General features: G+C 46.0%; 1 protein-coding gene across 2 annotated transcripts; it reads left to right on the plus strand.

Annotated features, from left to right (window-relative positions):
• The first annotated feature begins 24,112 nt into the window (after positions 1-24,112).
• EIF5A2 (eukaryotic translation initiation factor 5A2) lies at positions 24,113-47,864 on the plus strand. 2 transcript variants are annotated; one of them, XM_069727332.1, is made up of 5 exons: positions 24,113-24,262; positions 28,100-28,285; positions 28,374-28,478; positions 46,372-46,503; positions 46,915-47,864. In XM_069727332.1, the coding sequence occupies exons 2-5, from the start codon at positions 28,121-28,123 to the stop codon at positions 46,975-46,977; spliced, it is 465 nt and encodes a 154-aa protein (XP_069583433.1). In that variant the 5' UTR covers positions 24,113-24,262; positions 28,100-28,120; the 3' UTR covers positions 46,978-47,864. The 2 variants fall into 2 exon arrangements, with proteins under 2 accessions (XP_069583433.1, XP_069583434.1); XM_069727333.1 differs by having other exon boundaries at positions 24,255-24,394.
• The last annotated feature ends 24,225 nt before the right edge of the window (positions 47,865-72,089 follow it).

A 72,089-nucleotide genomic window follows, 5' to 3' on the forward strand; every position in this document is an offset into this window, starting at 1 on the left:
TGTCTAGTGACAGCACTGGAGATAATGCAATTACATTGGCATAGTACCCAGATAGGGAACATTAATCTAAAAATTAATACCACTGATGTACAATCTGCGGTTGATTATTAGAAACATGGTCTAATCTTAACCCCTTCACGTCGCAGCTAATTTTCGTATTTGCATTTCTGTTTTTTGCTTCCCTGCTCACCAGAGTCATAACTTTTTTATGTCAATATGACCATGTGAGGGCTTGTTTTTTGTGGGACGAGTTGTACTTTTGAATGACTCCATTGGTTTTCCCATATTGGGTACTGGAAAATGGGAAAAATTAAAAGTGCAATTCCACAACTGTTTTTTTTTCCATGTTCACCAAATACTAAAACTGACCTGCCATTATGATTCTCCAGGTCATTACAAGTTTGTAGATACCAAAAATGTATAGGTTGTTTTTTTTTTATTTAAGTGGTGAAAAAAATCCAAACTTTTCTAAAAAAAAAAAAAAAAAGAAATTGCGCAAATTTCCGTTACCCGTAGCGTCTCCAATTTTTCGCGATCTGGGGTTGGGTGAGGGCTTAATTTTTGCGTTGTGACACAACACTCCGGGATCGCCTTTGCTGGGGTCAAAGGCCACGTGGTTTGTGCATTGAATCTGAGGCGTACAGCAGGTTTTCTGAGCAGGCTGACCTCAGGTCAGATTTATTAACGTGAAAGCAACATAGATAAAACAAAACATAAAAATAAGTCCTAGCCTGTCCGGCGCTAACTAAACCAACACGTTGCTATCTCAGCAACTGGGGGGGCTTCTCCCACCCAGCTAACATCACACAATTCTTGAGCACAGCTCTCACTCACGTTTGTCTCACACAGACAGGCAATCTGTGTGCCCCAGGTTGACTCTGGAAACCCCCAGCTGGTCATCCTTTATTCCTGCACTTGTTAACCCATTAGCATCCTGAAGATACTGAGTGGCCTAATTCACATAGGACAAATACCTGGGCGAGATATACCTGCCCCCAACTACCACACCGACATGAGTCTTACATACCCCCCCCTTGCTCAGACCACTCCGGTCGAGCAAGAACACTCTTGAAACAGTGCACTCGGGACAGGGCATCGGCGTTCCCCATCTGCACCCCAGGTCGGTGCTCCACCGTAAAAGAGTAAGCCTGCAGGGCAAGGAACCACCGGGTTACCCGACTATTATGGTCCTTGTAGAGGTGCATCCACTTGAGAGGGGCATGGTCCGTGACCAGCCTAAACTTCCTACCGGCCAGGTAATACTTGAGGGAGTCGAGAGCCCATTTAATGGCTAGGCACTCTTTTTCAACCACCGCATACCTCTGCTCATGTACATTCAGTTTCCGACTGAGGTAGAGGACCGGGTGTTCGACTCCGTCCCTCACCTGGGAAAGTACAGCTCCGACACCAGTATCAGAGGCATCAGTTTGTACCACAAACTCGCTGCTGAAATCAGGAGTCACTAGTACGGGCTGAGAGCACAAAGCCCGTTTCAGGCTGTGGAAGGCCTCTTCAGCAGCTGAGGTCCATTTTACCATGACGGAACCCTTCCCTTTGGTAAGATCCGTCAAGGGGGTAGCCATGGCTGCAAAATTGGGTATGAACCGGCGATAATAGCCGGCAATCCCCAGGAAAGCTTGTACTTGTTTTTTGTTCACTGGTTGTGGCCAGCCCTGGATTGCCTGTATTTTGTCGATCTGGGGTTTAACCACTCCTCTGCCAATCACGTAGCCCAAGTATCGGGCTTCTTCAAGCCCGATGTGACATTTCTTGGGGTTTGCCGTTAAGCCTGCATCTCGCAGGTCATCAATCACCGCTTGTACCTTCCGGAGGTGAGTTTCCCAGTCCATGCTGTAAATTACGATGTCATCCAGGTAGGCAGAAGCGTACTGTCTGTGGGGCCTCAAGACTCGATCCATCAATCTCTGGAACATTGCGGGAGCTCCGTGAAGTCCAAACGGCATGTAGACATACTGGAACAGACCTTCCGGTGTAGCAAATGCCGTCTTCTCTCTGGCCGCCTCGGCCAGAGGGATCTGCCAGTACCCCTTTGTTAAATCCAGGGTCGTAATGTATTGGGCTTTACCAAGCCGGTCGATCAACTCATCGACCCGGGGCATAGGGTACGCATCAAATTTAGAAACTGCATTCAGTTTCCTAAAGTCATTACAAATCCGTATGGAGCCATCCGGTTTAGGTATCAACATGATTGGACTGGACCAGGCGCTGTGCGACTCCTCAACGACTCCTAAGTCCAACATTGCCATCACTTCCCGGGAAACAGCTTCACGGCGTGCTTCCGGAATCCGGTAGGGCTTCACATGAACTGTGACGCCAGGCTCTGTGACAATCTCATGTTTCACTAGCTTAGTCTGGCCAGGTTTTTCCGAGAAAAACTGTCGGTTCTGTAACAAAAACTGCTTAACCTCCGATTTTTGTCGTTCCGAGAGAGTCTCGGCAACCTGCACCTCCGGTACGGTAAGTGAACAAACCGGACGGGGCAGATCCGCCGTTAGGGCAGAGCGGTCTTTCCAGGGTTTTATCAGATTCACATGATAAATCTGTTCTGGTTTTCTCTTACCAGGCTGGTACACTTTATAGTTCACTTCACCAACTCTTTCCAGGACCTCAAATGGGCCCTGCCATTTCGCCAGAAATTTACTATCCACTGTAGGGATTAGGACCAACACCCTATCCCCGGATGCAAATGTACGGACCTTAGCGCCTCTATCATAACTTTGCCTCTGGGCTCCCTGGGCCTGTAACATATGGTCCCTAACAATGGGTCTGACAGCGGCAATACGATCCTGCATTTGTGTTACATGGTCGATCACCGTTTTAAAGGGAGTGACTTGACCTTCCCAGGTTTCTTTTGCGACGTCCAACAGTCCCCGGGGACGACGGGCGTACAACAGTTCGAAAGGCGAAAACCCTGTTGAAGACTGGGGAACCTCCCTAATGGAAAACAGCAAATAGGGTAACAAGTAATCCCAGTTCTTCCCATCTTTGTCTATTGCCTTCCGGAGCATCTGTTTTAAGGTTTTGTTGAACCGCTCAACCAGGCCATCTGTTTGAGGGTGATAGACAGACGTACGCAACGGGTCTATTTGTAAGAGTCTGCAGAGCTCCTTCATTACCCTCGACATAAAGGGAGTCCCCTGGTCGGTGATTACCTGTTTTGGAATTCCCACCCGACTAAACACTTGTACCAATTCCTTGGCGATCGTCTTGGTAGCTGTGTTACGCAAAGGGATGGCTTCCGGGTAACGAGTGGCATAGTCCACGATGACGAGGATATGTTGGTGCCCACGTGCGGATCGGGGAAGGGGCCCAACCAAATCCATTCCAATTCTCTCAAAAGGGACTCCAAAGATAGGAAGGGGTACCAAAGGGCTACGGAACCGAGGTTTAGGTGCCGCGATTTGGCACTCTGGACAGGACTCATAATAGTTACGCACATCATTATGTATTCCAGGCCACACAAAACAATGCGATATCCTTTCTGTGGTTTTCTGTACCCCCAGATGTTCCCCCATTATATGTCCGTGGGCCAAGTCCAGCACCTTCCGCCGATAAGGTTTGGGTACCACTAACCGTTGCACTGTGTCTTCCCCTTTTTTTTCTACCTGGTAGAGCAAATCATTTTCAAGAACCATATACGGGTACGCTAGCTTAGTGTCAGGTTCTACGGGTACCCCATCTATCATTTTTACATTTTTCCTAGCCGGAGTCAGGGTAGGATCTTTCATTTGCTCGCTGTGGAAGTCATCCAACTGGACTCCCAAATCTGGCAGGCAGGGTGCCGGATGGCTGTCTGCCTCCGCCTCTCGCTGAGGTTCCTCAGTTTCCTCCGTTTCCCCCGCCATGACGGCGAAGGGGTACTGAAGGTTAGATTCACTAACCTCCCCAGCAACATCTTCCTGTGGGGTCTCCTCTAGGGACTCGGGACCTCCAGATGGCATGGGAGAAGATTCACGGGTACAGCTACCGTGAAGGAGCAACTGATTCTCCCACAACTGCCAGAAATAGGGAAAATCCCTGCCCAGGATTACATGCTGTAACAATGCGGGAACGAGTCCCACTTTGTGCTGCACTGACCCATAGGGAGTGGAAATCCATATGACCGCTGTTAAGTACGAGCAGGTGTCACCATGCACACACGTTACAGAAAACTTGTCAGACGGACCAGATGGAAGTGCCACCAGACTAGCTTTCACCAGAGTCACCACACTTCCAGAGTCTAGTAATGCCACAACATTTTTCCCATCAACAGATAATTCACACAGGTGTTTCGCTGTATCATTTTGACCCGCATTCACACTCACTAGCCGTGTAACCAAAGACATGTGTTTTTTAGAGTCTATAACGTCGCACTGCATGGGTTCAGCGGTAACAGGACAGTTTGCAGAAACATGGCCCTTCTCATGGCAGCGGAAACACCTAACAGGTCCCCTACTGAGACCACCGTCCAATACTCTCGGTCTCGGAATGCGAGCAGTCCCGGGTTCCTCCCCCATAGTTTTAAGCGATTTTCCTTCACCCGTGGTCCCTGGAACAGTCTTACCGGTTCCACGAGGAGGAGGCACAGACCGGGGGTTGGCGGTGTCGTCGGGAAGTCCTTCTGCCACGGAATAACGCTCGACCAACTCCACAAGTTGATCCGCTGTCGTGGGATTTCCTTGGCTTACCCACCATTTCAGCGCTGGTGGTAGTACTCTCAGGTACTTGTCCAGGACAACCCGCTGGATTATTTCGGGTATTGTCAGTACCTCGGGTTGCAGCCATTTCTTTGTCAAGTAGATCAGGTCGAACATCTGAGACCGCGCCAGTTTATCTTGCTGGTATGTCCACTGATGTACCCTCTGTGCCCGGACAGCCGTCGTCACACCCAGCCGGGCCAGGATCTCAGCTTTCAGCTTCTCAAAGTCCTGAGCGACCTCCGGGTCCAAATCATGGTAAGCTTTTTGGGCCTCGCCGGAGAGAAACGGGGCAATCAATTCGGCCCATCGTGCCTTCGGCCACTTCTCTCTCAATGCCGTCCGCTCAAACGTTGTCAGGTATGCCTCGACGTCATCTTCTGCAGTCAGCTTTTGCCAGTATCGACTCACATGGATCCTTCTGGACTCTGCTTCCGGGTCAGCGTCAGGCATGCTCACCAGGCGCTGCGCCACCTGTTGGAGAAGTTGGCGGTCTGCAACCGTCATGTCCACTAACTCCTTCAGCTGTGCGGCCATCAAGCGATTAGCTTCGTGCTGTGCGGCAGTGGCCTGCTGCTGTACGGCAGTGGACTGTACTAAGGCTTTCACCACGTCTTCCATGCTGTCGCCTGTGCCACGGTATGCCCGCGTTCTCCACCACAATGTGACACAACACTCCGGGATCGCCTTTGCTGGGGTCAAAGGCCACGTGGTTTGTGCATTGAATCTGAGGCGTACAGCAGGTTTTCTGAGAAGGCTGACCTCAGGTCAGATTTATTAACGTGAAAGCAACATAGATAAAACAAAACATAAAAATAAGTCCTAGCCTGTCCAGCGCTAACTAAACCAACACGTTGCTATCTCAACAACTGGGGGGGCCTCTCCCACCCAGCTAACATCACACAATTCTTGAGCACAGCTCTCACTCACGTTTGTCTCACACAGACAGGCAATCTGTGTGCCCCAGGCTGACTCTGGAAACCCCCAGCTGGTCATCCTTTATTCCTGCACTTGTTAACCCATTAGCATCCTGAAGATACTGAGTGGCCTAATTCACATAGGACAAATACCTGGGCGAGATATACCTGCCCCCAACTACCACACCGACATGAGTCTTACAGCGTGCAGAGCTGATGTTTTTAATTATACCATTTTGGTATAATACCATTTTGGTGCAGATACGTTCTTTTGATTGCCCGCTTTTGCATTTTAATTCAATGTCACAGCGACCTAAATATTGTAATTCTGGCGTTTTTAATTTTTTTCTCGGTACGCCGTTTAGCGATCAGGTTAATCCTTTATTGATAGGGCGATTCTAAACGCGGCAATAGGTAGGTTTGATTTTTTTAATTGTTTTATTTTGAATGGGGCGAAAAGGGGGTGAGTTAAACTTTACTATATTTTTAATGTTTTTAAAAACATTTTTTTTTATTTTGGCATGCTGCAATAGCCTTCATGGGAGGCTTGAAGCTGCCACAACTCGATTGCCTCTGCTACATAGAGGCGATGCTCAGATCGCCCGTATGTAATAGAATTGCAGCATTGTAATGAGCGCCAGCTCATAGCAATCCGCCATCAACAACCATAGAGGGCCGCAGGAGACCTCTGGTTGTTATGACGACGCACCAATGACCCCCGATCATGTGACAGGGGTCACCGGTGCGCGCATTTCCGGCCGGATGGCCGGAAGTGCTTGTTAAATGCCACTATCAGCGTTTGACAGCAGCATTTAACTAGTTAATAGGTGCGGGCGGATCGCAATTCCGCCCGCGCCTATTTCGGGCACATGTCAGCTGTTCAAAACAGCTGACATGCCCCGGCTTTGATGCGGGCTTACCGCCGGAGCCCGTATCAGAGCGGAGGTTCTGCCATCGGACGTACTATTCCGTCCAATGGCAGAAAGGGGTTAATAATTATGTATAATGCAATCCCAGATAATATGGGAAGAAAAATATATAATAAAACCTAGAAAAACCAAGGATCCCTAAAATGTAACTTTTATTGGAAAACAGTTTAAAAGGTCTCTTTCCATAAACAATAAAAAACAAGTTATGTATCTGTTAGGTCCTAGGGGGTCACTATACTTCGCCCTGCCTAGCAGTGGGGGTAGGCACCCTAATTTTCTGCGGTAGGCACCCCACTCCACGTCGACTTACCCTCAGAATCCCTAGAAATCCCTATAATGCAGGAATCCTGAAAAGTCTTAAAAAATCCCTATAGGAAAAAACCTTTTTTTCGGGGGGGAGTTTGTTATGGCAAGTTTTCTTTCAGGACCATTGGTTAATAAGAGGTGGCTTGATGATGCTAGGGAGGTCTTTTCTGACGTTGAGGGCACAAAGGGCTCGTCATCTACTCCTACCTTGAGAACTCTTTTTGACGATCTTCTGACAGTCTATAGAAATAATATCAAATCCTGGTGGGAAGTTCAGTCCTTAGACAATTATATTAAACATCGAATTGTACCACGTAGCCTTAGGATACATCTCCTACCAGCCCCTAGGTGTGTTTCTCCCACATTATTAACCAAGTGGGAGGAGGAATCGATCTCTTCATCTCTGAGATTCATGCAGATACTCCTGGACGAGGAGAAAAAAAACGCTGGAGAGCTCCTCCTCTAAATTAAAAGACCATATTGAGTCTATTTTGAAACATAAGAGTGATCCAGAATTCACTAATAGGGAAGAGGCTCTAAAGAACGCAGTTGAAAAATTCCACTTGGAGATAAAAGAGAGAAAACATAAACGTTTTATTAAAGATTGCTCCGAGTTTAAAGAAAAGAGGGCTTATCCCTCTCTGCAGGTTATTCCAGCACTGACTACTGAAATATCATCATCTGATATTGATTCCTCAGATATAGATTCAGCGCAAAGGGGTCTTTTGGCTAAACAATTTTCGCGATCCAAAAATCGTGGTAGGAGAGGTGGGCGAAGATGGCAAACTGAAGGACCGGAAAGGGGATATCAACCCTCTACCTCCTCAACTTCCTCTTTTTTAGAGTAATTATGTATCATCTGCGGAATCGGAATTCCAACAATCAGCAGAAATGATTATGTCTGCAGAAAGCGACAGAAATCAGATTAACTATCTGTCGTCTTATCATCCTCCAAGACACCAAGGAGAGCAGACGTGTCTGTCTGCTCTCTGCTGGATGAGGACAATAAGGCGCCGTGCTAGTGGCAGCCAATTGCAGCAGCAATAGTTTTGTTTTGTTTTATTTTGTTTTGTTTTATTTTACTTTATTTTTTATTTTGTAATTATTTTTATTTTTGTTATGTGTGAACCTTTTTCTTTCTGAACCTCAGTTTTTGGTACTCCTAAGGAATTTTCTTTTCCCCAGTACCTTCTCCTTCTGAACTTGGATCTGCTGGAATGCTTCCCTTGGATTTATGCTGAAACCTTGGATTTCCCCTTGGCTGGTTGCTTCTGAACCTGGGATCCTCTGATCTGTTTCCCCTGGATGCATACTGCTACCCACAGCTTTCTGGATGTATGCTTCTGATCCTTGGCTCCCCTGGAAGGCTTCCCTTGGATGTTTGCTGCTACCCGCAGCTATCTGGATTTACAGTGCATTTGGGATCACCTTGCAATCTAGGACTGGTATTATACGCACCTACTGCCAGGCGGCCACTACCTGTCTGGGAATTGGCACAGCTATGTCTGGAGGCGTGCACTGTATGCCTCCCTACACGGACAGGCTTAGTGCGACTAACATGGGCAAGGTTTTGATTGATGCCCCTAAGTCTGTTCATAAACGTGTTGCTTACTCAAGGGGCCGACTTCTGGAGCTGCGCAGGCTAATGCCTTCTCCTGCAGTGGGTAGACCACGTGTCCCGTGTGAGGTAAGGCGACCCTACAGAGGCTGCAGAGCGGGCAAAAAACTTAAGGCAAGGCGAGGACGGTTTAAACCTGTAGTTCCGTCCATCATCATGGGGAATGTTCAATCACTGGGTAATAAGTCGGATGAACTGCTGGCATTAATACGGACCCAGAGGGAATACAAGGAATGCAGTTTGATGTGTTTTACTGAAACATGGTTATGTGGCGAGATCCCAGACTCAAGTGTCTCAGTACCAGGATTTCACATGGTCCGGGCGGATAGAGACACTATGAAGAGCGGCAAAAAAAAGGGCGGTGGAGTTATACTCTACATAAACAATGGTTGGTGCAATCAGGGGCATGTGACTGTAAGGGAGCGCCATTGTTGTCCGAACATTGAATTGCTAGCTGTTGGCCTCAGACCTTACTATATTCCTAGAGAATTCTCGCTTGTTATTGCAATAGGGTTGTACATACCACCAACTGCAAACCATGAGGCTGCAGGTGAAGTGCTGTCAGGAGTCATTGCTCGGCTCCAGCTGAAACACCCCAACTCGCTTACTGTAATATCTGGGGATTTTAACCGAGCTAAAATTTCTACTGCCTTGCCTAAATTCTATCAATTTGTTAAATGTACAACACATGACAAAATTACTTTGGACTTACTCTATGCGAATGTCAAGAATGCTTATTCATCCTCTACCCTGCCGCCCTTGGGGAAGTCTGATCACAATCTTGTACTATTGTCACCAGTCTACCAACCTGTTGTTAGTACACAGCCTGCTACCATTAAATTAGTTAGAATGTGGAGCCCAAGGAATGAACAGGCTTTGCAGGATTGCTTTCATCTTACAGACTGGGATGTGTTGCTTGGGACAATGGACGAGTATACAAATGTTAATGAAGTGGTTGGTAGAGTGACTGACTACACTAACTTCTGCACTGATATGTTGGTGCCGGCTAAAAAGATTAGGTGTTTTGCAAACAACAAGCCATGGATAACAAAAGAATTGAAGCATTTGCTCAACAGGAAAAAAAAGGCATTTAAACTGGGTGACAAAGAGGAAATTAAAATGATACAGCATGAATTGAAGCATAAAATAAAGGAGGCCCAGGAAGCCTTCAGAATTAAACTTGAAAAGAAACTGTCCCACAATAATACCAGAGAGGTTTGGTCAGGAATGAAATTACTGCCTGGGCTTAAGCTGAGGCCTGAAAATGATCGAGGAACAATGGACAAGGCTAATGAGATGAACGAGTATTTCAACAGGTTTAGTAGTACATGTGTAATACCAACTGATAGTGGATGGGAACTGGGTGCAAATTCTGCAACATCGATATTGGAGGATGAGCAGACTAAATTTAGAGTATCCGAAAATGATGTGAGGAGGCAGTTTAAGTCACTTAACATTGGTAAAGCTGCAGGACCTGATGGACTCAGCTCACGTGTCCTTAAAGTTTGTGCAGACCAGCTGTGTACTGTCTTTACACGCCTATTTAATGGAAGTATACAAACACAGAGGGTACCAGTGTTATGGAAAACTTCCTGTCTGGTGCCGGTACCCAAGAATTCTTCTCCTGCAACCCTAAATGACTATCGTCCTGCAGCCTTAACATCTCACGCTATGAAGGCCTTGGAAAGATTAGTGCTTGCTCACTTACGACCAAGGGTCAATGCTTTTATCGATCACCTTCAGTTTGCTTACCGACATAGATTGGGGGTGGATGATGCTATTCTTTCTCTGTTACATGGGGTACATTCATTTCTGGAGATTGACGGAACCATGGTGCCAGCGATGTTCTTCGATTTCTCGAGTGCATTTAACTCCCTGCAGCCACTTTTACTACACAAAAAGATGACTGATATGAAGGTTGAGGAGGGGATGAGAAATTGGATAACTGACTACCTATCAGATCGGCCACAGTTTGTACAGATGGGAGCAGTTGTGTCAAGCAGATTACTGAGCAGTGTAGGTGCCCCCCAGGGAACGGTGCTTGCGCCCTTTCTATTCACACTGTATACTTCAGACTTTCAGTATAAATCTGAACTTTGCCACCTTCAAAAATTTTCGGATGACTCTGTGGTTGTGGGATGCATTAGGGGAGATCAGGGGGATGAGGAATACAGAAGGATGGTGTCGAATTTCGTGGATTGGTGCAATGGTAACTATCTACAACTAAATGTTAAGAAAACCAAGGAGTTGGTGGCCAACTATAGCAGGATTAAGTTGGAATGCTTACCGATCACAATTGCTGGTCAGGAGGTAGAGCAGGTGGAGAGTTACAAATATTTGGGGGTCCATTTGGATAGCAAACTGGACTGGAGATGCCACTCTGAGTTTATCTACAAGAAGGGGATGAGCAGATTGTATTTCCTAAGGAAACTGAGGTCTTTTAATGTGTGCAGCAAAATGTTAGAAATGATCTACCAGTCTGTGGTGGCAAGTGCCATCTTTTTTGCAATCACATGCTGGGGTAGTAGTGTGCGGGCCTCTGATGCTAATAAGCTGAATAAGATTATTAAGAAGGCAAGTTCTGCGGTGGGCTGCAAGCTGGACTCTTTTGGGGAGGTAGTGGAGAAAAGAACTCTGAGAAAGTGTATGGCAATTATGAACAATAATGCACATCCACTATATGAGCTATTCATGAGACAGAAGAGCACCTTCAGCAACCGGCTTATACTTCTGAGGTGTAAGAAGGAAAAATATAGGAAATCGTTTGTGCCAACTGCCATGGGAATGTACAACAATAACATTAGGGTTAAACCACCAAGGTGAATGTCTACTTATTTCTCTACATTTCAGTTCACTCGTTGTGTATGTCCTATTCTAATGTATAATGTATAATGTTCTTCTGTCAACTCCACTGTCATGTCAACTATGTAATGCTTTTATGATTTTTATGATTTGATTTAAGTTGTGCTGCTGTGATACCATAATTTCCCACGGGATCAATAAAGTTTATCGTATCGTATCTGATGGATACCGTGAAGCAGGTGTTGAGTAATGGTCTTACGTTTGTTCCCACAATGAGGTTTGATCCGTTTACTTGGATCCAGGATCTGAACCTCTTCACGAGGAAACTTAAAAGGAGACTGTTTTTTCAAAAGAATGACCTACAGAGATGCCAGCAGCTGGGCATCTCAATGGATGACTTGGCTGATTTAGAAACACTCACCGAACTTAGTGAGGAAAGGGGTAGGGTAGTTGGCGAGGGTCCCTTTTCAGACTTGAAGCCAATCAGTAAACGGATCCACCATCAAGTGACTACGGGAGCATTGAGATCTTCCAGAAATTAGTTACTGATGAGATTAATAACATCATTCCAGGGTTGGACTCCACTCATCCTAATCTGACAGTGGCTGAGAGGAAATCATTAAATGACCTTAAGAATAACAATTCTATTGTTATTAAGCCTTCTGCAGGATGCGTTTTTTCTGCAAAACGACGCATTGTGACGGATTGCAGTTAACGCTAGTGTGAAAGTAGCCTAACATGCACAATGGTCAGACCCTGATCCTATATTTTTTATTGAAGCATCTAAAGAACCTGTGCAAGGCTCATTGTGACTCACTATTGTGACCGGTGGATCCTGTATTATCGGCCGTTTATAGAACGTGACCTGTCATTGTAATCTGTGTCAAAAACAGCTAACAGAAAAATTCAAAAAAACATATACTGTACCATTAGGATACAGCATTCCCAAAACCTGTCCGAAAACAAATGCACTAGAAGGATGCAACAGGCCCCCACTGGTAAAGGTGTAAGGAGGTCGACGAGATGATGGGTACCTGCGTGCCGGGTCCTGAACTAAAAGGGCTGCATCCTCTGTTTCTGGGGGGAAGCTTGGGAGAACCGGACCTTCCCCTGCATCCTGGGGGAAGCCCTAGTGAGACAGTTTCCTGCTGTCCCGGGGGGGAGGGGAGAGCCTAAAAAGGCATGCAGCATCGTTATGGGAAGAGGAGAAAGCACGCAAAGCAAGGGAGCTTGGCGCCGGAGGAATGCTGTGCAGAGGGCAGCGCGGAGAGCGGTGCGCCCTGCTTCCCCCACCAGTGGGTACCGGTGTGGCGACGGGCCAGAGGAGCCCTGCTCTCCAGCAGAGAGAGCTGTGCCAGTGGAGAAGGTGCAGTGCGCGGCTGAGGAGAGTGAGGGCTCCTGCTCCGGGGCAGTGAGCAGCTAAGGCGCACGCCCAGCCCTGAGAGAGGACAGCAGAGATTCTGACGAGAAGCCAGTGTGAAGAGCAGAACAAAAATGATTACCTCAATGAACAAAAATAAAAAAAAAGAATTTGTGATAAATATTGACCTGTCCATTCAAGGACATTTTAGCTATAGTATGAAATCCTGTTTTTCTTGTCTGTGGAATTGCCTTTGTACTGTTTGTTGTGAAACTGCCGCCCACGAAACTGTTTTCTTTTCTTTCTTTCCTGTTTTGTCTCTTTGTTTAAACATGCAAAACTTGTATAACCACTAAACAACTATATAAAGAAGGGGTAGCACCTTGAAGGCAGGCGTGCTTCAGAGACTTCCCAGCGATACACTATACAAGACGTGTCTTGTGTATTATTTCTGGTGATTCTCCACTTCCAAAGGCTGCTCCGACTGAGTGTGATCCCGACATTTCCTGGCGCCTGAACAGGGACCCGAGGTCTGTGTATTCCTTCAAGAACACCAGCAGAATACGAACGAAAAGAGAATCTGGGATAATGGACGGCAGATGAACAAAAACCTGGCCAGGTAAGAGACACTGTTAGATCTCTTATATCTGCCCTGCACTGTCCGTAAGATTTTCTGTGTCGTGTTCTTTAGCGGGTAGTTCTAGTAGAGGAGGATACCTATAGCTCGGGTTCTTGAACTATTTAGGAATTGATCACCTCACGGAGTACGGCATTGAATGAGAGTGAATGTGAATAGAAGGTGTGTGGAAGTTGGGAATAGCCCTATAAGCCGCCCAGGGGGTTGAAACAGAAGAAGTGACTGTCCCACTGGGCAACGTGGTTGCGTCCTTTCGGGGAGACCTCCGCGCCTATGTTCAATCTCTGATCCTGTCTTTGACAAAAACCTGGTGACGGATAAGTGTATGATAGTATGAGCCCAGGACAGATAAATTAGCCTGGGACAAGAATACGTTGTGTGTGATAGTATAAGCCCAGGACAGATAAATTAGCCTGGGACAAGATACGTTGTATGTTCTTTTTCTTTTTCTGTCTGGTTGCATTTGTGTTGTTTGCTATAGGTGTAGGAATCAGGATTTTCTTACATCAACACAGTTTAAACATCCTAGCTCCTTAGGAAGAAGGTAACGAGGTATTCTCATACCCAAACGCCACCTAGGGCAAGAAAAAAGACATCCTAGCTCCTTAGGAAGAAGGTAACGAGGTATTCTCATACCCAAACGCCACCTAGGGCAAGAAAGCTCAGGATAAGAAAATGGGGAATAAGCAAACAAAGTCGGAACCAGAAGAATTAGATATCTATACTATCATAAAGGAGAGAAGTGGTGAAGATGCCACTAAGGGGCTGAAAAAGATTTTTAGTAAGTTTGGAGTTACTAGGGCAGAAGCTTTTAGTAGAAAACTATGGGAAGGAATTCAGGAAAGGAAAAAAAGGCATAATCAGAGACAAGAAATGGATAGATCAGATCCAAGCATTGATTGATGTCTCTAGGGTAGCAGAAAATGAGGGATGGACATATAATCAACAGAGTAAAAAGTGGTGTATTAGACCCACAGGCTGTGGAGAAAAACAAAATGTGGAATCTAAAAATACCCCACCCCCATACCTTAACCCACATGCCCCATCTTTTCTCCAAACACCACCTCAAAGTTTAGCCGGACCAGGAGGATGGGTATGTCCGCACTGTGGACAACAAAATCCAGACTGGAGAAATGATTGCCTAGCCTGTGGTACACCTAGACATGGCACTGTACTTGCCCCTGTTAGGGTAGTACCAAGACCCTTTAGGGAACCTGGTGCTGACGGAGTAATGGGAACTAGATATCACCAAACTCGACAATATTTCCCTTGGTCCCCCGCTGAAGGCATGTCTCTCTTGCATAACGCACCAGATCCCACCCAGTGTCCAGTTAGATTTGCACAATATATACAGCAAATTATGCAGACTCACGCTGGAGTTTGGGCAGATGGAGAAGAATTATGTAGAATGAAAATGACTCCTGGACTCTTCCAGGAGCTATTAGCAAATCTACAGGTACATAGGCCCCAAGCAGGAGATGGTGCCTTACAAACGATAGAATCAGGTACACAATTTGTAGATCACTTAATGGTTTTCATGAGGGAGAGACAGAGGCAGAGAGGAACAACGGGAGTGGTGGCTCAGAAATCTGGACAATCAGTAGACGAATATTATCTAAGTGTAGAAAATAATTTCAGAGATGAAGGCATGGATCTAACCGCTCCAGGAATGATGAGGTTAGTTACAAAAACCTTTATAGATGGATTGTCTCCAAAAGTGAAGGAAAAGCTTAAGGCCGCAACCCCTGATTGGAGAACCTTGGAAGACCCACACCTGGCTAGACAGAAAGCTGTAGGGATAGAAATGGACTTAAGAGAAAATTCTAAGCCAGTAAGAATTGCACAGGCTAATACTGGCTCTGCTAATCAAAAGTTTACTTGTCATTACTGTAAGAAGCCAGGACATTTCCAAAGGGAATGTAGGAAGAGAAAAACAGATATAGATTCAGGAACCTTTGTACCCAAAAATAGGATAAATAACCCAGTGCCTGATCAAACAGACAGCTCAGAATGACTGAAAGTTATGCAGGTCTCTCTTCCTTCTAGAAGACCAATAATACAAGTTGAAGTTGAGGGTAAAAATGTACCTTTTCTGATAGATACGGGAGCAACATCCTCCATTTTAAATCAGGACTTTTTACCATATCCTGACAATATATCCTCAAAGGTTACATATGCAGAAGGGTATGATGGTAAAATTCAGGCGTTGCCCTTTACAAAACCTTTAAATGTGAGCTTTGGCCCTAAAACTTTTGTATCCAAATTTTTATTTGCTAAAGGTGCACCTACCTGCTTGTTGGGTACTGATGTCTTAAGTAAAATGCATGCAAACATCCATTTTAGAGAAGATGGCACAGTTATGCTGACCATCCCTGAAGATGCAGAAACTCTGGAACCATATGTTAGAATACAGGCAATGGAGGATTTTCCCGAAATTTACACTCAACAAGCAAAAATTGACTTGTCTCGGGTTCCTGACAGCCTATGGGCAAAAGGAGACACTGATGTAGGATTTTTTATCAGTAGCTCCTATACTGTTAGAAACTGCCCCGGGAACCATATTACCTCAGCTTAGGCAATACCCCATCAGCGCCCAGCAAGAACAGGCGATTTCTCAACAAATTCAGGATTATGTGTTACAAGGTGTTTTGGTAGAAATTAGGTCACCCGCCAATACACCCTTATATCCTGTTAAAAAGAAAGTGTCCTCCAAAGAAACTATGGTGAAATATCGCATGGTGCACGACTTACGGGAAATCAATAAGGTTTTGGCACCGGTCACCCCTGTGGTACCGAATCCTCATACCTTACTGTCTCAAATTCCCAGCACTGCTGCATATTTTACGGTAATTGACTTATCAAACGCATTTTTTTCTGTGCCACTACATAAGAACTGTTGGCATTTGTTTGCCTTTACATTCAAGGGTAAACAATTAGCATGGACAAGATTGCCACAAGGTATGGTACACTCACCAACTTTGTACTCTGAAGCAATGCAGACCGTGCTAAAAAAATTTCATCCCAGAACCAGGAGTAGTCATTCTACAGTATGTAGATGACTTACTTATTTGTTGCCCTGATGAGCAGACGGCAGTTACCTCAACTGTTAATTTCTTAATTTTCCTAGCGCAAGAAGGCTGTAAAGTAAATAGACAGAAACTCCAGGCTTGTCAACAAACAGTCATGTTTTTACGTCACTGCATATCACAGGGCATCAGACACCTCACACCTCAACGTACGGAAGCCATACGTAACATGCTTGAACCCAGGAATCACAAACAGCTGCGTGCTTTCCTAGGTATTGTTTCACACTGTAGACAGTGGATCATACATGCAAGTCAACTCATGCAGCCTTTATATGACTGTATTGCCAACACACCATATTCACTCAGTGAAGAGGCTAAACAGTCATTTTCCTCTTTGAAAACAGCACTGGTATCAGCTCCGGCTTTGGGACTCCCAGACTACACTAAACCTTTTCAATTGATGGCAGCTGAGATATCCTCACATGCTACAGGGGTGCTCACACAAAAACATGGAAACAAACAGAGACCTGTGGCATACATATCAGCTCATCTGGACCCTGTAGCTAGAGCCGCACCTTCTTGTGTAAGAGTAGTAGCCGCAATTTCACTGTTATTAGATAAAGCTTCTGAGATTGTTCTTGATCACCCACTTCTAGTTCAGACCACTCATGATGTACATGGCATTCTTAACCAGGTCCAACCTAAACATATTTCAATGGCCAGACACCTCCGTCTCCAATGTTCCCTACTACTGCCGCCCAACATTTCCTTTGCCAGGATTCAGACTCTTAATCTCGCGTCTTTGCTCCCTATAGAGTCTGAGGGGGGTACCAAACCTGAGGAAACTGCACTCTCCAACTCCTTTGAAACTGCACTCTCCAACTCCTTTGACCCATCAAAGTCAATGCATGATTGTGTACAATTAATGGAACAAGAGACTCAGGGCTTATGTAATGTACGTGACAAGCCACTCTGTAATGCTACATTTGAACTTTTCATAGATGGCAGTAGATATGCAGATATGAATGGACAATTTCATACAGGTTATGCGGTAGTAACTCAGCATGAAGTGCTGAAAGCAGAACCTCTCCCTGCTAATCAGTCTGCACAAGAAGCAGAACTTACGGCATTAGTTGAAGCTCTAAAAATAGCCAAAGATCAGACAGCAAACATATACACTGATTCTAGATATGCACATGGCATTATTTTCGATTTTGGCGTAATATGGAGAGCCAGAGGTTATATGACTGCTTCAGGCCAACCTGTTAAACATGCCTCCCTCATTAGACAGATTCTGGAGGCAGCACAAGAAACTAAAGAAATAGCGGTGATAAAGGTAGCTGCACATGTGAGACTCGACACCGAGGAAGCCAGGGGTAACGATAAAGCCGATAAGGCAGCAAAACAGGCAGCACGTAAACCCTTACATCATGCCCACACACTAGATAGCTCTGAAGATGATGAGGAAAGATTGAAGGAAGCTCAGAAACAGGTAGACGACGAAGAACGAGGGCAGTGGCAGAAAAAAGGGGCAGAAGATCAGCAAGGATTATGGAAAAAAGGAACTTTGTTGTGTTTACCCAGAGCCTGGTACCCCGCAGTGGCAAGTGACCTCCACCTACCCACGCATGTGTCGGCAAATGGTATGACGCTCAAGGTAAAAGAAAGGTGGTTGGCTCCAGGCTTTGGTAATTTTGCTCGGAACATGTGTGCTGCATGCGCTATATGCCTGGCACACAATCCAGGTCAGGCCATTAAAACCCCAATGAAGCATCATGTAAGACCACTGTATCCCTTTCAAAGACTCCAGATCGACTACATCCAACTTCCTAGGTACAATGGATACGAATATGTGCTTGTGTGTGTGGACATGTTCTCAGGGTGGCCAGAGGCTTATCCAGTTCGTAAAGCCTCAGCAAAAACTACTGCCATTAAAATAGCACATGAACTGATACCCCGTTACGGCATGCCTGAGGTGATCGAGTCAGATAGAGGTACCCATTTTACTGGGGAAATATTCCAGAATGTTATGAAAATGTTGGGAGTAGAAAACCAGTTTCACACTCCATATCATCCACAGAGTTCAGGTAAAGTGGAAAGATTAAATGGGACAATAAAATTAAAAATCCAGAAGGCCATGGCAGAAACAGAAAAGCCTTGGACCGAGTGTCTACCACTTGCCCTGTATTCCATCCGAAACACCCCAAGGGGGAAGGCTAAGCTGTCACCACATGAGATTCTTTTTGGTAGAGCAGCAAATTTGGGTTGTTATTTTCCACAACAACTGATGTTGAATACTGAGACTTTAACTGCTTATGTACAAGAATTACAAAAACGTTTAACTAAAGTGCATTCGCAAGTTTTTGCTTCCCTTCCAGATCCAGAAAATCTCGAAGGAGGCCACAAGTTGGAACCTGGTGATCAAGTCTACGTGAAAAGACACACCAGAAAGACTCTGGAACCGAGATTTGACGGACCTTTCCAAGTCCTGTTAACAACTCCAACAGCAGTCAAGCTTGAAGGAAAGGCATCATGGATACATGCAAGCCATTGCAAAAAAGCAGTATAAGACTCATGATATTGATGTTAATAATGTTAACCTCAACGGAGGCATGGGAAAGACTGAATTCTCTAGCCCCTTTGAACAATAGATTCGTACATCATAGAAAATTAGTGCATGACTTGTTAAATAATACGCAACCCCTGGCAGATTGTTGGATCTGTACCCATTCACCAGTATCAGCCACAAGTATACCTTTTCTAGCAGTTCCCGTGTCAGCTGAAGAAATATTCGCTTGGCCTAATTGTTCAGACAACCTGGCCAACAACCAACCTGGCAATACTAGACTATGGAATACTACAATCGCCATACCAATTGTGGGATGGGTAGAATTTCCTTGGTGGCAGGGCAATCTTACAGGAAAAATAGACAACTTACAATATTTAGCATTCAAGGGAGGAAAATGGGTACCTAGGAATAAGACTGGATTAACTGATTTAGGACAGGTCCCCACTGAAAATCTACAGCTCAGTTTCAGTACAACCACCCCTTCCTCTGATGCTTTCAAACCTACAGTATTGGAAAGATACATACATAATAGAAAATGGGAACATTCTGAGTTGTTCCCCCAAGGTGATGCAAACAGTTGTACAAGTAAGCCGGGGAACCTGGTTTGTAATGAATCCAATGAGTATGTCAACGGAATGCATGTATGTGGGAATCCCGCAGCCGGGTACTGTAGCCCCTTGGGACAAAAACCCTCTTGGTGTATGCTTCAGAATGTATCTAGTTTTGTGGATTTGGCTCACAGATTGGTATTGCAGCACTCAGCTTTGTGGGATCTGCCTGAGGGTACATTTTGGATATGCGGAGGAGCATATAAATGGCTTCCCGTAGGTATAAAGGGTACTTGTACATTAGGACGCCTAACCCCGGCTACTTTCATAATTTCAAATAAACAAGTGAATATGCAAGCCGTGCCCAAGCACACACTGTATAAAAGAGCTGCAGATAACTCACCACGTCCCTCGGGGAGGCCGCATATAGTACAAATGGGAATTCCCAACAAAATTGCTAGTACCATTTTTATTTATCCTATGTTAACACAAATGTGGGATAAATTAGTTAGAGCCACGGATTATCTAGATGATCAGATTTGGGATATATTGGACATATTAAATACTAGTATAGCTGTACAGAATCAGCTTATAATAGTCACTAACCAACATACCCTGGTATTGGATTACCTAACTGCCTCACAAGGGGGTATGTGTCAAATCATCGGACCCACCTGCTGTCATTATATAGACCCGAATAGTACTATGAGTATGAGATTTAAATTAAAAGACGTACAACGACTCAGGGATCAGTATGACAAAGACAATGACCAAAATAAGGATAGCTGGTGGTCAGATACCTTTTCTTTTCTTAACCCGGCCAATTGGTTCAGAGGGATCGGTGGGTGGGTTACCGGGATTATGCAAAGCCTAATACATACAGTTATGGTTATTGTAATTATATATGTATTATTCAAGGTTGTACTCAAGGGTATCTCGGTATGCACAAATAAATTTTGTGTAATGGATGCGAGAATATAAAGTTGTTTTTTTTTGTAATATCACAAAAAGAATGACTAAAATGATCGACAAGGTTTTGAATGGAATATGTCAAAGGGGGGATTGTGAAGAGCAGAACAAAAATGATTACCTCAATGAACAAAAATAAAAAAAAAGAATTTGTGATAAATATTGACCTGTCCATTCAAGGACATTTTAGCTATAGTATGAAATCCTGTTTTTCTTGTCTGTGGAATTGCCTTTGTACTGTTTGTTGTGAAACTGCCGCCCACGAAACTGTTTTCTTTTCTTTCTTTCCTGTTTTGTCTCTTTGTTTAAACATGCAAAACTTGTATAACCACTAAACAACTATATAAAGAAGGGGTAGCACCTTGAAGGCAGGCGTGCTTCAGAGACTTCCCAGTGATACACTATACAAGACGTGTCTTGTGTATTATTTCTGGTGATTCTCCACTTCCAAAGGCTGCTCTGACTGAGTGTGATCCCGACACCAGTGATGTGCAGGTCGGCACCCGGGCATCGAGGTGCCAATTGCTCTGTAACAGTCAGTGCTGCACGTGTGCCACCTGAGAGAGGCTGTGACCGGGTACTGCTGTTTCCTGAATCCCCGATGCATATTCGTCGAGCCTCTCCTAATTCTGACAGGACTGTGGCATATACCTTGCCGGCCACCGGAGTCTCTTTACTGCGTACTCCACGGGACGTTTTACAAGACATAGACTGGTTTCACACTTGCGTAGGGCAGAGCTGTGAGGCTGCGTAGTTCCTCCGTTAAGCCCCGCCCACTGCCATACCTCTTCCATTCAGCTCCGCCAACATCAGCATATGTCCTGCATACCCTATTTTTAACATTGGGTACACGGGCCATAATAATAATAATAATTTTTATTTATATAGCGCCAACATATTCCACGGCACTTTACAATTAAGCGGGGACATATACAGACAATAAATTCGGTATGAGTTAAGATAATTTAAACAGTGACATTAGGGGTGAGGTCCCTGCTCGCAAGCTTACAATCTACAAGGAAATGGGGGGACACAATAGGTGAAAAGTGCTTGTTATTTCAGGTCTGGCAATTATAATAAATAGGGATTTTCATATAAAGCTGCATGATCCGGTCATCAGCCCGTGTGTTTAAGTGCAATAGTCAAGAATCAAGTGCAGATATCATGTGCATGGAGGGTGTGGAGACAGATGAATAGTAGGGTGCAGATTCAGAATAATATTTGGAAGGAGGGAACAGGGCAAAGTTACTTTACTGAGTAGTTGATGTGGTAGGCTTGTTTGAAGAGACTGGTTTTCAAAGCGCGCTTGAATAGGTCGGCACAGCGTCATTGAGAACGATTTTCTTTGCTTTACCTGCGTTGATTTTTTTTCACAACCGGACCCCTGTATTCCCTGTTCTGCCTACATTTTACCTCACGTTTTCCCTATTCTGCCCGCATACAGGGAAACCCATGCAGTTTTTTTTTTAATTTATAGTGCAGGCAACGGCTGATGAATACTCCCATCAACTGGCACTTGCTCCCACTGTTATTAGTGGCAGCAGGTGTAGGATGATGGGAGTAGTAATCCCATCAGCCACCGCCTGTTCTCGCTGTTATCAGCCCAATATAACAACATTCTGCGATCTGAGAGCGGTCTTCAGCCCCCGGAGGCGAGAACTATACCACTGCTTCCCAGGTGTATATAGTACTGATGTGGCACACGGGTGCCACACATATTAAGAAAAATATTTAGAATTGAGAGTCCTCAGTGGTTGATACCTTTTAATGGCTAACTGAAAAGATGGTAACAAATTGCAAGCTTTCGAGACTACTCAGGTCTCTTCATCAGGCAAAGACTAAAACAAATTCTGAAGAATCACATATTTATGCACAACACAGCACAGAAAAAAAGGGGGAAAAACCATGGATAAGCCAGGTGACATGAAGCAAAATTACCATGGGTGATAAACAGTTACGTCAGTTTGTCTTTGCCTGATGAAGAGACCTGAGTAGTCTCGAAAGCTTGCAATTTGTTACCATCTTTTCAGTTAGCCATTAAAAGGTATCAACCACTGAGGACTCTCAATTCTAAATATTTTTCTATCTACTGGCTAACACGGTACTAAGATATATTTCTTTCCTGCACACATATTAAGGACACTGATAGCTCTAGTACTGTTTTCTCGGTACTGGAAATATCAGGACGTGTGAAACAGGCTTTGCTTATACTGATTACAATGATACCTTGGTTGATGAGATCCGTCTTGTGGTTGTTTAATCTGTATTTGTAGTTTTTGGTTAATGAGATTCTCATGCTCCATGGTGGGGAGGCCTTTATGTGGTTCTCAGCTTATATATTCATCCTTATGGGCTTATGCTGGGTAACTGATCCCACAGTGACCTGCCCTCAAATTACATTCATCCAAATGGCAGTGGCGCCTGCGCTGTAGCATGATACATGCCTTATATGCCCATGTGCTTTAGTCCTATACTATGGGGGGGTAATTTATCTTCATCAAAATGGCACTGGCGCCAGAGCAGTACTATCTGTCAGAACACAATAGATACTACTGCACAGGCGCCACCATTTTGATGAAGCCGAATTTGTTTTCCTCCAGCAAACTGGCGCCGGCACTTGCTGAAGATAATTTTCTTTCCCCCACGATAATATAGGACTAAAGAATAAATGCATATAGGCACATTAGACATGTATCATGCTACAGCTCAGGGGCCACCGCCATGTACATTTTGTAACCTTCCACAATATTCTATGCAGTAAACTATTGGGCAGGTCACTGAAGGGTCCTCATCAGCCCATACAGATGAATATGTAAGCAGAGGCCGCCCCAAAGACGGGGATTTCATTACCTGAAAAGGCAGCACGGCGGCTCAGCGGATAGCACGGCGGCTCAGCGGATAGCACGGCGGCTCAGCGGATAGCACGGCGGCTCAGCGGATAGCACGGCGGCTCAGCGGATAGCACTGCGGCTCAGCGGATAGCACTGCGGCTCAGCGGATAGCACTGCGGCTCAGCGGATAGCACTGCGGCTCAGCGGATAGCACTGCGGCGCTGGGTTCTAATCCCACCTTGGACAACATCTGCAAGGAGTATGTATGTTCTCCCCGTGTTTGCGTGGGTTTCCTCTGGGTTCTCCGGTTTCCTCCCACATTCCAAAGACACACTGATAGGTAACGTAGATTGTGAGCCTCAATACGGACAGTGATGATGATGTGTGCAAACTGGAAAGCGCTGCGGAATATGTTAGCACTATATATAAAGATTACCTGAAAATAAAGATTAAACAACAACCACAAGACAGATTTCATCACCTAGGTATCATTTTAATCAGTATAACGGCGCTGACCGGACACTGTGAGTTACTCTGCACAATCCTGCTGACAGGTTCCCTTTAAATAAAAGGTCACTTTTGATAGCTATCCCTTTAAGAAAGATAAAGACTGGCGAAGTTTCCCTGCCTATAGGCAACGTTGTTTCTGTGGGAGCGCCTCTGTTTGTGGTAACCTGCGGACAGGCCAGCCAGTGGGGCATGCACGGCATTGCACGCCCGGCCGGGCAACTGCACACCACACTGCTGCACGACCCTATGCCTCCCTCGGAGCCCTCCTGTCTGGCCGCCCCCCAGCTCTGTGAGCGCAGACACCACGCCATAGCGCTGACGCATTGCGTGCCCAGTTCGCGTGTGTGCATCCGCGCCGGATCTTCATGGTAAGGCTCCACCTATCCTATAAGCGAGTCCTAGAGAGAATCAAGTCCCTCCCTCCTTAAAAACGGAAGCGGAGGGGCCGCGCTGGGTGAAGCCTCTGTTAGTCCCGCCTCTCCCGGGCTGCCGCAGTGAAATTGGGCGCGTTTGCGCAGTGACGTTCCTTTTTTTTGTTGGAAGGTAAGGAAGGGATAGCATGGCGCCTGGGTTCTCGTGTAATCAGGCGGTGTAGGCGGCCTTGTACGCTTGTGCAGGAGACTGGCCGGGCGGACGTGGCGGGCACAGGCTAGCGTCGAGGTTAATTCTCTGGTGGTGAGTAGGCTGCCTCGGGCGGGGACAGAGCTCCTCGGTCTGGCGGGAGCTCCAGGCCGGACCGCGCCATGCTGTCCTCAGGCTGTGCGGAGGGTGGACGAATGGCGGGTGCGGTGGTGGGTTGGCTGCGGCCTCAGACTGAGGCTGAAACTGGGGATGCGCCTGGCGGCTCCGCACAGCTGCTTCTCCCCGTGTGATCCAGCTGTGTGAGGCCGCCATGTCCGCCAGGCCTGTGGAGAGCAGAGTCATCCCGGCTGGGGGAGGGGACGCTCCATGCCGACACGGCTGGGCGATGCCGGGGAGGGCCAGCTCTGGCACCGTGCAGGCGGCTTCCGTTTCCTAGGGCGGTCGGTACTCACACGTGGACAGAAGGCAACGCGGTCTTCGAGGGGGAGGGAGGCTGCCATAGAGGGGTACATGTGTGCTCAATGGCGGGAGCTGTGTCAGTCCTGACTGCAGGGGCAGAGTAGGGTGTCCTAGCCTGTACGATATACTACTCCCACCACAGAGGGGGCAGAGTGGGGTGTCCTAGCCTGTACTATATACTGCACCCACCACAGAGGGGGCAGAGTGGGGTGTCCTAGCCTGTACTATATACTGCACCCACCACAGAGGGGCAGAGTGGGGTGTCCTAGCCTGTACTATATACTGCACCCACCACAGAGGGGCAGAGTGGGGTGTCCTAGCCTGTACTATATACTGCACCCACCACAGAGGGGGCAGAGTGGGGTGTCCTATCCTGTACTATATACTACTCCCACCACAGAGGGGGCAGAGTGGGGTGTCCTAGCCTGTACTATATACTGCACCCACCACAGAGGGGCAGAGTGGGGTGTCCTAGCCTGTACTAGATACTACTCCCACCACAGAGGGGCAGGGCGGGGGGTCCTAGCCTGTACTATATACTACTCCCACCACAGAGGGGCAGGGTGGGAGGTCCTAGCCTGTACTATATACTACTCCCACCACAGAGGGGCAGGGTGGGAGGTCCTAGCCTGTACTATATACTACTCCCACCACAGAGGGGCAGGGTGGGGGTGTCCTAGCCTGTACTATATACTACTCCCACCACAGAGGGGGCAGAGTGGGGTGTCCTAGCCTGTACTATATACTACTCCCACCACAGAGGGGCAGGGCGGGGGGTCCTAGCCTGTACTATATACTACTCCCACCACAGAGGGGGCTGAGTGGGGTGCCCTAGCCTGTACTAGATACTACTCCCACCAGAGTGGGGTGTCCTAGCCTGTACTATATACTACTCCCACCACAGAGGGGGCAGAGTGGGGTGTCCTAGCCTGTACTATATACTACTCCCACCACAGAGGGGCAGGGCGGGGGGTCCTAGCCTGTACTATATACTACTCCCACCACAGAGGGGCAGGGTGGGAGGTCCTAGCCTGTACTATATACTACTCCCACCACAGAGGGGCAGGGTGGGAGGTCCTAGCCTGTACTATATACTACTCCCACCACAGAGGGGCAGGGTGGGGGTGTCCTAGCCTGTACTATATACTACTCCCACCACAGAGGGGGCAGAGTGGGGTGTCCTAGCCTGTACTATATACTACTCCCACCACAGAGGGGCAGGGCGGGGGGTCCTAGCCTGTACTATATACTGCACCCACCACAGAGGGGCAGAGTGGGGTGTCCTAGCCTGTACTATATACTACTCCCACCACAGAGGGGGCAGGGCCGGGAGTCCTAGCCTGTACTATATACTACTCCCACCACAGAGGGGGCTGAGTGGGGTGCCCTAGCCTGTACTAGATACTACTCCCACCAGAGTGGGGTGTCCTAGCCTGTACTATATACTACTCCCACCACAGAGGGGGCAGAGTGGGGTGTCCTAGCCTGTACTATATACTACTCCCACCACAGAGGGGGCAGAGTGGGGTGTCCTAGCCTGTACTATATACTACTCCCACCACAGAGGGGCAGGGCGGGGGGTCCTAGCCTGTACTATATACTGCACCCACCACAGAGGGGCAGAGTGGGGTGTCCTAGCCTGTACTATATACTACTCCCACCACAGAGGGGGCAGGGCCAGGAGTCCTAGCCTGTACTATATACTACTCCCACCACTGGGGGCTGAGTGGGGTGCCCTAGCCTGTACTAGATACTACTCCCACCAGAGTGGGGTGTCCTAGCCTGTACTATATACTACTCCCACCACAGGGGCAGAGTGGGGTGTACTATATACTACTCCCACCACAGAGGGGCAGAGTGGGGTGTACTAGCCTGTACTATATACTACTCCCTCCACAGAGGGGGCAGAGCGGGGTGTCCTAGCCTCTACTATATACTACTCCCACCACAGAGGGGCAGAGTGGGGTGTACTAGCCTTCACTATATACTACTCCCACCACAGAGGGGCAGAGTGGGGTGTCCTAACCTGTACTATATACTACTCCCACCACAGAGGGGCAGAGTGGGGTGTCCTAGCCTGTACTATATACTACTCACACCACAGAGGGGCAGGATGGGGTGTCCTAACCTGTACTATATACTACTCCCACCACAGAGGGAGCAGAGCGGGGTGTCCTAGCCTCTACTATACACTATTCCCACCAGGGAGGGGTGCTCTAACCTGTACTATATACTACTCTCACCACAAAAGGAGCAGAGAGGGGTGTCCTATCCTGTACTATATATTACCACCACAGAGTGGGGTGTCCTTTCCTCTACTATATACTGCTACCGGCAGAGTGGGGTGTCCTAACCTGTACTATATACTAATCACACCACAGAGGGGGCAGAGCAGGGTGTCCTAGCCTCTAATATGCACTACTCCCACCAGAGAGGGGTGATCTAACCTGCACTATATAGCTCTCACCACAGAGGGGCAGAGTGGGGTGACCTAACCTGTACTGTATACTACTCCCACAACTATAGATCGGTCCTGACTGCAGGGACCACCACAGAGGGGGCAGAGCGGGGAGTCCTAATCTGTAATATATACTACTCCCATCACAGAGGGGGCAGAGCGGGGAGTCCTAATCTGTAATATATACTACTCCCATCACAGAGGGGCAGAGTAGGGTGTCCTAATCTGTACTATATACTACTCCCACCACAGAGGGGAAAGTGGTGTCCTAATCTGTAATATATACTACTCCCACCACAGAGGGACATAGCATGGTGTCCTTGCTTCTATTATATACTACTCCCACAACTATAGATTTGTCCTGACTGCAGGAACCACCACAGAGGGGGCAGAGCGGGGTGTCCTACCCTGTACTATATACTACAGTTTACATCAGTGGTCCCCAACTCCAGGCCTCGAGGGCCGCCAACAGTGCAGGTTTTCAGGATTTCCTTAGTATTGCACAGGGGTTGGAATCCTCACCTGTGCAGATGATCACATTACCACCGATGCAATACTAAAGAAATCCCGAAAACCTGCACTGTTGGCGGCCCTCGAGGCCTGGAGTTGGGGACCCCTGGTTTACATGCTCCCAACACTGGCTGCAGGGACCCCTACATGGGAGACAGGTCAACATTGGCTGTGTTCTTATTTGTATCTGTGGAGTGTAACCTATAGTCAGTCCTGATTGCATAGACCACTACACGGGTGGCAGTTCACTATGTATTAGTCCTAACCGATGTACTGTATATTGGTGTGGACACATAACCCTTGGTATACAAGCTCTGAGTGCATGGATCACTACACACGTGCTGGCGTCCTAACCTGTATTATTTCCTCAGTACTCGTAGACACCCACCAATATGGCAGATGAGATCGATTTCACCACTGGAGATGCCGGGGCTTCCAGCACTTTCCCCATGCAGTGCTCTGCCCTGCGCAAGAACGGGTTTGTGGTTCTGAAATCACGTCCATGCAAGATTGTTGAGATGTCAACTTCCAAGACTGGCAAGCATGGTCATGCCAAGGTAATAAGATGCACATGAAAAATTAACTCTTCAGTAGTTTGCATTAATAGAATATGAGCAGAGCCAATTTTTTTGTTTTCCCCTAAAGGTTCACCTTGTTGGTATAGATATCTTCACTGGTAAGAAGTATGAAGATATCTGCCCTTCTACCCACAACATGGACGTCCCAAATATTAAGAGACATGATTACCAGGTAATGTAATATCTCCAGTATACTTTGTCCTAAAGAGACACTTGGACTGCTTGGTTATTGGGAATGAGTTTTCTTAAAGGGAATCTGTCACCTAATTTTGGCCTTATAAGCTTTGGCCACCGCCATTAGGGGCTTATCTACAGCATTCTGTAATGAGAGAGAGAGACTTCTTCTGGACTTGAAAATCCTTCCGGGCATACTCGGAGGGGAAAAAACGTGATGCGTCCCTGGATTCCTGTGTGTGACGGTCAGCGACGGATCCTGTGTCCATAGGTTTCCATTATAGCCGACAATGGACCGTGCAGGAACCGTCGCTGACCGATTTTCCGACTTGCAGAAAAAACATTCCTCTGAACGTTTTCTCTCCATGACGGACCTCTATTTTCTGACGGAACCAGTGCACGATGGATGAAACGGATGGCCATCCATCACAATCTGTCGCTAATACAAGTCTATGGGAAAATGCAGGATCCTTCAAATTTTTTTTGCAGGATCCTGCATTTTCAAAAATTGACATATTTCGACGTGAGACAAGACTGAAGTGTGAAAGAGGCCTAAGAACTCATATCACAATATTTGTGCAGTGTATGTAGGCTGCCGACCAACAAGCAAATGGTTGTACCTATAAGGTCATACTTCTTGGCAGCACATTGTCCTGTGTAAACAGGATCTCCACCACCTAGAACCAAGGCGGCCTATGTGTACTGAGCGATATTGCTGAACAGCACGCATGTGATGTGCTTGTGTGAACTGGTTATTAAATGACCGCCAACCAAAAAACATGCTACAGGTCCACACCTATTTTATACAATAAATAAGGGTTTAACCCCTTAGGCTACTTTCACACTAGCGTCGGAATCTCCCTGTCGCAATGCGTCGGGCAGAGATTCCGACGCTAGCGTTTAACGCACTGCACAACGGAGGCGGATGCATTTCTCCGGCGCATCCGCTACCCCATTGGTAGGTGGGGGGCAGAGTAACGGCTGCGCATGCGCGGTCGGAAAAAGCGGTCAGTCAGGAGCAAAAAAGTTACATGTAGCGTTTTTTGCTCCCGACGGTCCGCCAAAGCACGACGCATCCGTCGCACGACGGATGCGACGTGTGGCAATCCGTCGCAATGCGTCAATACAAGTCTATGGGGAAAAACGCATCCTGCAAGCACTTTTGCAGGATGCGTTTTTTCTGCAAAACGACGCATTGACGGATTGCAGTTAACGCTAGTGTGAAAGTAGCCTAAGTGACGGAGCCAAATTTTTGAAATCTGACCAGTGTCACTTTATGTGGTATTAACTCTGCAACGCTTCAACAAATCCCAGTGATTTTGAGTTTTTTTTTTTGTGACACATTATACTTTATAATGGCAAATTTAGGTCAATGTTTTGTTTATTTATAAAAATATCAAATTTTAGAAAAATGTAAAAAAATTAGCAATTTTCAAACTTAGAATGATTATCCCTTTAACCCCTTTCTGACCTCGGACGGAATAGTACGTCCGAGGTCAGAAGCCCCGCTTTGATGCGGGCTCCGGCGGTGAACCCGCATCAAAGCCGGGACATGTCAGCTGTTTTGAACAGCTGACATATGCCCGTAATAGGCGCGGGCAGAAACGCGATCTGCCAGTGCCTATTAACTAGTTAAATGCCGCTGTCAAACGCAGACGGCAGCATTTAACTACCGCATCCGGCCGGAAATGACTGCATCGCCGACCCCCGTCACATGATCGGAGGTCGGCGATGCTTCAGTATTTTAACCATAGAGGTCCTTGAGACCTCTATGGTTACTGATCCCCGGCAGCTGTGAGCACCACCCTGTGGTCGGCGCTCACAGCACACCTGATTTTCTGCTACATAGCAGCGAACATCAGATCGCTGCTCTGTGGCAGAGCCGATCGTGCTGTGCCTGCTTTTAGCCTCCCATGGAGGCTATTGAAGCATGGCAAAAGTAAAAATGTAAAAGTTTAAATCACCCCCCTTTCGCCCCAATCAAAATAAATCAATAAAAAAAATCAAATCTACACATATTTGGTATCGCCGCGTTCAGAATCGCCCGATCTATCAACTAAAAAAGCATTAACCTGATCGCTAAACGGTGTAGCGATAAAAAAAAATAGAAACGCCAGAATTAGTTTTTTTTGGTCGCCGTGACATTGCAGTAAATTGCAATAACGGGTGATCAAAAGAACGTATCTGCACCAAAATGCTATCATTAAAAACGTAATCTCGGCACGCAAAAAATGAGCCCTGAACCGACCCCAGATCATGAAAAATGGATACGCTACGAGTATCGGAAAATGGCGCAATTGTGTTTTTTTTTTTTTTTTTTAGCAAAGTTTGGAATTTTTTTTCACCACTTGAGTAAAAAATAACCTAGTCATGTTAGGTGTCTATGAACTCGTACTGACCTGGAGAATCATAATGGCAGGTCAGTTTTAGCATTTAGTGAACCTAGCAAAAAAAGCCAAACAAAAGTGTGGGACTGCACTTTTTTTGCAATTTCACCACACTTGGAATTTTTTTCCCGTTTTCTAGTACACGACATGCTAAAACCAATGATGTCATTCAAAAGTACAACTCGTCCCGCGAAAAATAAGCCCTCACATGGTCAAATTGACGGAAAAATAAAAGTTATGGCTCTGGGAAGGAGGGGAGTGAAAAACAAACACGGAAAAACGAAAAATCCCAAGGTCATGAAGGGGTTAAGTCAGATAGTCATACCACAGCAAACCATTAATAAATAACATTTCCCACATGTCTGCTTAACATCTGCACCATTTGTAAAATGTTAATTTTATTTTGTTAGCATTTTAGGAGGATTAAAAATGTAGCAGCAATTTTTATTTTTTTTTCAAGGAAATTTACAACATTTTTTTTTTTTTAGGGACTTATCCATGTTTGAAGTGACTTTAGGGGTCTCATATATTGGGAAACCCCCAAACGTGATAAAAACTTTTAAAAACCGCACTCCCAGACATATTGAAAACTGCAGTCAGGTAGTTTATTAACTCTTCAGGTGCTTTACAGGAATTGAGTCTTAATGTGGTGCTCTGATTAGGTAGAAAAATGTACATGGCATCCACTACATCTGCGCAGTTGCAGCAATCTATGTATATAGAGGTCATCCAATAACTGCTATTGTGCAGGTGGCACCATCTTGCTATAGAAAAAATTCCTCCTCCAAAATTGCGCCACCTGCGCAGTGGCAGCTATCTGCGATAGCCGTGAGCTGCTCCTGCGCATGGGCGGCAGCATGTTGGAGGAGGAAATTTTTTCTGTTCTCTATCAAGATGGTGATGCCCGCACCCGCGCAGTAGCAGCTATCGGATCACCACTATATACACAGCTGCTACGGTGCATGTGGTGGATGCTTATTTTTTTTTTTTTTTTTATACTATGGATAAACTGAAGCATATTAACACAGTAAACATGTGATTATTAGTGATGAGCGAATATACTTGTTACTCGAGTGTCCTGAGTATATTTTAGTGCTTGGAGATTTTTTTTTTTTTTTTTTTATTGCCGCAGCTGAATGATTTACATCTGTTAGCCAGCATAAGTACATGTAGGGATTCACTGGCAACCAGGCTACCCCCATATGTACTTATGCTGGCAATCAGATGTAATTCATTCAGCTGCGGCAATAAAAAAACTAAATCTCCGAGCACTAAAAAATACTGACACCCGAGCGTGCTCGAGAAATCTCGAGTAACAAGTTTATTCGCTCATCACTAGCGCCAACCTCACTGTGTAGGCTACTGTGCACAATCCTGCTGACAGGATCCCTTTAACATGCCAGTAACATTAATTGTGAAGTGGAAAATTACTACCATAACGGGGTACAAGCCTTTATTATTTGGGTTATAGCCACTAATATCCGCATATGTGGTCCTTAGAACTGAATTGTATTCATTACAAACATGGACCTTTTTTGTCATTATAAAGTGCATATTGCTTATATAGCAGTGCTGAGAAGCTAAAGGCTGATCTTCACATGGTCCTTATTCTAGATCCCAATAGAACTGGTCAAAGGTCAGCTATTTGTCAGTTTAACTTTCAGCCCCTTCACAATTTTAGTTGGTCAATCCTGTCTAGTTTATTGGAGAAGGCTGACTAATGTGTATGGAGGCCTTGCAGGTCTAACAAGTGATGTTGTAAGAGCTTACATGGGAATGATGAATTACCAGCTCCCTTTTTCCTGAGGGATACTTCCCTGCCAGAGTTGTCTGGCAGCTGTTTCCCTCAGTCTCCCAAATACAGCACATGCATTCAGCTGAACAAAGTGGATATGGACAGATGGGGCACTGCTATCTGAGGTGTTCAGGGCACCTTATGCTGCCAGTGGCTACATCGGATAGCTGTAAGAAAGCTTTGCAATTTCTTGATTGCATAGACTTTTTGCTGTTAACAGGACTGTGAGTCTGTAAGCCAAACCTCCAACTCCTGGTACTTCTGACTCAGACCCCACAGCACAGGTCAATACGGAGCATGGATATAAAGTGCAGCACAGATTCATCTCCACTAAAGGTTGAGATCCCTCCATCAGGAACAGAACAGACATTTGTAGGACATTACATAGCTTTCATACATTCTTATGAAAACACAGCACATCCTGCATTATACTACTGTACACTTTATATATTGTTGTAGTTGGTCTAGTTTATACCCATTCAACCAAAATGGATACAGATTCAGACTTCACAGCCCTGGGTATAAAATGCTTTAACCCATTTCTGTTATTGGACGTACTATTCCATCCATGTGGGGTGGGCCTTACTTCCCAAGGACGGAATAGTACATCCAGAGCGATCAACTGTGTTCACGGGGGGAGCGCGCCGGGTGTCGGCTGACATCTGACACTATGTGCCAGGAGCGGTCATGGACCACCCCCGGCACATTAACCCCCGGACACTGCGATCAAACATGATCGCAGTGTTCCGGCGGTGTAGGGAAGCATCGCGCAGGGAGAAGGCTCCCTGCGTGCTTCCCTGTCTTACCTCCTCCCTGCAGGCCCGGATCCACAATGGCTGCAGGGCTGCGTCTGGGTCCTGCAGGGAGGTGGCTTACCAGCGCCTGCTCAGACCAAGCGCTGGTGAGCGTCCCTGCTGTGCCTGTGTGATCGCTGATCTGAAACAGTGCACAGCAAAGTGTCAGATCAGCGATCTGTCAATAAAATGTGATGCCCCCCCCTGGGGCAAAGTAAAGTTAAAAAAATAAATACTTTTTTATTTTTTACATGTGTGAAAAAAAAAAAATAAATTCCTAAATAAATAATAAAAAAAGTTCCAATAAATACATTCCTTTATCTAAATAAAAAAAACAATAGTACACATTTAGTATAGCTGCGTCCATAACGACCAGTCCTATAAAACTGTCCCACTAGTTAACCCCTTCAGTGAACACCGTAAAAAAGGCAAACGCTTTATCATACCGCCGAACAAAAAGTGGAATAACACGCGATCAAAAAGATGGATATAAATAACCATGGTACCGCTGAAAACGTCATCTTGTCCCGCAACAAACGAGCCACCATACAGCTTCATCAGTGAAAAAATAAGTTAGTCCTCAGAATAAAGCAATGCAAAAATAATTTTTTCTATAAGTTTTTATTGTATAAAAGCGCCAAAACATAAAAAAAGATATAAATGAGGTATCGCTGTAATCATACTGGCCCGAAGAATAAAACTGCTTTATCCATTTTACCTAACGCGGAACGGTATATACACCCTCCTCCCCAAAAGAAATTCATGAATAGCTGGTTTTGGGTCATTCTGCCTCACAAAAATCGGAATAAAAAGCGATCAAAAAAGTCACGTGCCCGAAAATGTTACCAATAAAAACATCAACTCGTCCCGCCAAAAACAAGACCTCACATGACACTAAACCAAAATATGGAAAAATTATAGCTCTCAAAATGTGGTAATGAGAAAAATATTTTTTGCAATAGTCTTTTAGTGTGTGACGGCTGCCAATCATAAAAATCCGATAAACCCGCTATAAAAGTAAATCAACCCCCCCTTCCCTTCCTTCATCACCCCCTTAGTTAGGGAAAAATTAAAAAATAAAAAATATTTCTATTTTGGGGTTGGCTACAGTTGGGGTTAGGATTACATTTACGGTTGGGATTGGGGTTAGGGGTGTGGTTAGGGTTACCCTTGAGATTAGGGTTAGGGGTGTGTTTGGGATAGGGTTTCAGTTAGAATTGGGGGTTTCCACTGATCCGGCACATCAGGGGCTCTCCAAACACGACATGGCATCCGATCAAAATTCCAGCCAATTCTGCGTTGTAAAAGTAAAAGTGCTCCTTCCCTTCCGAGCTCTCCCGTGTGCCCAAACGGGTTTACCCCAAAATTTGGGGTATCAGCGTACTTGGGACACATTGGACAACTTTTGGGGTCCAATTTCTCTTGTTACCCTTGAGGAAAATACAAAACTGGGGGCTAAATTTTTGTGGAAAGATTTTTTTTATTTTTTTATTTTCACAGCTCTGCGTTATAAACTGTAGTGAAACACTTGGGGGTTCACAGCTCTCAAAACACATCTAGATGAGTTCCTTAGGGGGTCTTCTTTGCAATATGGGGTCACTTGTGGGGGGTTTCTACTGTTTAGTTACATGAGGGGCTCTGCAAATGCAACGTGATGCCTGAAGACCAATCCATCTAAGTCTGCATTCCAAATGGCGCTCCTTCCCTTCCGAGCTCTGCCATGCACCCAAACGGTGGTTCCCCCCGACCCCCCCCCCACATACTGGGTATTAGCGTATTCAGGACAAATTTTTGTGGGGGGAAAAATAAGATTTATTTTCACGGCTCTGCAGTGAACTGTAGTGAAACACTTGGGGGCTCAAAGCTCTCACAAAACATCTAGATAAGTTAAGGGGAAATGGTGTCACTTGTGGGTGGTTTCAATGTTTAGGCACATCAGGGGCTCTCCAAACGCAACATGGTGTCCCATCTCAATTCCTGTCAATTTTGCATTGAAAAGTCAAACAGCGCTCCTTCCCTTCTGAGCTCTGCCATGCGCCCAAATAGTGGTTTACCCCCACATATCAGTATCAGCGTACTCAGGACAAATTGTACAACAACTTTTGGGGTCCATTTTCTCCTGTTACCCTTGGTAAAATAAAACAAATTGGAGCTGAAGTAAATTTAGTGAATAAATGTTCATTTTTATTTAAACATTCCAAAAATTCCTGTGAAGCACCAGAAGGGTTAATTAACATCTTGAATGTGGTTTTGAGCACCTTGAGGGGTGTAGTTTTTAGAAAATACCCAAGTGTGACACCATTCTATCATAGACGCCCTCAAAATGACTTCAAATGAGATGTGGTCCCCAAAAAGTGTTGTAAAAATTAGAAATTGCTGGTCAACTTTTAACCCTTATAACTCCCTAACAAAAAAAAATTGGTTCCAAAATTGTGCTGATGTAAAGTAGACATGTGGGAAATGTTACTTAAGTATTTTGTGACACATCTCTGATTTAATTGCATAAAAATTCAAAGTTGTGAAATTTTCATAATTTTCGCCAAATTTCCGTTTTTTCACAAATAAACGCAGGTACTATCAAAGAATTTTTACCATTGTCATGAAGTACAATATGTCACGAGAAAACAATGTCAGATTCACTGGGATCCGTTGAAGCGTTCCAGAGTTATAACCTCATAAAGGGACAGTGGTCAGAATTGTAAAAATTGGCCTGGTCATTAACGTGCAAACCACCCTTGGGTTAATGAATGTCTCCATAGAGACATGAGATTAGTGACATGTAACATCAGAATATTCCGCTGTATTTCCCCCTCTGCGGTATTGGTGACAATTTGTCTTGGACATATCTGGTAGTGAGAGCTTTTGTATTATGGATAATGTTGTTTCTAGTTTGACTCCAATAACCCCATTCAGTCAGCACCCCTGTTTGAGGTTTTGGTGGCTAGCATGTACTTTGTATAAATGGTGGTTTTCTGTGATCTTTAACGTTTATATGTGGGGTGTTGTACATGTTAACCATTTGAGCCCTGCCAGAGAAGCACTGACTGACACGAGGGTTAGGTTGTCATTGCCTTTTTCAGCTTGCAATAATCAGGTTTACATACTACCGTAATAAAGGATTTCAAGTAGTTGTCCACTACTCTCAAAACTTTCTCAATCCCTAGGTTTGCCTCCAGTAAAATAACTTGTACTCAAATCCGATGCTGTTACTGTTCCCTCTGCCTATTCTCCCGGAGCTCGCATGAACCTGTCATGCGGTCCCTGTGGCCAGTCGGTGGCACTTTATTCTCCCTGCTTTTGCACAAATCGTATATCTGGAGGAAGTGAGAGCAGCACCAAGTGACGTGTGACCCGGGAGAGCCAGTGCTGCCACTGGAGAGGAGTATACGTTTTGCGTTACTGGGGGCAAACATACGGATTGAGAGTTGTCCACTACTGACAACCTCCAACAGAACTGGTCACAAGTTTTACACATGTAAAGTAACACAACGGGTACTAACCCTCCCTGCATCTGCATCAGCTTTCTGCCACTCCTACAGCTGGCTTTAGCTGCAGTAGTGACGTGATTACAGTGCACCTCACCACTGCAGCCCATCACTGCACTCTATCTGAATCTGCTGAGCTCAGCTATTGGGTGTATTGGTAATGTGACTAGTTCATGTCACTGCTGCAGCCAAAACCCAAACTAGAGCATCGCAGAGAGCAGCTTTTGAGGACTAGTTTTGTTAATGATAAACCCCATTAACTTTAAAAATGAGCAGAAAACATCTTTTTAAGGTTTAATTGGATCCCGTTAAACAGTTTTGGCTAATGTTTGTGCAAGCTTCTTTTGGGCCAGTCTAATCAGGTCTGTGCTGGTGGCTTTAGAGACATCTAATGTTGGGCTACCCCATTAAAGCATCTGAGCATCATTTGGCAAAGTGGAGCGGAAAGTGGGTGCTGCTCTGGATGGCTAGATGGAAACCTTGCACGTGGTTGCCACAGTTTGCCTATACACATCACTGGAATGGGTGTCCTCAGTTCCACTCATAGTTACAGTGAGGTCTGTGGGTAGTGGATTACACTAGAGCGACAACCAAAGTTTGAGATGAGCATGGCGTACAGCAGTTATTGATGCTGGATTTTCCAACGTTTTCTGATTTGTTAAAATGAACTATACATTTAAAGCTGACTGTCTCATTGCTATTGTGACAATTTTCTATGCTTTTTGAAAATACGTAAAAGGAGGCGGTGAAAAACTTGATAAGCGCATAATGTGCTTTCAAACATGCAAGGTTTCAATGGTTTAACTTGGAAATGGTTGTACTGCAAGTACTTGGATTTCAGAAACCAAATGCTCAACTTGTCAGGACAGCTATCACGGTGGCTATACAGGTTTTTTTTTTGGAAACGGGTTGGGATTTTTGAGCCAAATCTAGATATGGATTCAAAAGGGAGTACTTGTACTACTTGTAGCACCTGCTTCTGTGTACATCCCCTCCCCCACCCCAAAAAAATAAAAAATAAACCACTCTTGGAAGAGGCTGCTATATTATGAGCTGTCTACATGGTTTAACATCAGAATTTTTTTTCACTGTCATTTTGACATGTTTGCATTTGGATGGATACCTTACAATAATGAATAGCATAGCCTGCCATGCTCTGTAGCTCTGCAGTGTTTTCTTACATAGGCTTGTATCTGTCTGCATCTACTTGGGTAAATCATAACCACCTTTGTGTTTAAATAAAATAAAATTATACACACACCAACCTACCTCTCAGCTTATACTCGAGTCAGTCAGTGGGGGGGGGGGAGCAGCGCGGTGACATACTCGCCTGCTCCTGGCGCTGTCCCTGCATGTCCCATGGTCTCCGGGCAGCTCTTCCTGTGTTCAGCAGTCATGTGGTACTGCTCATTAAAGTAATGTATATGGATGCATATTCATTTCTGTAATGAGCGGTACGTGACCGCTGAACCCAGGAAGATGCTCCCGGAGACCATCTGACAGTGAGACGCTGCCAGGGACCGCGCTGGGAGCAGGTGAGTATATTGGGGGAAATGAGCATTGCGCGATGGTCTACTTCCTCGTTCCACCGCTGCGCACTGCTGTCTTCCATCCTCTGCACTTACTGTTCAGGTCAGAGGGCGTGATGACAAGATTAGTGTGCGCGCCGCCCTCTGCCTGAACAGTCAATGCAGAGGATGGAAGACTGCAGCGCGCAACGGTGGGATGAAGAAGGTGAATATCGCAAGTGCCCCCGGGGGCCTGAGCGAAGAGAGGGGAGTATGTTTGTGTGTTTTTTTTTTTTTGTTTTTTTTTTAATCACAGCAACAGCATATGGGGCAAATGTGTGGAGCATCGTATGGGGCCACAATGTGTGGGGTATCGCATGGGGCCATCAACCTTTATGCAGCATTATATGGGGCTCCTGATTCAATATGGATATTCAAAAACACGTAACCTACTGATGTCTCAATTTTACTTTTATTGGCATCTATTTTTGACATTTACCGGTAGCTGCTGCATTTTCTACCCTAGGCTTATACTCAATAAGTTTTCTCAGTTTTTTTTGTGGCAAAATTAGGGGGGTCGGCTTATACTCGGGTCGGCTTATACTCGAGTATATACGGTATATCTATATATCTACTATATAATTGTCTAAGGGTCACTTCTGTATTTCTGTCTGTCACGGATATTCATTGGTCGCAGCCTCTGTCATGGAATCCAAGTCGCTGATTGGTCGTGGGCGTTTTGCCACGACCAAATCAGCGACTGCCACAGTCCGGCAGCAATATGGCCGCTCTTTCCTCCCCGCAGTCAGTGCCCGCTCCATACTCCCCTCCAGTCATCAAGTCAGCCCTCACAAGGGGTTAATGCCAGCTTTACCAGAGCGTGGTGTAACGCACTCCGGTTACGCAGCTATTAACCCTGTGTGACCAACTTTTTTACTATTGATGGTGCTTATGCAGCATTAATAGTAAAAAGATCTAATGTTACAAATAAGAATAATAAAAAAAGTTATTCTCACCCTCCGTCGCGTCCTGTCCTCGGCAGTGCAAGCGGCAGGTTCCGGTGCTAAGGATGCTATGCGAGAAGGACCTGCCATGACGTCGCGGTCATGTGACCATGACGTCATCACAGGTCCTGCGCTCATACCAACCCTGGGACCGGAAGCTGCCACGTGCACCGCACACAGGCGACAGGACTACAAGGGGCCCTCAAAGGTGAGTATATGCTTATTTTTTATTTTTTAACCTGTTGCATACATGGCTCTGTGCTGTATACTACGTGGCTGGGCAATATACTACGTGGCTTACTATATAATTGTCTAAGGGTCACTTCAGTCTGTCCTTTCTGTCACGGTTATTCATTCGCTGATTGGTCTCGCCAGCTGCCTGTCATTGCTGCCGCAACCAATCAGCAACAGGCACAGTCTGGAAGAAAATGGCCGCTCCTTACTCCCCGCAGTCACTGCCCGGCACCCGCATACTCTCCTCCGGTCACTGCTAACACAGGGTTAATGCCGGCGGTAACGGACCGCATTATGCTGCGGGTAATGCACTCCATTACCACCGCTATTAACCCTGTGTCCCCAACCTTTTACTATTGATGCTGCCTATGCGGCATCAATAGTACAAAAAAGAAAAAGTAATGTTAAAAATAGTAACAAAAAACCTGCTATACTCGCCCTCCGTTGTCCACTGAGCCGCTCACGCCTGCTGCCATCGTCCTTTCCCAGCGATGCATTGTGAAATTACCCAGAAGATCTAGCAGTCTCGTGAGACCGCTAAGTCATCTGGGTAACTTCGCAATGCATCCTGGGAACGCAAAATGGCGGCAGCCGCGCGCCCATCGGCACAGCGCCGTTGGATCCCAGAAGGCGGAGAGACGGGACGCTGAGGAGCAGCGACCAGAATGGTGAGTATGTTAGAACTGCAAGGGGCCCTCGGATCGTTAGGTGAGTGGTTTATTTTTTAACCTGTGACATACGTGACTGGGCAATATACTACGTCGCTGGGCAATATACTACGTGGACATGCATATTCTAGAATACCCAATGCGTTCGAATCGGGCCACCATCTAGTAATGGGAGATTATATATAAATAGGAGATAGATATCTCTCTCCTATTTATATATAATCTCCCATTACTAGATGGTGGCCCGATTCTAGCGCATCGGGTATTCTAGAATATGCATGTCCACGTAGTATATTGCACAGTGCCACGTATGTCACAGGTTAAAAAATAAACATATACTCACCTTCCGAGGGCCCCTTGTAGTTTGGTCACATGACCGTGACTTCATGGCAGGTCCTTCTCCCATACCATCCTTGTCACAGGAGCGTCGCGAAAGGTGAGCGTATATAATCTTTTTATTTTTAACAGATGTTCTTACTATTGACGCTGCATAGGCAGCATTAATAGTAAAAACTTGGTCACACAGGGTTAATAGCGGTGGTAACAGTGAGTTACCCGCGGCATAACGCGGTCCGTTACCGCTGGCATTAACCCTTGTGAGCGGTGACTGCAGGGAGTATGGAGCGGGCACTGACTGCAGGGGAGGGACTAATCGGACTGTGGCCGTCGCTGATTGGTTGTGGCAGCCATGACGGGCCGCTGGCGAGACCAATCAGCGATTTGGATTTCATGACAGAGGCTGCGACCAATGAATGTGACACAGACAGAAAGACGGAAGTGACCCTTAGATAATTATATAGTAGATCTATATCTCTATATATAGCTATATCTACATCTCTAGGATATTGGATTTGGTTAACCCCTTCATGACCCAGCCTATTTTGACCTTAAAGACCTTGCCGTTTTTTGCAATTCTGACCAGTGTCCCTTTATGAGGTAATAACTCAGGAACGCTTCAACGGATCCTAGTGGTTCTGAGATTGTTTTTTCGTGACATATTGGGCTTCATGTTAGTGGTAAATTTAGGTCAATAAATTCTGCGTTTATTTGTGATAAAAACGGAAATTTGGCGAAAATTTCGCAATTTTCACATTTTGAATTTTTATTCTGTTAAACCAGAGAGATATGTGACACAAAATAGTTAATAAATAACATTTCCCACATGTTTACTTTACATCAGCACAATTTTGGAAACAAAATTTTTTTTTGTTAGGAAGTTATAAGGGTTAAAATTTGACCAGCGATTTCTCATTTTTACAACGAAATTTACAAAACCATTTTTTTTAGGGACCACCTCACATTTGAAGTCAGTTTGAGGGGTCTATATGGCTGAAAATACCCAAAAGTGACACCATTCTAAAAACTGCACCCCTCAAGGTACTCAAAACCACATTCAAGAAGTTTATTAACCCTTCAGGTGCTTCACAGCAGCAGAAGCAACATGGAAGGAAAAAATGAACATTTAACTTTTTAGTCACAAAAATTATCTTTTAGCAACAATTTTTTTATTTTCCCAATGGTAAAAGGAGAAACTGAACCACGAAAGTTGTTGTCCAATTTGTCCTGAGTACGCTGATACCTCATATGTGGGGGTAAACCACTGTTTGGGCGCACGGCAGGGCTTGGAAGGGAAGGAGCGCCATTTGACTTTTTGAATCAAAAATTGGCTCCACTCTTTAGCGGACACCATGTCGCGTTTGGAGAGCTCCTGTGTGCCTAAACATTGGCGCTCCCCCACAAGTGACCCCATTTTGGAAACTAGACCCCCCAAGGAACTTATTTAGATGCCTAGTGAGCACTTTAAACCCTCAGGTGCTTCACAAATTGATCTGTAAAAATGAAAAAGTACTTTTTTTTCACAAAAAAATTCTTTTCGCCTCAATTTTTTCATTTTCACATGGGCAGTAGGGTAAAATGGATCATAAAATTTGTTGGGCAATTTCTCCCGAGTACGTCGATACCTCATATGTGGGGGTAAACCACTGTTTGGGCACTCGGCAGGGCTCGGAAGGGAAGGCGCGCCATTTGACTTTTTGAATGGAAAATTAGCTCCAATTGTTAGCGGACACCATGTCGCGTTTGGAGAGCCCCTGTGTGCCTAAACATTGGAGCTCCCCCACAAGTGACCCCATTTTGGAAACTAGACCCCCCCAAGGAACTTGTCTAGATGCATATTGAGCACTTTAAACCCCCAGGTGCTTCACAGAAGTTTATAACGCAGAGCCATGAAAATAAAAAATAATTTTTCTTTCCTCAAAAATGATTTTTTAGCCTGGAATTTCCTATTTTGCCAAGGATAATAGGAGAAATTGGACCCCAAATATTGTTGTCCTGTTTGTCCTGAGTACGCAGATACCCAATATGTGGGGGTAAACCACTGTTTGGGCGCACGGCAGGGCTCGGAAGGGATGGCACGCCATTTGGCTTTTTAAATGGAAAATTGGCTCCAATCATTAGCGGACACCATGTCACGTTTGGAGAGCCCCTGTGTGCCTAAACATTGGAGATCCCCCAGAAATGACCCCATTTTGGAAACTAGACCCCCAAAGGAACTAATCTAGATGTGTGGTGAGCACTTTGAACCCCCAAGTGCTTCATAGAAGTTTATAATGCAGAGCCGTGAAAATAATAAATACGTTTTCTTTCCTCAAAAATAATTATTTAGCCCAGAATTTTTTATTTTCCCAAGGGTTACAGGAGAAATTGGACCCCAAAAGTTGTTGTCCAGTTTCTCCTGAGTACGCTGATACCCCATGAGTGGGGGTAAACCACTGTTTGGGCACACGTCGGGGCTCAGAAGGGAAGTAGTGACTTTTGAAATGCAGACTTTGATGGAATGGTCTGCGGGTGTCACGTTGCGTTTGCAGAGCCCCTGGTGTGCCTAAACAGTAGAAACCCCCACAAGTGACCCCATTTTAGAAATTAGACCCCCCAAGGAACTTATCTAGATATGTGGTGAGCACTTTGAACCCCCAAGTGCTTCACAGACGTTTACAACGCAGAGCCGTGAAAATAAAAAATCATTTTTCTTTCCTCAAAAATTGTTTTAGCAAGCATTTTTTTTGATTCACAAGGGTAACAGGAGAAATTGGACCCCAGTAATTGTTGCGCAGTTTGTCCTGAGTATGCTGGTACCCCATATGTGGGGGTAAACCACTGTTTGGGCACACGTCAGGGCTCGGAAGTGAGGGAGCACCATTTGACTTTTTGAATACGAGATTGGCTGGAATCAATGGTGGCGCCATGTTGCGTTTGGAGACCCCTGATGTGCCTAAACAGTGGTAACCCCTCAATTCTACCTCCAACACTAACCCCAACACACCCCTAACCCTAATCCCAACTGTAGCCATAACCCTAAACACAACCCTAACCCCAACACACCCCTAACCATAACCACAACCCTAATTCCAACCCTAACCCTAAGGCTATGTGCCCACGTTGCGGATTCGTGTGAGATATTTTCGCATCATTTTTGAAAAATCCGCGGGTAAAAGGCACTGCGTTTTACCTGCGGATTTCCAGTGTTTTTTGTGCGGATTTCACCTGCGGATTCCTATTGAGGAACAGGTGTAAAACGCTGCGGAATCCGCACAAAGAATTGACATGCTGCGGAAAATACAACGCAGCGTTTCCGCATGGTATTTTCTGCACCATGGGCACAGCGGATTTGGTTTCCATATGTTTACATGGTACTGTAAACCTGATGGAACACTGCTGCGAATCCGCAGCCAAATCCGCACCGTGTGCACATAGCCTAATTCTAAAGGTATGTGCACACGCTGCGGAAAACGCTGCGGATCCGCAGCAGTTTCCCATGAGTTTACAGTTCAATGTAAACCTACGGGAAACAAAAATCGCTGTGCCCATGCTGCGGAAAAACTGCACGGAAACGCAGCGGTTTAGATTCCGCAGCATGTCACTTCTTTGTGCGGATTCCGCAGCGGTTTTACAACTGCTCAAATAGAAAATCGCAGTTGTAATACCGCAGTGAAATGCGCAGAAAAACCGCGGTAAATCCGCCATAAATCCGCAGCGGTTTAGCACTGCGGATTTATCAAATCCGCAGCGGAAAAATCCGCAGAGGACCAGAATACGTGTGCACATGCCCTAACCCTAGCCCTAGCCCTAACCCTAGCCCTAACCCTAGCCCTAACCCTAGCCCTAACCCTAGCCCTAACCCTAGCCCTAGCCCTAACCCTAGCCCTAACCCTAGCCCTAACCCTAGCCCTAACCCTAGCCCTAACCCTAGCCCTAACCCTAGCCCTAGCCCTAGCCCTAGCCCTAGCCCTAACCCTAGCCCTAACCCTAGCCCTAACCCTAGCCCTAACCCTAGCCCTAACCCTAGCCCTAACCCTAGCCCTAACCCTAGCCCTAACCCTAGCCCTAACCCTAGCCCTAACCCTAGCCCTAACCCTAGCCCTAACCCTAGCCCTAACCCTAGCCCTAACCCTAGCCCTAACCCTAGCCCTAACCCTAGCCCTAACCCTAGCCCTAACCCTAGCCCTAACCCTAGCCCTAACCCTAGCCCTAACCCTAGCCCTAGCCCTAACCCTAGCCCTAACCCTAGCCCTAACCCTAGCCCTAACCCTAGCCCTAACCCTAGCCCTAACCCTAGCCCTATTCTAACATTAGTGGAAAAAAAAAATGTCTTTATTTTTTTATTGTCCCTACCTATGGGGGTGACAAAGGGGGGGGGGGGGGGGGTCATTTATTATTTTTTTTATTTTTATTTTGATCACTGAGATTATATCTCAGTGATCAAAATGCACTTTGGAACGAATCTGCCGGCCAGCAGATTCGGCGGGCGCACTGCGCATGCGCCCGCCATTTTGGAAGATGGCGGCGCCCAGGGAGAAGACGGACGGGACCCCGGCTGGATCGGTAAGTATGATGGGGTGGGGGGGGACCACGGGGGGGGGGGGGGGGGAAATCGGAGTGCGGGAGGGGTGGAACGGAGCACGGGAGGGGTGGAATGGAGCACGGGGGGGCTGGAATGGAGCGGGGGGGGGTGGATCGGAGTGCAGGGGGGGTGATTGGAGCACGGGTGGGTGATTGGAGCACGGGGGTGAGCGGACAAGAGCCCGGGGGGGAGCGGAGCACTGGACGGAGGGGAGCCGGAGCAGTGTACCGGCCAGATCGGAGGGCTGGGGGGGCGATCGGAGGGGTGGGGTGGGGGCACACTAGTATTTCCAGCCATGGCCGATGATATTTCAGCATCGGCCATGGCTGGATTGTAATATTTCACCCGTTATAATGGGTGAAATATTACAAATCGCTCTGATTGGCAGTTTCACTTTCAACAGCCAATCAGAGCGATCGTAGCCACGAGGGGGTGAAGCCACCCCCCCTGGGCTAAACTACCACTCCCCCTGTCCCTGCAGATCGGGTGAAATGGGAGTTAACCCTTTCACCCGATCTGCAGGGACGCGATCTTTCCATGACGCCGCATAGGCGTCATGGGTCGGAATGGCACCGACTTTCATGACGCCTACGTGGCGTCAAAGGTCGGGAAGGGGTTAAAATAAATGAATGCTTAGTTTTGTGAGAATACAGTATTTGTTTTTTCTTAATTCTCTGGCTCTTCTGCACTTTTTTTTCTTTTTTTTTTTTTTTCTCCTGTCCAGTGGGCAGTTGAATCGGTGACTGGCAACTTTCCTTGTACTAGTATGAATACAGGCATAGCTGTCAATCACTGATGGGACTGCCTACTGGACCTTTTGTAGAAGTATCATTCACTTTGAACTGCGTTTTCATGGTGACTGGTTCCCTTTTAAGCTACAGTTGTCAAACAAGCTGGATCCAGCAATAATGTAGCAGTGTTGCTCTATTGGTCAGGTCTTTGATAAGAAAATAAATCTGTACTCTGTTAACCTTAACGCGTGTTAGAAAAGGTTTTGCAAAAGACTGGTGTGGCTATACAGCTAGTAGCATGTGCATCCTTTACTTGTGTCAAGAAATGACATCTGTCCAGTAAATGTGTAATTTCTAATTTATTTTTTTTCCCCCACACATCTAGCTGATTGGTATTAATGATAAATACCTGTCTCTGCTGACTGACAGTGGTGATGTTCGCGATGACCTTAAGCTGCCAGAAGGAGACCTGGGAAAGGAAATAGAAACTAAATTTGAAGCAGGAGAGGAAATTATGGTAAGGGGTATTTTATACTAGGTTTGGGGTGAAGGGAAAATGACAAACGTGGGCATCCCTCGTGGTGAAAGCTCTCAATGATTAGACTTGGTCAACATTGAGCCCAATTTGTAAAGGCTGCTTGGATTGTTTCCACTACGAGTTGATGGCCTTTTCAAACTTGCGCTGTACAATGGCAGCATAAGCAATACAGCATCTTGCCCTGAGAAGGGCAATGATTTCCAAGGATACAAATGGGTATAAAGTAAGGAGTTTGATTTTGTGAGAATTAATCCAGAGGATGTGTACAAAGTTCATGCCAAGCGCTATGCCACCATGTAATGTAGCAAGTCCATGCAAATTTCCCCCCTGCGCCCAATATGACTGAAATATTGTAGTCCTATTCTAACATTGCACTTTTTTATTTTGTAGGTCTCAGTCTTGTATGCAATGAATGAAGAATGTGCGGTAGCCATCAAGGCCATGACCAAATAAACAGGGATCCCCGGCTCGAGCAATCTGCTCAGGTCAAGATAAACAGATCTTAAATTTGGTTCTGATTGTCACCAAAGCTATGGCCTTCACGAAAACCTCATTTCTTTTTGACTTGACTTGTTTGCAAATACTGCTGGATTCTAATTTGGTTATGCAGGTAAACTGGTAATTTCCAAATCACTGCACTGCAGAAATTTCTTGAGTTACCTTTCACATTCCTAGAGGTGTTAATTTGAGGGTCCAATGAAGTGACTCTCTGAATGAGGTATTCTGCATCAGTTTGTCCATGATGCATAGTTTAAATCAGGCTTTTAGTTCACCTGGGGGAAGCACCTGGAATTCTAAAGGTAATTTAATAAAGCAGATGTAACGACGCAGAGCTGTCTATACCTTACTAATATGTAGAACAAGACGACTTAGAATATTAAATCTATTGCATGTTAGACTGAAACACAAAGTGCCAAGTATATCGCTTGGACAGAAGAAATGTGAGTGATTTAGAAATGCCAGTTGATGCTCTGTCTCCTGCCCTTCCTTATTAAAATAAAAAAATTAATCCTGGTGGCCATGTGCAAGTAAATTGTATTACCTCTGTATTCTCTGCCAACATGTTGGCTGCATATTGTAACCTTATTAAAAACAAATGGTGTCAAAGCCTGCCTACAGTCTAGACAGGCACTTGGTATGTTTGGTGATGCTACATAGCAGGCAAACATGGCACAAAATGAGGATTAGAGTTGTCAATGCTACAGATTTTCACTCGAGGCCTTTGTCATCAGACTGAAAAAAAAAAATAAAAATAGAAAAATGCAGTTCAGTTGCTTTTTTTTCTTTTATTGTATTTATCTTGAAATATTAAACATAGTAAAGACCTTCCCAGGAATTGATTTTGCGGTGCTTCCAGTGTGATTTCTTTAAAATGTTCTTGCTTCTTGTAATACAAATGTGGATACTAGAAATGCAATTTGAGTTGCATTAACCCAAACAACCCTCATAAAATCAATTTTAAAATTTGCATCACATGTTTTTCAAATGTATTTGTCCATGGCCTTTTAAGGGACTGTAGGGTATCACTTCTGAATTGTCTGAGCTTTGGGTGGGTGATGTGTTTGGCTTACTGTGCATTTTCTGACTAAGTGTTCAGGTGCACAGATTAGGCAGGGCCACTGGGACATGAACATAGTTATACTTCACAATCACAAATGTGGTTACTACAAAGCCATTTACCCCTGCAGCCACAGCTGCAAATCTCAACTTGGTGGTGGGAAACGGGGTTTATTGTAAATGACTTTCCAATGTTCTTCCCCGAGTAGATTCTGAGCAAGCAGATGGATTGTCTTGTTACTGCTGCTCATACAAACATACCTTGCATGCATTGCTAGTGGGGTTTGTCATGGTCCCTGATACCTGAAAGTGTTCTGCTCTTCTGTCCTTAACTTGAAAATATCATTCCTGTCATTGACTTGACAATTTGCACAAATAGCAAGTTAATTGAATAATAGAAATAACAGGATAGTGGAAGAAGGGTGAAAATCTAAAAGCTGCACATGGTATATGTTGTGGTATAATGGCCATTGGAGGTAAGTACACCAATTCCTAATGTTAGGATAACCACTGTGCCGTTACATTGCACATGCATTTCATATTGCTGGAAGGAACTGCTTTCGATGCTTCAGGAATAGGGAAAATGGCATGAAATTCTTTTGGGGGTCCCATCTGCCACTTAACACATCACACTGCCATTTGTTTCCACAGTACTGGAACTTTGTGCTGAAATCAGACTTGGACTCTTGAATAACATGAGTTGTTTTTTTTTTGTTTTTTTTTTAAGTAATTGCTGTATGCTGCTAAAATGTACCGCTAGCCCTTCTGTGGATTCAAGAGGGTTAGATCACTGTCCATTTCCTGTGGCTGGTTTTAAAGCTGATCTTTCAGTCATTGCTGGTTAATTTGTGAATGGGTATGGCAGAATGAAACCCTTCTGATTGCCGGCGTCTGGTCTGGGTGTTTGCCATGATGGGGTTGGCACAGCAGTTTGCAGTGTACATTGTGTAGCATGCTGAACTTTGATGCAGCACCAAAACTTTAACAATTCCGATTAACTCTTAAAATTTTTATAACTAGACTCCAAGCAATAATGACGATTTCATAAAGCAAAAAATATCCTTGGTTTCTAGTTTAATGCTTTGTGGCATACATTATCATTATGCAATGGTTGCTGAAAAGATCATATTCAAAGGCCTATCACTATAACTTGTTCAATGTTTCTCTGCTTCCAGTTTCTTAACGGCATATGTTGTAGGTGGCTGCTTCATGCCATTACTTTTCCTTTAAGTTGGTGTGAATAGATAGCAGAACGGGTGGTGACATGAAGTTTGTGCTTTCTAGTCTTTAATGTTACGTGTCTGCCCTGCATGCTGTAACACTGACATTGCAGTTCACAACAGAAGAGCCTGTGCGCAAGCTTATATTATTTTTTGCCCCTTTTATTTAAAAAAAAAAAAAAAAAATGACTTTGATGTACAAAGAGTACATAGACCATTCTAAACACTGAGGGAATTGCAAATGTCTGGTCTTTAAACCTATTGTAGGTTCATGTCTTGTATTAGTTTTGACATTTCACATTGTACAGAAGAGTCTAGCAGCCTTGTATATTTTGCGTTTCACTGTAAAGTTAAACCTAATTGGTTAATCAAAACATGTAAAGTTTCAAGATTGTGTTACTAGGTTATAATTTGTGGATTGAACAAAATCAATAAGATCAATAAAATTTAGGTGATTTCTGATGTCTATATCTAGTCCGTTTTTCTTTTAAGTGTCCTCATATGCTGCATCAAACAGCTTGGCTACCTCACTGTAGACATGTCTTTGGCTGTGGGGGAAAAAGACCATCTGTGACAGTTCTGTAGCACGCCCAATGTCTGATTGCGCAGTTAACTGTTTCTAAAGATCAGTGGGGAGAAAATCACACCAGAAATGACACGAGCCTTCGCTTGTTCAATAGGGAGGGGTGGGAGATCTTGGGTGGCATTAGTCTGGTTAAAAATTAGCACTTGTCACATGGGTGAAGAAACGGCAGTATCAGCTGCCTAAAATAGTGTTAAAGGTTGACAGATTCAATAGTGCTACCCCATTCGCTGTAAGTGATATGCAACATGAAATGTTGGCACTAGTGCCTGTTTGCCGGAAAAATACCAATGTAATGACGTTAAATGTACTAATTCACCTCCATATGCCCAAAGCTGTGCATGTAATATACAAACGTAATGTATCGGTGGGACAAAGTAGAACCACTGGATGAGAAGAAACACTTCAGTCCTGAGTCCATATTGTGATGTTCTAGCATATAACATATCCATATACAGAGGTGAATTAACAGTTAACTTGATTATATTTGTGTTAAAGGGAACCTGTCGTCAGGATTGTGCACAGTAACCTACAGACACTGTCAGGTTGGCGTCTTAATACTGATTACAATGATACCTTGGTTGATGATCATCTTGTGCTTGTTTAATCTTTTAGTTCTCAGTTAATGAGATTCTTGCACTGTGAAGTGGGGGTCTTCATGTGGCGCTTGGCTTACATATTAACCAGTATGGCTTCTGACAAGTCACTGATCCATCACTGGCCTGCCTCCTATTTTACATGATTTTTTCCACACACTATATACAGTAACATTCACACCTGTGCTGTAGCATGATAGAATGGCTAAAATTATTTATTATTATAGCGCCATTTATTCCATGGTGCTTTACATGTGAGGAGGGGTATACATAATAAACAAGTACAATAATCTTGAACAATACAAGTCACAACTGGTACAGGAGGAGAGAGGACCCTGCCCGTGAGGGCTCACAATCTACAAGGGATGGGTGAGGATACAGTAGATAGGGTAGAGCTGGCCATATTGTGGGGAGAAAAAAAAATCTCATCAAAAGTGCGCAGGTGCAGTGGCATCCATCATGTTCAGATAAATGCTACTGTGCAGGTGCTGCCATTTTGCTAGAGGAAAAAAAAAAATTGGCCTCCATCAATATAGCACCTGCGCAGTAACATCTGTCAGCAAGAGCAGCGCTGTGGAGTCTGTAAAGGTACCCTCACACTAAGCGATGCTGCAGCGATACCGACAACGATGTCGATCGCTGCAGCGTCGCTGGAGAGCTGTCACAGACAGCTCTCCCGCGACCAACGATGCCGGTAACCAGGGTAAACATCGGGTTACTAAGCGCAGGGCCGCGCTTAGTAACCCGATGTTTACCCTGGTTACCATCATAAAAGTAAAAAAAACAAACACTACATATTTACCTTCCGCTGTCTGTCCCCGGCGCTCTGCTTTCCTGCACTGACTGAGCACAGCGGTGACGTCACCGCTGTGCTTTCCGGCTGGCCGACGCTGACACAGGATGCAGGAGGAGTGCAGAGAAGCACAGCGCCGGGTCAGACAGCAGAAGGTATGTAGTGTTTTTTTTTTTTTTACTTTTACGCTGGTAACCAGGGTAAACATCGGGTTACTAAGCGTGGCCCTGCGCTTAGTAACCCGATGTTTACCCTGGTTACCAGTGAAGACATTGCTGAATCGGCGTCACACACGCCGATTCAGCGACGTCTGCAGGGAGTCCAGCGACAAAGTTCTGGACTTTCTGCAGCGACAAACGACATCACAGCAGGATCCTGATCGCTGCTGCGTGTCAAACACGATATCGCTAGCCAGGACGCTGCAACGTCACGGATCGCTAGCGCTATCGTGAAGTTTAGTGTGAAGGTACCTTAAGCCAAACCTCCGACTCAACCAAAATGGGTTCTGACTTGACTCCACAGCCCTGGGCGATAGATACTACTACGCAGGCTCCTCAATCTTGATGGAGCCAAATTTGAAACACAATAGATGCTACTGCGCAGGCATGGCCGGAATGCAATAGATGCTACTACGCGAGCACTTTTTTTTTTTTTTTTCCTCTTCCTGCAAGCAATGGTATATTCAGTATGCAAAATAGAGGCACACCACTGAGGGATCAGTGACCTGTCAGAAGCCATACAGATGAATACGTAGGCAGAGCACCCCCCACCCCCCTTTTCATCCAGACCTGCCATGGCGCATGAGCATATCATCAATTGACAGCTACAAATAAAGAATAAACCACAAGATGGATTTCATCACCCAGGTGGTATCCTTTTATTCAGTATAATGAAGCCAACCTGACACTGTCTGTAGGTTGAATACATGTTAACCTGTATTTATTCGGTCGTCCATGACAGCACTACGGAGAGAGGGGATCCGCCCTTCAGGAACAGGAAACCTACAGATACATAAGGGCGGCACCTCTCCCCACGCATCAGTTGGTTTCCTGTTCCTGGAGGACAGGATTCCCTACAGATTTGTCTTCAGTCACCTATCAAGCACCCAGGCTGGCTGTCCGACCCAGGCTACGAGGGGGTCTCCTACCTCGGGCAGTGCGGGTCCCTGGAAGCGCCACGGTGGGCCCGGGTAGGGCTCCACGACAGTGAGCGGTGCAGTGGGGAGCAGCGTCCAGAGGAGGTCTGTCTCTGCGGCCAGCAAAGGTGAGTATGTCTCCCCCACCCCCCCGGTCCATTCGCTCTCCCGTGCCCCTGTCCTCCCTACCTCTGAGTCCTATCCATGCGGCGTGGGCTTCCCGGAGCGCCCCTCTGCGCTCCTTTGGGATCGGGGGGGGGGGTCGGGCGCCGACTTCCGCCGTGATCGCCGCTGTGCTGGGGCCATGTGCGGTGATGGTATGGCGGCGTGCGGCTGGGGGATCCGGCGACGCCGTCCCCAGCTTCCGGGAGCGTCCGTGAGCGCTCTAGCGTTGCCGGAAGTGACGCGAGAGGGGGGCGGAGCCGGGACCGGAAGTTAGATGCCGGCTTCAGCTGGGAATGCCACAGTCCTGCATGCGGTGGGAGCGACGGGGAGGGAGCATCCAGGGGAGGGTGGAGCAGGGTCCGGCACAGGGGGGGGGGGGATTGATTAAGCTGGCCATGCACACCTGCACATGTTCCGGATGGGGGAGGGCTATATATGGCCGGTTAGATTGCTGCAGAGCTGCTAATGGCATCTGCAGCTATGGATGTGCCAGAAGCTGCCGGTGATCTGCTGGAGCAAGAGGACAGATCCTCGGAGGCAAATACCCAGCAGAAGACCCGCGGGCGCAGTGTTCAGGCCAGTCGCAGATCAAAACAGAAGGATCTGGACCGACCCCCCAGTAATCCGGTACCTACCGCTACTGCCTGAGTAAGAGATCTTCGTGAATGTACCCTGATGCAGTCTTTTCCTATGTTTATTTCCATAGGGGAAAAAAAGCGCTGGTAAATCAAAAAACAAGGAGTGCGCGCTATGCGCTTGCCCTTTGCCAGACTCCTACCCTAAAAGACTTTGTCAGTCGTGTGTGCGGCAGACGGTAGGAAATAGATGAATAGGATACTATATAGCGGTAGCACCGGAGGAATTACATAGCCTTTTTTCCGCTCCCATAGGTGGCGGAGGAGTCTCCCGATTTCACATCAAATCTTAGGGAGATTATCAGGAAGGAGGTGAAGGATTCCCTGAAATCCCTGTCCCGGGGGGAGCCTTCCAAAAGGAGAATGGAGCCTAGCGCCTCAAATTCGGATTCGTCTGTTGGCCCAAGTAGGGAGAATGATTCAGACGCCTCTGTCTCCTCAGCGTCCTCCTTTAAACGAAGATACCCCTTTGAGGACCCCATGGTGAACACATGGGATAAGGCACCAAAATTAGACGCGGCGGTGTCTAAGGCATCTAAGAAATCTTCTATCCCCTTTGACGACATGGCTTCCCTAAAGGATCCTCTAGATAAAAAGGCTGACTCGTTCCTTAAAGGGACATGGGAAATGTCGGCTGGTGCCTTGAGACCTGCGGTAGCTGCGACATGCGCAGCCAGATCGATGATGGTCTGGCTAGATCAGCTGGGGTCTAAATTGGAAGAAGGCGTTTCCAGAGATTCCATGTTGAAATTCCTGCCAACAATTCAAAATGCTGCTGCATTTCTCGCAGATGCTTCTGCGGATTCCGCGAGAATGGCGGCTAGAGCGGCAGGACTATCGAACGCAGCGCGCAGGGCCCTATGGCTGAAATGTTGGCCGGGTGACCTTCAGTCCAGATCTCGTCTGTGCTCTATCCCATGCGAAGGGGAATACCTGTTTGGGCCAGTCCTAGATGAGCTGCTAGAGAAAGCCGGAGATGAGAAGAAGTTTCATAATCTACCAACTACTTCTTACAGGCGGCCCTTCGCAGGGAAAAGATTCTTTCGGAGGAGACCGGCCAGAGATCAGAGCAGATGGGACGAGAAAAAGAAGAGAGGTACTGGGTTCATGTTTGGTGGAGGACGTCAGGAGCCACCCCGTGAAGTCAAAAAACCACCCCAATGACTAGTCGCCCCGGTGGGAGGTAGACTATCTGCCTTCTACCCGGCCTGGTCCAAGATCTCCAGTAGTGATTGGGTTTTGGGGTTGATAGCTACGGGTCTGCGGCTAGAATTCTCCTCTATCCCTCAGAACTTCTTCAGAGTCACCCCTCTCAGATCCTCTCCAGCGGAACAGGCGGCCCTGGAAGCGGAAGTTCACGATCTGCTCAATAAAAATGTCCTATCTGAGGTTCCGGAAGGAGAACAGGGTAGTGGTTTCTACTCTCCTATATTCCTAATAAGTAAACCAGACGGCTCCTTCAGAACAATTATCAACCTTAGAGCGCTGAATAATTTTCTGACCAACCATTTAAAATGGAAACCATTAATACCGCAATAAAGTTGCGGTTTAAAAACTGCTTTATGGTAGTATTGGATTTGAAGGACGCCTATTACCATATCCCTATTTATGCAGGTCACCAACGATACCTGAGGGTGGCGGTACGGTTGGATGGGGTAATAAGACACTTCCAGTATAGGGCCCTTCCCTTTGGGATTTCAGTCGCCCCTCGGGTAGTTACCAAGGTAATGGCGGAAGTTATGGCACACCTGCATGAGTCCAACATTCTAATAATCCCCTACCTGGACGATCTCCTTATCGTAGGTAAAACGGCGGATCACTGTCGGGAGCAGTTACATAAGGTGATGTCGGCTCTAGAGCGTCTGGGGTGGATGCTAAACGTTAAAAAATCTCGGTTACAGCCCATGATGGTGCAGCGATTTTTAGGCCTGACCCTGGATTCCCAGGTTCAGGAATGCCGTTTGCCTCAAGAAAAAATTGATCGCCTGCACCTTCAGGTGCTGAATGCCTCAAAAAACTCCACCATGTCCCTACGTAGAGCCATGTCTCTGTTAGGCTCTCTCTCGTCCTGTATTCCAGCGGTCCGATGGGCTCAGTATCATACGAGGATACTCCAGGGCGAGGTGCTGTTACATCAAAAAAGGTTGGGAGGAGGTCTAGACAGTCTGCTGACCCTATCCCAAGACGCTGTGGTATCCCTCGAGTGGTGGTTAGATCAAAAGAACCTGTCCACAGGGGTCCCCTGGGAGTATAATATAACTCGTATTATCACCTCGGACGCTAGCCCTTCTGGGTGGGGGGCTCACATGGGGGATTCATTGGTCCAGGGGCTTTGGGATCATGATCAGATGGAGATGTCTTCCAATCTAAAGGAGTTAACGGCTGTGGAGCAGGCGGTTAAAACACTCCTTGTCTGTCTACAGGGCCACCACGTGCGGGTATTCTCGGACAATCGCGTCACCGTGGCATACATAAATCACCAAGGCGGGACTCGTTCCAGATCCCTGATGTGTGTAGCAGATCGTCTGTTTCATCTAGCAGAGCAACATCTTCTCTCGTTGACGGCTCTACACATAAAAGGGGCAGAAAACACTACAGCGGATTTCTTAAGTCGCAACACATTAAGGCAGGGAGAGTGGTCCCTGAACGGCACCATCTTCGACCTTATCGTGGAAAGGTGGGGACAACCGGAGGTAGACCTGTTTGCCACAAAAGAAAACAGGAAAGTGGCACAATTCTGCTCTCTGAACCCCAGAGAAAATCCCCTGGCAGTAGACGCCCTCCTCATAGACTGGAACTTCAGGCTAGCCTACGCCTTTCCTCCCCTGTCTCTACTTCCTCTGGTGGTGAGGAAAATCAGGAAGGACAAAGCCACAGTAATATTAATTGCCCCCTTCTGGCCCAGAAGGATGTGGTTTCCATGCCTGAGGGCTATGTCGATGTCCGATCCATGGGTCTTGCCAGACACTCCGGATCTCCTATCCCAGGGCCCAGTCTACCATCCTCGAGCGGTTGGCCTTCATCTGACGGCGTGGATTTTGAGTGGGCGCTGCTAAAAGATAGGGGGTTCTCGCCGGCCCTCATTAACACGCTGCTGAAAAGCAGGAAAGTGATAGATTTTTGTGGTTATGTCAGAATCTGGAAGAGATTTCTTCAGAACTCGGGGGTAATAGCTGGTCAGTCAATACCAATAGAACAGATCTTGGAATTCTTACAAAGGGGGTTAGAGATGGGGTTATCCCCAAATACTCTTAAGGTGCAGGTATCAGCCTTGGGGGCCCTCTTTGGCTGCAACATCGCTGAGAATCACTGGGTCAGCAGATTCATCAGAGCAACAAAACGGTCTAGGCCAATTGTGAAGAATAGAGTCATGCCTTGGGACCTGAACCTAGTCCTCTCAGCCATGACAGAGGCCCCATTTGAGCCAATTACTTCAGCCTCTATTAAAAATCTATCCCTTAAAGTAGCCTTCCTGGTAGCCCTAACATCGGCACGTAGGATAGGTGACATACAAGCATTATCCAGGGTTCCCCCTTACATGCAGCTTAGGGATGATAGAGTGATACTGTCCCCTGATCCAGCATATCTTCCTAAAGTAGTGTCCAGATTCCGCAGAACACAGGAAATAGTTCTTCCATCTTTCCTCCCCAATCCTACTAACTATAAGGAAAGGAAGTTACACACTTTAGATGTAAGAAGATGTATCCTGGAGTATCTAGCGGTAACTGATCCCTGGAAGTTAGATAATGCCCTATTCGTGTCCTATCAGGGTAGTAGGAAAGGGCATAGAGCATCAAAGTCTACTCTAGCTAGATGGACCAGGGAGGCTATCTTGCTGGCTTATATCTCAAAGGGCAAGCCGGCGCCTGAAGGTCTTAAAGCGCATTCCACTAGAGCTATGGCGGCTTCGTGGGCGGAAAGATTGGAGGTGTCGATCGATCAGATTTGTAAGGCTGCTACTTGGTCTTCTCCAAACACATTCTATAACCAATATAGATTGAACCTGGGTGCCTCCTCTGACCTCTCTTTTGGTGTAAGGGTGCTGCAAGCTGTAGTCCCTCCCTAGTTAGTTACTCTCTGTAATTCTCTCCGTAGTGCTGTCATGGACGACCGAATAAAGTCTTAGTTACTCACCGGTTAACTGTGTTTTTCGGAGTCCATGACAGCACCTGTACATACCCTCCCGTCTTCTTAAGTTCTGGGTGTACACCTCTTCCTTTATTTATATATAATTCACGGGTAGTGAATAGTTAATATTGTATTATTGTGTATGCTATTAACCTTGGTGGTCCTCTTGTGCTCTGTAAACCAACTGATGCGTGGGGAGAGGTTCCGCCCTTATGTATCTGTAGGTTTCCTGTTCCTGAAGGGCGGATCCCCTCTCTCCGTAGTGCTGTCATGGACTCCGAAAAACACCGTTAACCGGTGAGTAACTAAGACTATAATTTATTCTTTGTTAAAGGGAACCTGTCACCCTCAAAATCAAAGGTGAGCTAAGCCCCCGATGTATCCTGAAAGAGGTTAGATTATACTCACCCAGGGGCGGTCCTGCTGCGGTCCAGTCCGATGGGCGTCGCGGTCTGGGGCCTCCCATCTTCTTACGATGACGTCCTTCTTGTCTTCACACCGCATCTCCGGCGCAGGTGTACTTTGTCTGCCCTGTTGAGGGCAGAGCAAAGTACTTCAGTGCGCAGGTACCGGGCCTCTCTGACCATTCCCAGTTCACTGCATTACTTTGCTCTGCCCTCAACAGGGCAGACAAAGTACGCCAGAGCTGCAGCGTGAAGAAGAGGATGTCATCGTAAGAAGATAGGAGGGACTGGACCGTGACGCCCATTGGACCGGACACCCACCCCCCCTTCAGGTGAGTATAATCTAACCTCTTTTTCTCATCTTTCAGGATACATCGGGGGCTTATCTACAGCATTACAGAATGCTGTAGATAAGCCCCTGATGCTGGTAGGCTTAGCTCACCTTTTGATTTTGGGGGTGACAGGTTCCCTTTAATTTAACCAGAGTGTAAATTTTGTTTTCTTCGGGGACAGGGTTTATAAGTTACGCTACCCAGTTTTTGACTCTAAACTACTTATTCACTCTTGAGGCTTGTTCACATGCTGTGGAATAAACGCAGTGGTTTACAGTACCAGCACAGTTAAGATTTCTGAAATCTTATGCACATGCTGCTTTTACTTGCAGACTTGAACCATTCAGAGCGGTTTTCCAAACCTGCAGAATGTCAGTTATTTTGGTGTTATCCTTCACCCTCACCTCCTATTTATTGAAATGGGTGAAAAGCGCTGCCAACACCTGTATTTTACACATCTTTTTCTTCCAATAGTCTTATTTGCAGATTTTTCTGCAGGAAAATGCATGTATTTTTACCCCATTTATTTGGATGAAAAAATCTTTTAAGAACTTACATGCTATAGGGTTGAGCAAAAAGGCACTTTATAGGTTCACATTCACAAGGTAAAAAATATTGCACGATATCTGGGAAATCATTCACTTTACTGGCACCATAAAACATTGTTTCCATGGTAAAAATGCAATATGAACAATCCCCCAGGAGATAAAATAATCTGGACAGTGTCTACATTCAGCCTTGAAACTGCAGGTAGTGGCAACCATTAAGGCTTGGTTCCCATTGCGTTAATGGGAAAGCGCTAACGGACAGCGTTGCACGGCGAAATTACGTGTGCACATAGCCTAAGTGTATCAATGATCCAAAGTTGTTTGAGGTTGCATATTTATGCAGCGGCAAACCTGCAGCCAAAAGCTGTTACAGCATAGTGGATGGGATGTCGAACTCCATTCCCACTATGTGTCCACTGACACCCAGTGTGTCTTTCCAGACTGCAGCATGCCTACTTCTCTTGCGAAGACGCCAGTCCCTCAAGAGAAATTACATCAATAGAAATGTATTGAATGTGGTGAATCCACATGGCTTAGTGATCACATGTGGATTTACCGATTTTCGATAGCAGCGATTTGAGCACAGTGAACATGTGGTGCGCCCACTTCACTGCTAGTTCTGGATCATGGGCACACAGCCTAAAGGGTTGTATCCACAGTATAATTACCATGCCATAGCTTGTTTGCAGTGACTAAATACAAGTTTGTGGAATCAGTGCTGTTCCTGAACTACATATGAAATGGATGCGTCTTGTGCTAATGCACAATGAAGATGGATTCATATGTAGGCTATAAGTTTTATTATTAGGTATTATTATAATTATTAGGTTCTGTAGAAGGACGTAGATCTGGCCTGATAAATGACACAAACTGCATAGGACACTTAGGTTTCTTTGCAGATTTTGTCCTATGCATATCAACCATGTAAGAAATGTGGACTTTGTGGTTTGTCAGGCATCCACACATAGATATGGTACAATTTCCCTTGGGATCAATAGTGTACCAGATGGGGTTAATTACTGATAAGGTGTGCTGAACAGAGACTGACTTCCCCCTGTACTATAATAGCTGCAAGCCATCATGCAACTTTAAGGTAACATAGTAACATAGTTAGTAAGGCCGAAAAAAGACATTTGTCCATCCAGTTCAGCCTATATTCCATCATAATAAATCCCCAGATCTACGTCCTTCTACAGAACCTAATAATTGTATGATACAATATTGTTCTGCTCCAGGAAGACATCCAGGCCTCTCTTGAACCCCTCGACTGAGTTCGCCATCACCACCTCCTCAGGCAAGCAATTCCAGATTCTCACTGCCCTAACAGTAAAGAATCCTCTTCTATGTTGGTGGAAAAACCTTCTCTCCTCCAGACGCAAAGAATGCCCCCTTGTGCCCGTCACCTTCCTTGGTATAAACAGATCCTCAGCGAGATATTTGTATTGTCCCCTTATATACTTATACATGGTTATTAGATCGCCCCTCAGTCGTCTTTTTTCTAGACTAAATAATCCTAATTTCGCTAATCTATCTGGGTATTGTAGTTCTCCCATCCCCTTTATTAATTTTGTTGCCCTCCTTTGTACTCTCTCTAGTTCCATTATATCCTTCCTGAGCACCGGTGCCCAAAACTGGACACAGTACTCCATGTGCGGTCTAACTAGGGATTTGTACAGAGGCAGTATAATGCTCTCATCATGTGTATCCAGACCTCTTTTAATGCACCCCATGATCCTGTTTGCCTTGGCCGCTGCTGCCTGGCACTGGCTGCTCCAGGTAAGTTTATCATTAACTAGGATCCCCAAGTCCTTCTCCCTGTCAGATTTACCCAGTGGTTTCCCATTCAGTGTGTAATGGTGATATTGATTCCTTCTTCCCATGTGTATAACCTTACATTTATCATTGTTAAACCTCATCTGCCACCTTTCAGCCCAAGTTTCCAACTTATCCAGATCCATCTGTAGCAGAATACTATCTTCTCTTGTATTAACTGCTTTACATAGTTTTGTATCATCTGCAAATATCGATATTTTACTGTGTAAACCTTCTACCAGATCATTAATGAATATGTTGAAGAGAACAGGTCCCAATACTGACCCCTGCGGTACCCCACTGGTCACAGCGACCCAGTTAGAGACTATACCATTTATAACCACCCTCTGCTTTCTATCACTAAGCCAGTTACTAACCCATTTACACACATTTTCCCCAAGGCCAAGCATTCTCATTTTGTGTACCAACCTCTTGTGCGGCACGGTATCAAACGCTTTGGAAAAATCGAGATATACCACGTCCAATGACTCACCGTGGTCCAGCCTATAGCTTAGCTCTTCATAAAAACTGATTAGATTGGTTTGACAGGAGCGATTTCTCATAAACCCATGCTGATATGGAGTTAAACAGTTATTCTCATTGAGATAATCCAGAATAACATCCCTCAGAAACCCTTCAAATATTTTACCAACAATAGAGGTTAGACTTACTGGCCTATAATTTCCAGGTTCACTTTTAGAGCCCTTTTTGAATATTGGCACCACATTTGCTATGCGCCAGTCCTGCGGAACAGACCCTGTCGCTATAGAGTCCCTAAAAATAAGAAATAATGGTTTATCTATTACATTACTTAGTTCTCTTAGTACTCGTGGGTGTATGCCATCCGGACCCGGAGATTTATCTATTTTGATCTTATTTAGCCGGTTTCGCACCTCTTCTTGGGTTAGACTGGTGACCCTTAGATTGGTCACATTTAGCGACGCTGCAGCGATCTAGACAACGATCCCGATCGCTGCAGCGATCTAGACAACGATCCCGATCGCTACAGCGTCACTGTGTGGTCGCTGGAGAGCTGTCACACAGACAGCTCTCCAGCGACCAACTATGCTGGTCCCCTGGTAACCAGGGTATACATCGGGTTACTAAGCGCAGGGCCGCGCTTAGTAACCCGATGTTTACCCTGGTTACCAGCGTAAACGTTAAAAAAAAACAAACACTACATACTTACATTCCGGTGTCTGTCCCCCGGCGCTGTGCTTTCCTGCACTGGCTGTGAGCGCCGGCCAGCCGTAAAGCAGAGCGGTGATGTCTTGCGCAGGCGTGTACTATGGAGGACAGAGAATGAACTTCAATATTGCAGCCAGCGGGTAAGGAAAGGGTGAATCAAACACCCAAAAACCCCGCCTCCATGGCTGAAGATTGTTCCCTCCAAATTCAGGTGACAGTGTCCCTTTAAAATCCTTATCCCAAAGGGAGCCTTCCAAGAGAAGGGAGCCTAGCGTCTCGGATTCAGATTCGTCTACTGCCCCTAGGAAAAAATATGATTCGGAAGCCTCCGTCTCCTCGGCATGCTCTTCAGAGGAGGATGCTAATCAATTCTGTTTCCCGCTAAACCAGATAGACAGACTAGTTAAATTAGTCAGATCCACCATGGGGGTGGCTGACGAAAAACAAGAACTTTCAGCGCAAGACCTAATGTTCGGCGGTCTAGACCCAAGAAAACGCAAATAATTTCCACTTAATGACAGGGTTCAAAACCTTGTCAAAAAAGAGTGGAAAAAGCCAGAAAAAAGGGGCTCCCTACCACCGGCCTTTAAGAGGAGATATCCCTTTGACGACCCCTTGGTGAACACGTGGGATAAGGCACCAAAATTAGACGCAGCGGTGGCTAAAGCTTCTAAGAAATCCTCTATTCCCTTCGATGACATGGCTTCCTTAAAAGATCCTCTTGATAAGAAAGCAGACTCGTTTCTTAAAGGGACTTGGGAGATGTCGGCTGGTGCTCTAAGACCCGCAGTAGCAGCAACATGCGCAGCCAGATCAATGATGGTCTGGATGGACCAACTAGGGTCTAATCTAGAAGATGGAGCCTCTCTAGGGAATCCATATTAAAATCCCTGCCGACAATCCAGAATGCAGCTGCTTTTCTAGCAGACGCATCTGCAGATTCTGCAAGGATGGCAGCTAGGGCTGCAGGGTTACCGAATGCGGCACGCAGGGCCCTATGGCTGAAGTGTTGGCCCGGCGACATTCAGGCCAGGTCCCGTCTTTGCTCTATCCCGTGCGGAATACCTGTTTGGTCCGGTTCTAGATGAACTACTGGAGAAGGCCGGTGACGAGAAAAAGAAATTTCCCAGTCTACCGACCACTTCTTATAGGCGTCCCTTCACAGGGAAAAGATTCTTTCACAGAAGGCTGGCCAGGGACCAGGGCAGATGGGACGATAAAAAGAAAAGAGGTACTGGATTCATGTTTGGTGGTGCGGGACGTCAGGAGCCATCCCGTGAGAGCAAAAAGCCACCCCAATGACTAGTCACCCCAGTGGGAGGTAGACTATCTGCCTTCTACCCAGCCTGGTCCAAAATTTCCAGTAGTAATTGGATTTTGGGAATAATAGCTACGGGTCTACGGCTAAAGTTCTCCTCTATCCCTCATAATTTCTTCAGGGTTACCCCGCTCAGGTCCTCTGCAGCAGAACAGATGGGGTGAGTCCGGTTTTTCCTGGTGTCAATTTCGCCAGGAATCCGTTTTCTCACATTATGCATATGGGATTCTTGTTTTCAGCAGAACAGATGGCCCTGGAAACGGAAATTCATGACCTGCTCAGTAAGAAAGTCCTATCGGAGGTTCCGGAAGGAGAACGGGGTATTCCTCCTCTATTCCTGATACGTAAACCAGACGGTTCCTTCAGAACTATTATCAATCTTAGGGCTCTTAGCAATTTTCTGACCATACAACCGTTTAAAATGGAGACTGTTAATACAACTACTGTTTAAAAACTGTTTTATGGTGGTGTTGGATTTAAAGGACGCCTATTACCATATCCAAATTTATGCAGGAACCAAAGATTCCTGAGGGTAGCGGTCTGGTTAGATGGGGTTGTCAGACATTTCCAGTATAGGGCTCTCCCCTTTGGTATATCGGTCGCCCCCCGTGTATTTACTAAGGTCATGGCTGAGGTAATGGCCCACCTACATGAGTCTGACATTCTGGTAATCCCCTACCTGGACGATCTCCTTATAGTGGGTAAAACAGAGGAGCACTGTTTAGAACAACTACAAAATGTAATGTCGGCCCTGGAGCGTCTGGGATGGTTACTAAATGTCAAAAAGTCCCGGCTACAGCCCATGAAAGTGCAGCGATTTTTAGGCCTGACCTTGGATTCCCAGGATCAGGAATGCTGTTTGCCTCACGAAAAAATAGATCGCCTGCACCTTCAAGTGCTAAACGCCTCTAAAAACCCCACCATGTCCCTTAGAAGAGCGATGTCTCTGTTGGGCTCTCTCTTCCTGCATTCCAGCAGTCCGATGGGCCCAGTATCATACAAGGATACTTCAGAGCGAGGTGTTATTACAACAAAATTTTTTTTGGGGGGGTCACCTAGAGGGCCAGCTGACCTTGTCCCAAAACACTATTGTATCCCTTGAATGGTGGCTAGACCGAAATAATCTGTCCACGGGGGTTCCCTGGGAATACAACGTAACCTGTATAATCACCACAGACGCTAGCCCTTCTGGTTGGGGGGCTCACATGGGTGAAATTATAATTCAGGGACTTTGGGACTAGCTTCAAACGGAAATGTCCTCTAATTTGAAGGAGTTAATGGCGGTGGAGCAGTTAAAAAAATTTCCTTGTCTATCTACAGGGCCACCACGTGCGGATATTCTCCGACAGTCGGGTCTCCGTGGCATATATCAATCATCAAGGCAGAACCCGTTCCAAATCCCTGATGAACGTGGCAAATCGTCAATTCCAGCTAGCAGAGCAGCACTTTCTCTCGTTGACAGCTCTTCACATAAGAGGAATAGAAAATACTATGGTGGATATCTTAAGCCGCAACACCTTGAGGCAGGGAGAATGGTCACTAAACGACGCTATCTTTAATCTCATTGTGGAAACATGGGGTCAAACGGATGAAGATCTTTTTGCCACAAAACAGAAAAGTGACACAATTCTGCTCTCTGAACCCCAGAGAAAATCCTTTGTCAGTAGACGCCCTCTTCATAGACTGGAACTTCAGGCTAGCTTACGCCTTTCCTCCCCTGTCTCTAATTCCTTAGGTGGTGAGGAAAATCAGGAAGGACAAAGCCAGAGTTATAGTAATTACCCCCTTCTGACCCAGAAGGACGTGGTTCTCATGCCTCAGGACCATGTCGATTTCTGACCCATGGGTCTTACCAGACATTCCAGATCTCCTATCCCAGGGCCCAGTATACCATCCTCGGGCAGTTGACCTTCATCTGACGGCGTTTATTTTGAGCGGTCGTTATTAAGAAATAGAGGTTTCTCGCCGGGCCTGATTAACCCGCTGCTCAAAAACAGAAAAATAATCACCACCAAAATTTACGTCAGGATCTGGAAAAGATTTCTTCAAAACTCGGGGGTAGTAGCTGGTCAATCAACACCAATAGACCAGATATTGGAGTTTTTGCAAAAGTGGTTGGATATGGGGTTATCCCCAAATACTCTTAAAGTACAGGTGTCAGCCTTAGGGGCCCTCTTTGGCTGCAACATTTCTGAAAATTACTGGGTCAGCAGATTCATCAAAGCGACAAAATGGTCTAGACCAATGGTGAAGAATAGGGTCATGCGGTGGGACTTAAACTTAAGGCCCCGTCACACATAGCGACGCTGCAGCGATACCGACAACGATCCGGATCGCTGCAGCGTCGCTGTTTGGTCACTGGAGAGCTGTCACACAGACAGCTCTACAGCGACCAACGATCCCGAGGTCCCCGGTAACCAGGGTAAACATCGGGTAACTAAGCGCAGGGCCGCGCTTAGTAACCCAATGTTTACCCTGGTTACCATCGTTAAAGTAAAAAAAAAAAAACGCTACATACTTAACTATCGCTGTCTGTCCTCGGTGCTCTGCTTCTCTGGTCTGGCTGTGAGCACAGCGGCCGGAAAGCAGAGCGGTGACGTCACCGCTCTGCTTTCCGGCTGACCGGCGCTCACAGCCAGACCAGAGAAGCAAAGCGCCGAGGACAGACAGCGATAGGTAAGTATGTAGCGTTTGTTTTTTTTACTTTTAGGATGGTAACCAGGGTAAACATCGGGTTACTAAGCGCGGCCCTGCGCTTAGTTACCCGATGTTTACCCTGGTTACCAGCGAAGACATCGCTGAATCGGCGTCACACACGCCGATTCAGCGATGTCAGCGGGACCTCAACGATCAAAAAAATGGCCCAGGCCATTCCGACACGACCAGCGATCTCACAGCAGGGGCCTGATCGCTGGTACGTGTCACACATAGCGAGATCGCTGTTGCGTCACAAAACTTGTGACTCAGCAGCGATCTCGCTAGCGATCTCGCTATGTGTGACGGGGCCTTAAGTCCTCATGGCCATGACAGAAGCTCCATTTGAACCAATTTATTTGGCTTCTATTAAAAACCTGTCTCTTAAAGTAGCCTTCCTGGTGGCCCTAATGTCAGCTCGTAGGGTAGGCGACATCCAGGCTTCCCCCTTACATGCAACTTAGAGATGAGAGAATGAAACTTTCCCCTGATCCAGCATATCTTCCTAAAGTAGTGTCTAGATTCCATAGAACACAGGAGATAGTTCTTCCATCTTTCCTCCCTAATCCTACTAATGATAAAGAAAGGAAGCTACACACTCTAGATGTAAGAAGATGTATCCTAGAGTATCTAGCAGTGACTGATCTTTGGAAGATATATAATGCCCTATTTGTGTCCTATCAAGGTAGCAGGAAAGGTCATAGAGTATCAAAATCTACGCTAGCTAGGTGGATCAGGGAGGCTCTCGCTGGCATACGTCTCAAAGGGCAAGCCGGTGCCTGAAGGTCTAAGAGCGCATTCCACTAGAGCTATGGCTGCCTCGTGGGCGGAGAGGTTAGAGGTGTCGATCGACCAAATATGTAAGGCTGCTACTAAGGGTACCGTCACACTAAGTGACGCTGCAGCGATACCGACAACGATCCCGATCGCTGCAGCGTTGCTGTTTGGTCGCTGGAGAGCTGTCACACAGACCGCTCTCCAGCGACCAACGATCCCGAGGTCCCTGGTAACCAGGGTAAACATCGGGTTACTGAGCGCAGGGCCGCGCTTAGTAACCCGATGTTTACCATGGTTACCAGCGTAAATGTTAAAAAAACAAACACTACATACTTACCTTCAGCTGTCTGTCCTCCGGCGCTCTGCTTTCCTCTGCACTGTCAGCGCCGGTCAGCCGGAAAGCAGAGCGGTGACGGCACCGCTGTGCTTTCCGGCTGGCCGGCGCTGACACAAGATGCAGGAGGAGTGCAGAGAAGCACAGCGCCGGGGACAGACAGCTGAAGGTAAGTATGTAGCATTTTTTTTTTTTTTAACGTTTACGCTGGTAACCAGGGTAAACATTGGGTTACTAAGCGCGGCCCTGCGCTTAGTAACCCGATGTTTACCCTGGTTACCAGTGAAGACATCGCTGGATCGGCGTCACACACGCCGATCCAGCGATGTCAGCGGGAGATCCAGCGACAAAATAAAGTTCTGGACTTTCCTCAGCGACCAACGATCTCCCGGCAGGGGCCTGATCGTTGGTCGCTGTCACACATAACGATTTCCTTAACGATATCGTTGCTACGTCACAAAAAGCAACGATATCGTTATGTGTGACGGTACCTTTAGTCTTGTCTTCTCCAAACACTTTCTATAACCATTATAGATTGAACCTGGGTGCTTCCTCGAACCTCTCTTATGGTGTATGGGAGCTGCAAGCTGTAGTCCCTCCCTAAATAGTTACTCTCTATAATTCTCTCCGTGGTGCTGTCATGGACGACCGATAAAGTCTTAGTTACTCACCGGTTAACGGTGTTTTTCAGAGTCCATGACAGCTCCTGTATATACGCTCCCATCTTAAGTTCTCGGTGTACTCCTCTTCCCTTTTTTTTTTTATATAGTCCACTCGTGGTGGATAGTTAAGTTGTAATATTGTTATATATAAATGTCATTAACCTTGGTGGTCCTCTTGTGCTCTGTAAACCAACTGATGCGTGGGAGAGATGCCGCCCTTATGTATCTGTAGGTTTCCTGTTCCTGAAGGGCGGATCCCCTCTCTCCGTGGTGCTGTCATGGACTCCGAAAAACACCCTGTTAACCGATGAGCAACTAAGACTTTTTGTGCACATGATGCGTTTTTTTCCGCAAAAAAACGCATCGCGGTAATAAACGCAGCATGTTCATTAATTTTGCGGATTTCCCACTATATTATTGCATTGGGAACCTCCGGAAAAATCTGCAAAAAAAAAAAAAAGCACCAAAAACGCGGTAAAAACGTGAGAAAAACGCATGCAGATTTCTTGCAGAAAATGTCCTGTTTTGCTCAGGAAATTTCTGCGAGCAATCCTGAACGTATGCACATAGCCTAAATGTAAAAGCACAAGTTATGGGTAGGGAGCCTGTATATAGTATATGCAATGTGTATGGTGAAAACCCCATATTAAAGGGGCTGTATACTAATGCAGAGGTCCCCAACTCCAGTCCTCAAGGCCCACCAACAGGTCATGTTTTCAGGATTTCCTTAGTCTTGCCCAGGTAATAATTGCATCACCTGTGCAATGCAAAGGAAATCCTGAAAACATGACCTGTTGGTGGGCCTTGAGGACTGGAGTTGGGGACCTCTGTTGGACTACTTTTTTTTATATAATACCTGCAGAACAAAATAATAAAATTATATACTTACCCCTCAATCAGCTGCTCGCTCCTCTGATCCCCCAGCTGTGTCTCCTGACTGCCTAGTGATCGCTGCAGCCAATCAGTGTTGTGTCTGCTTTGATGGAATAGAGAAGACTGTGGCCGCTGATCGGCTGCAGTGCTCACATAACCTGCAGGAGAGAATTCCGACTTTGGAGAAGCCGTCGGCCCAAGGGGGGGGGAAGTGCTTTTTTTTCTTTCGTGTTTTGCTCAGTAAGTAGGCTGATGATACGAAGAAGGGGCTGTCCGATTGTGAACAACCCTTATAACCTACTTCATGTAGGCAAAATCTAATGGACACCCAGAATTGTGACTTAGACATAGGTTTGTTGTGATAAATACATAAAGTGTACACTAGCATGACCTTCCTTAAGAAAAGGTGTTTGGGTGTAATTCTCGTATCATATCTCAGAAAGTAATATCGGGTGTGTTTAGACCAAAAACATGAGAAGGAAAAACAAGACACATAGGACACATTGTTCACTGAAGTCTTGGATCTGACAGCATCTCCACAAAGCAGCTGAAATAAAACCGTTTATATTGATTGCAACTTGTACCTATATTGTATTTATTCTGCCACAATATATAGAAAGTATGCTATTGTGTCATTGCTCCACAATTGGGAAGAAAATGGCAGAACAAAATGTTTGCGGTTCCACTTATACACCAATCGGCCATAACAAAACCACTATCAGGTCAAGTGAATATCTTTGATTTTCTAGTGACTGGTATCTGACCACGGCAGATTTATCAAGCCATGTTCAGTATTAGGCTTGGGTCACACTTGCGAGTGCAATGCGAGAAACTTGCACATCAATTCCTGGCACTCGGGTTCAGCTGCATAGAAATACATGCAGCCCCACACTCCGGTCCCGAGTGCTGGCGGCAGTGCTGGGTATTGATGCGAGAGACTCGTGCGAGTTTGTCGCATTACACTCACAGGTGTGACCCCGGCTTTATGCTGTGTGCCCACAATCGGGAATAGCTGCGCCCAAAATGCTGCGTTCTACACTACAAGCACAGCAGTTGGGATTTATAGAAAACCCATGCCCACTGGGCTTCTGTTTATTGCTGCTCAAACTCACCCACAGTGCGGGTTTACGAGCCGCAGCATGTCAGTTATCGGCAGCGGACACCCTAGTTTCCAATGTGTATTTTGACCAATAGAATGTCATTAGATGCGGTGAATACACTGCGTCCAAGACACCACTATTCCTGACCGTAGGGACGTAGCCTTTGGTTTCTTTTCTCTAATTTGCTCCTTGATCAGAGCTCTGTCACCTTTCCTAGGAGACTGGAGGTCGTTTGAGAAGAATTGACTTGCCTGGATTTTGAGTGACCTCTAAGCTTATATTCAGGCGTGTGGCCGCAAAGCAGATCTGTGCTAATACTACATGCAATACCAAACCTCTTCTGCAGCAGTGCAGAGGATACTCGCACAGATTCAACATAGAAACTGCAACACTGAGGAAAAGTCGTGGGATTATGGAAATCACAGGTTCCAGAGGCAGCTTAATAGTATGGAAACAATGGAAAAATGTACAAATCATCTCAATTAGTATTAAGGAAACAGAAACACATGGGCTACTTGCACAGTGAACAAGTCTGTAGGAACATGCTCACACCACCAACAAACTTGAAGACACAAAAGAGCATAGTAAAACCAAAAACACTCAGTTTCGAAAAAATCACAGTAATCCGCAAGTGCTAGTAAAAAGATGTAAAAAACAGAGTATTTGGTTGATACGTTTTTTGCAAAAAATGTATGCTGCTCCACCAAACGTCAAGGTATACCCATATCAGAGCAGTCCTAACTGATGTATGCAATCCCTATCTGATGTATTTAAAAACCTGATCATTTGTATATTACATGTGTGAACAGGGTTCAGAGAGGAAAAGTCCATGTGGACATGCTGAGTGGAACAGCTTTTGTGCAGATAGCCCAAGAGGAGTGATGGGTAACTCCCTTGTGTCTTCAAGTTTCTTGGTGGTGTGTGAATATGTTCCTACAGACTTGTTCACTGTGCAAGTAGCCCATGTGTTCCTGTTTCCATAATTGTTCTCTTGTGTCTACAAGACTAGGGAGTTACCCACCACTCCTCTTGGGCTATCTGCACAAAAGCTGTTCCACTCAGCATGTCCACATGGACTTTTCCTCTCTGAACCCTGTTCACACAGGTAATATATAAATGATCAGGTTTTTAAATACATCAGATAGGGATTGCATACATCAGTTAGGACTTCTCTTATATGGGTATACCTTGACGTTTGGTGGAGCAGCTTAGTATACCTTTTTTGCAAAAAAACGTCTCAACCAAATACCGTTTTTTTACATCTTTTTGCTAGCACTTGCTGATTACTGTGATTTTTTTGAAACTGAATGTTTTTGGTTTTACTATGCTCTTTTGTGTCTTCAATTACTATTAAGTATGAGCACCGAGCAGAGAAATCCCAGCACTTACACACCTTGGTTGCTATCGGTGAGGTACTTAGTGGTAGAGGAATGGCCTGCTACAATGAATGCACTAGCAGCTCCTTTTGCAACTGCCGATCAATGAAGCCCCAGATGGGCTGGAGACGCCGCAGCAACAGTAGCACGGTTACACTACGCAGGCTGCTCATAGTACCACAAGTAACACATAACCCTTTGAATACACTGTAGATATTTTTGCAGCATGTGCGTGACATTTCTTTAAATCTCATGTCTCGTGCTGTAAAGCACAATGGAAAATTAACTCCATTTTCACTACATGGGAACCTAGGCTAAGGCAGGATTCACACAGGGCAGATTTTGCTTAACAAGTCTGTGTCTGAAAATCAGTTCCGTTCATCTGGATGAGGTAGGTTTGGGGTCCGGTACATGGATTCCTTCATGTCAGATAAATGTTAGTTGCAGATTCATGAAGTCTGACCATCCCCTTGTCATCCACAGGAGTCGAGGGTTTTCTTTTAGCTAACAATATACAAGAGCTACATGCAAATGATCACAGATTTTACCCCCATGAATCACAAACTTTAGCAATATGCGTACAGTGACGAGCTGCAGATTTCCACGCATTATACATGGTGTACTGATGAGATTTGGGGAGATCCAATCCACAGAGCTGCTGCGGTAATACACTGCAGGTTTTCCACCTTAATTATTTCTGGACAATTGAATAAAAAGCATAGAATCAATGGACACACTGGAAAACCATCACATATCAGTAAAGCAGCACTGCAGTGTTTTTATATTTATGTTACCACTGGCGTGGTGTCCACTAATGTAAGGTCCTGCCCTTGGTATTATACTTGCCAGCCACCATGTTCTTCAGTACCGCTCTGATTGGTCTCCAGCAGTTTGTGACCTGCTGGATCTCTAGTGTTTGCTGGCCGAGCCGGAGTCACTACTCAGTGTAAGTCTATGAGAGCCGGAACGAGGGCCTGACGGATCTGTGACCGTTACCTCCGACTTCCAGTCACAAGTTGGTGGAGCAGCACCAGACAGTGCCTGGCAAGTGCACTAATAGGGGCAGGGACCTTACTGGGCCCACCGCACTGTGCGCAGGAACACCAGAAGGCTTCTTCCCCATGGGGAGGGTAATAACGGGGCCCCCTGCAGCATAGTCTATGCCACGGCCTGTCTGCAGATAAACCTACACAGCTACCCTCACACCGACCGACGATGCGCAGATCCTGCTCTCTACTCTCTAAGTTCACACTAGGCGGTTTATAAGCTGCAGAAAGAAAAAAAATTTCCTTGGATTTCCTTGTGTTTTTGGCATGCTACATTTGTCTCTTGTGC

The sequence above is a fragment of the Ranitomeya imitator genome, chromosome 5 (assembly GCF_032444005.1).
Source record: "Ranitomeya imitator isolate aRanImi1 chromosome 5, aRanImi1.pri, whole genome shotgun sequence".
NCBI lineage: Eukaryota > Metazoa > Chordata > Amphibia > Anura > Dendrobatidae > Ranitomeya > Ranitomeya imitator.

Bases quoted from the DNA above. Each gene is read 5' to 3' on its own strand.
- EIF5A2 (XM_069727332.1), top strand. From the start codon at position 28,121: ATGGCAGATGAGATCGATTTCACCACTGGAGATGCCGGGGCTTCCAGC. The intron at 28,286-28,373 runs GTAATAAGATGC...TTTCCCCTAAAG, and splicing joins GCAAGCATGGTCATGCCAAG to GTTCACCTTGTTGGTATAGA. The intron at 28,479-46,371 runs GTAATGTAATAT...CCACACATCTAG, and splicing joins TTAAGAGACATGATTACCAG to CTGATTGGTATTAATGATAA.